This window comes from Sceloporus undulatus, chromosome 2, assembly GCF_019175285.1.
Source record: "Sceloporus undulatus isolate JIND9_A2432 ecotype Alabama chromosome 2, SceUnd_v1.1, whole genome shotgun sequence".
Taxonomy (NCBI): Eukaryota; Metazoa; Chordata; class Lepidosauria; order Squamata; family Phrynosomatidae; genus Sceloporus; species Sceloporus undulatus.
The window spans coordinates 187,882,719-187,954,639 of NC_056523.1; the positions used below are offsets into that span (position 1 = coordinate 187,882,719).

The 71,921-nt window shown below is 42.4% G+C and overlaps 3 protein-coding genes across 7 annotated transcripts in view; all 3 read left to right on the forward strand.

The window, feature by feature from the left end:
* Positions 1–3,041: 3,041 nt before the first annotated feature.
* On the forward strand, positions 3,042–16,716 carry CDK20 (cyclin dependent kinase 20). Its single transcript, XM_042455048.1, has 9 exons — positions 3,042–3,324; positions 4,895–4,977; positions 5,096–5,209; positions 6,557–6,745; positions 6,879–7,000; positions 7,258–7,320; positions 9,464–9,587; positions 9,857–10,012; positions 15,870–16,716. The coding sequence occupies exons 2-9, from the start codon at positions 4,903–4,905 to the stop codon at positions 16,056–16,058; spliced, it is 1,032 nt and encodes a 343-aa protein (XP_042310982.1). The 5' UTR covers positions 3,042–3,324; positions 4,895–4,902; the 3' UTR covers positions 16,059–16,716.
* Positions 16,717–33,009: 16,293 nt separating this feature from the next.
* On the forward strand, positions 33,010–61,906 carry GATA1 (GATA binding protein 1). Of its 3 annotated transcripts, none has more exons than XM_042454610.1 (7): positions 33,010–33,187; positions 44,931–45,203; positions 46,893–47,106; positions 47,415–47,807; positions 52,323–52,468; positions 56,663–56,788; positions 60,381–61,906. In XM_042454610.1, exons 2-7 carry the CDS (start codon positions 45,201–45,203, stop codon positions 60,693–60,695), a joined length of 1,197 nt encoding a protein of 398 aa, XP_042310544.1. In that variant the 5' UTR covers positions 33,010–33,187; positions 44,931–45,200; the 3' UTR covers positions 60,696–61,906. The 3 variants fall into 3 exon arrangements, with proteins under 3 accessions (XP_042310544.1, XP_042310546.1, XP_042310545.1); XM_042454612.1 differs by lacking the exon at positions 44,931–45,203 and adding an exon at positions 45,681–45,867; XM_042454611.1 differs by lacking the exon at positions 44,931–45,203 and having other exon boundaries at positions 33,011–33,187.
* An 8,160-nt stretch (positions 61,907–70,066) lies between these two features.
* HDAC6 (histone deacetylase 6) overlaps positions 70,067–71,921 on the forward strand; it is a 41,064-nt gene continuing 39,209 nt past the window's right edge. Inside the window, exon 1 of one of the 3 annotated variants that reach the window (XM_042449215.1) lies at positions 70,067–70,223. The gene's annotated coding sequence lies outside the window, so the exon portion shown is untranslated. The remainder of the gene's footprint in view (positions 70,224–71,921) is intronic. The other 2 variants (XM_042449218.1, XM_042449216.1) reach the window with 2 other exon arrangements.

Consider the following 71,921-nt stretch of genomic DNA (forward strand, 5'->3'; position numbering starts at 1 on the left):
GGGCGACTAAAATGGTGAAAGGTCTGGAAACCATGCCCTATGAGGAACGACTTAGGGAGCTGGGGATGTTTAGCCTGGAGAAAAGAAGGTTAAGAGGTGATATGATAGCCCTGTTCAAATATTTGAAGGGATGTCATATTGAGGAGGGAGCAAGCTTGTTTTCTGCTGCTCCAGAGACTAGGACCCGAAGCAATGGATGCAAACTGCAGGAAAAGAGATTCCACCTCAATATTAGGAGGAACTTCCTGACAGTAAGGGCTGTTCGACAGTGGAACAAACTCCCTCGGAGTGTCGTGGAGTCTCCTTCCTTGGAGGTCTTCAAGCAGAGGCTGGATGGCCATCTGTCAGGGATGCTTTGATTGTGATTTCCTGCATGGCGGGGGGTTGGACTGGATGGCCCTTGTGGTCTCTTCCAACTCTATGATTCTATGATTCTATGATTCTATGATTAACAATAGCTATCATGTGACCCCTCAGTCTTCTCTTCTTCAGGCTAAACATACTTAGCTCCCTCAGTCATTCCTCATACAGCTTGGTTTCCAGACCGCTGATAATCTTGCTCACCTTTCTCTGGACACATTCCAGCTTGCCAATATCCTTCTTAAACTGTGATACCCAGAACTGGATGCAGTATTAGAGGTTAGGTCTGATCAAAACAGAATACTGACAGTACTAGTTCCCTTGACCTGGACACTGCATTCCTATTGCTGCAGTCATAGAATCATAGAATCATAGAGTTGAAATCTAGAATACATTGGCCTTTTTGGCTGCAACATCAGATTGTTGATTCATGTTTAGCCTCTGGTTTACTAAGATCTTTTGATCCCTTCACATGCACTGTTTTAGAGCCAGGTAAATTTAGTTTTTCCTGCATAGATGTGGGTTGTTGTTGTTGTTAACTTCCCTCAAGTTGACCTCGACTCATGGTGACCCTCTGGATGAGACATCTCCAAGACCTCCTGTCCTCTACCTTTCTGCTCAAGTCCTACAGGCTCAGGCCTATGACCTCTTTGATTGTCTAACCATCTGGAAAAATCTAACCATTGGTCCTCCTCTCTTTCTATTACTCTCTATCTTTCCTAGAATCATTGTCTTTTCCAGTGATTCATGCCTTCTCATGATGTGGCCAAAATATACAGCCTCAATGTAGTCATCTTAGGGGCTTTCTATACCAGCATTTGGGACGTCCTCCGGACATCCCATTTTAAAAAAGGGGCGTCTCTTATAGACGCCCCTGGGCCTAGTATGGACTCTGTCCGTACAAGATGGCACCGGCCCTTCTACATGGCCGGCGCCATCTTTGCGTATCGGACGCTGAGCGTCCGTACGCGTCGCGTCCCTTGTGATGTAGCGAGTGCGCCCCTGGCGCCTCGCTACATCGCAAACGCGACGGAAAAAGAAGCTCCATTTTGGAGCTTCTTTTTCGGTCCGCGCGGGAGTCGGTCCGTGTGGAAGCTCCAGCTCCCCCATGGACTAGCCGGCGGCGGCGGCAGACCGCCGCAAAGCGGCGGTCTGTACCCCGCCCTAGTCTCCCAGGAGAATTTGGGCTTGACCTGTTCTCAAATCCATTCCTAGTCTTCTGATTTCTTGACTGCAGTCTTTATCGATATCTGACCCAAGGCATGGAAAATCTTTAACAGGAAGAGTGCTGGGGAAAAATGAACTCCAATTTCAGCCTAAGTACGACCAGGAGCTTGTGTTTTTTCCTCCCAAGACAAAATTTAGCTGGGTTGTTTGACAACATGGCCGTGTCCTTATAATCCTTCTAAGACATTCTGTCTTGATAAGCAAGAGATAAAGTTTCCTCAGATAGCCATCACTTTTGGTTCCAATTAGAAAATGGCAAAAACAGAAAGGCACCTTAAAATCTTCATATGGCAACCCTATCTATACTGCAATCCTCTATACTGGGAGTCAAGTGGGCCACCAGACAGTGGAGGCTGGTGGCTTCCATGTCAGTAGAGTCCTGACTCTACTCCAGGTTTTCATACTTTAAAGGAAGTCTCCAAAATGTTGAACCATTTCCCCAAAATAGGTTTGGCACCTTGGACAGCGCCTTTTAAAACTATTCAAAATCTGGAGCTGATTCACTGAGATGGGACCCTCCAGCCACCTCTGCCTCTAGATGCTGTTGGACTACAGGTCCCAGCATCCCTCAACATGGACTATGATGATTAGGACTACTGGGAGTTGCAGTCCAGCATTCAAGGGGGCCCTTATGACCCCCCACTTCGCCTTTAAGGTGCTGCAAGGTTTTTCATTTTTAGTGCAAAAGACTGAAGCTGCATCTGCTGCACTACAGAAATAATCCAGGTTGATATCACTTTAACTGCCCTGGCTCAGTGCTATGGAATCCTGGGAAATGTAGTTTGTTGTGGCACCAGTGCTATCTGAAAGAGAAGGCTAAATGTCTCAGGAAAAGTACAAATCCCAGAATTCTGTAGCATTGAGCCAGGGCAGTTAAAGCGGTGTCAGACTGGATTATTTCAATCTGGAGTAACATTTAGCTATCTTTCTAGACATTGCTTGAGGCATTTAACACCTTAATAACTCTATGAAGAGTATATACAGGTTGAGTCTCCTTTATCCACAATTCCAAAATCCAAAATATTCCAAAAACCCCAGGCATTCTGGATAAGGGTCCAATACACACTGCATAAATAATCTAGTTTGAGTCCTCTTTAACTGCCCTGGCTCAATGCTATGGAATCCTGGGAACTGTAGTTTTGTGAGACATTTAGCCTTCTCTGTCAGAGAGAGCTCTGGTGCCACAATAAAACTACAATTCCCAGGGCAGTTAAAGCAGCCTCAAACTGGATTATTTCTGCAGTGTGTTCTGGACCTTTATTTATCTTTCTTGTTCAATAACAATGTAATGAATGGGGTTCTAAAAAGTATGAAAAAATAGGCTGGACTCACTAGGGATGCTTTAAGGCAGTAGTCCCCAAACTGTGGGCTCTTTAAGAGTTTTGGACTTCATCTCCCAGAAGCCTCAGCCATATTGGCCAATAGCCTGGTATTCTGGGAGATGAAGTCCAAAATCCCTTAAAGGGTTTGAGTCAACAACTTGGGCTAAGGAACCTGAAGTGTTATTGGAGAACCGTTAGCCTTGGCCCTAGGTTCTAGAGGAGGAGGCTGTGGCTGGGAGAGCGGTGCATGACGGGAAGGCGGAGGGGAGGCGGTTGTATTGGGTTATTCCCACAACTGCGGTTCCCAAGAGGACGGAGTCCCAAGCAGAGAGTGGGAGGAAGTGCAGGGAGGCCCTCTTCCCAGGCCCTGAAGGGAGCTCCCAAGAGAAGGACTGTTTGGGGGGAAGCAGCAAAGGTAGAAAGGACTGGGGGCTTTGCCCAGTGGGGCTCCTGTTGACCTTGACCCCCTTGTTTTTCCCCATCCATATATATATATGTGTGTGTGTGTGTGTGTGTGTGTCTGTATACTGTATATTATATACACTTCCATATATATTGTGTTTCCTTCCATATATAAGGGAAGTGGAACCTTATTGTTTTCCATCCATTTATATATGTGTCTATACAAACTTCCATACATATTACACAGATATACTTTCCCCCCATATATATTGACATTGACACTTTAGTGTTTTCCATCCATATATATATATGTGTGTGTCTATACACACTTCCATATATATTACATAGATACATCTTTTCTTTCATATATATTGACGTTGGCACCTTGTTTTCCATCCATATATATGTGCCCATACCAACTTCCATATATATTACATAGCTATATCTTTTCTTCCATATACTGTATATATATATATTGATGTTGATCCCTTATTTTTCTTTATTCGTATATATCTATGTGTGTACATATGCTCTTCCATATTTATTACATACATTCATGTTTTCTTCAATATATATTGACATTGATACCTTATTTTCATCCATATGTGTATGTATGCACACTTCAATACATATTACATATGTTTTATTCCATATATATTGATGTTGATACCTTATTTCCTTCCCTATATGTGTCTATGCATACACACTTCCATATATATTGCATACACATGTAGTGTGTGCGCGTATATATACATACACCTCCATATGTGTCTCTGTGTGTTTTCTTCTATATATATTGACGTTGACACCTTATTTTCTTCTATCCATATATGTGTATGTGTGTATACACACTTCCATATATATTACATAATATTTTTCTCCATATATATTGACGCTAACACATTATTATCTTCCATCCATGTATGTGTGCATGTATATACACACTTCTACATATATTACATGTATGCTCCTCATATATTATTGACACTTTTTCTTCCATCCATATATGTGTGTGTGTATAGAGATTTCCACATATATAAGCTTCTTTATATATTGATGTTGACACCTTATTGTCTTCCATCAATAAATGTGTGTGTGTGTATACACACTTTCACACATATTTCAAACATATATGCTTTCTTCCATCTATACTGATGTTGATGTTTCTTCCATCCCTGTGTGTGTGTGTGTGTGTGTGTGTGTACACTTCCAAGTATATTACATATTCTTGTGATGGCTAGGTTGGTGGAGGGAAGATCTGTGTAGTCTCCCTTCAGTTAACAGGAGGAAAAAGAAAAGTATATATGTAATGTGATGGCTATTGGAAATGTAATTCTGTGATGATGCTTTTAATGTCTTGTGTGCATTTCTTTACAGAACTGAAGTTCTTTTGTTGGGTGTTTTGACAAATAACCTCATTTGAAACTATAGAACTAGGTGACCTTGCAAGAGAGTTAAATAAATTCTGCAAAATAGACTACTGACATGTCTGTTCAATTCTACCTTGTTGTAATAACAAGTACTGCAAGCTGAGTCACACCACTGAGAAGGCACTGTGACCTCTTTCCCCTTTCCACTCCTAGGGGCCACTATGGACCAATACAGCATCCTGGGTCGCATTGGTGAAGGAGCCCATGGCATTGTTTTTAAAGCCAAGAACATAGAAGTAAGTGGAATCCCTCTTGCACCTGTGGCTGACATTGTACCCTTTTCCTCAGAGTCTGGAAGAGGAAAAGAAGAACACCTCCTTTTGTGTTTTTTTACTATGCTCTCTTTCTTGACAGACTGGGGAAACAGTCGCCCTGAAGAAGGTGGCTCTCCGGAAGCTGGAGGATGGGATTCCCAACCAAGCGCTTCGGGAGATCAAAGCCCTGCAGGAGATTGAAGAAAACCAACATGTGAGTAGCCTGTTGAGATGTCTGCCTGCAGGTACATTAGTTGTAGAGCCTTCAGTCCTCCAGATGTTTTGGACTCCACTTCCCATAATTCTTCACTGCTGGCCATGCTGACTTGGGGCTTTTGGAAGTGGAAGTCCAAAGCATCTGAGGATCACAATTTTCCAACCACCATATTAGACAGATAGGTGTGGGGAAGATGTTGTTTGGATTAGGTGTTGTTTAAGATTTGGAACCAAATTGTATCTGATGGCTGGAGGTGGGTTGATGTTACAATCCTTTCATTTTCTTAACTCATGGGTTCTGGAGTTCTACCTTAGCATAATGTGATGCAAATAACATTTATGGAAAGTGGTAGATCTGGATAAATTGCCTGCTCTTTACAGTTTGTATATCTCCATTGGCAAAATATTTTTGCACCGTGTGGAGTTTTTGTCCAGCTGTGGAAAATAAATGTCCTTGTTCAAAATGTATGAAGCAGGATGCTGATGCATCTCTGTCTGTGAGACTGATATTAGTTAGTTCTCTCTCTCATGACTTTTTCAGGGACTATGATGAAACTAGCATAGTTTGCTCTGCTCCAGGATGAAGTTGGTCAGCTACTTTCCCCCTATTAATTCAGAGCGTTGGGAACATAGGCAAGATTTCTGAAATTCTTCTTGGTTCCAATTTTATTGGAAGGGGATGCAATAAATTATGGTTTCAAAAATCTCCCTGTGGCTCTACAACAAACCTTAAATCCAGTTCAGAAAAGACATGAAGACTCTCTATCTCCCACCATATTATATGAAAATAGGATCAAGATGGGGAAATTGCTATATTCAGGAGCTGGAATTTCTACATGTAACATATCTTGCCATCTCATCCCTGCACTTAACAGGAGCCATGAACCTATCTCTATAGTTCCAAACTCTGCAAAGAAAGGATAGGAGCCATCAAAACCCAACTGGCTATTCAGCCACATCTGGCCAGTATGCATAATTTATTCCAGTTACAGCATTTCAGAATTTCTTCTGAAAATTATTGTTGTGTTCAAAGCTCAGGGGACCTTGGCAATGTGGGTCAGATAATAAACCTTGGCATTTATAAAGTGCTTGCAAGTGTTCAAAAATGTTTTATGCAAATATGTACCCATGAAACATGACTTTGCAGAGTCAGAGAGCACAATATTGGAGCTGGTGGAAGGGTTGATGCTGAGATAATGGCTTGCTTATGGTCACCTGGTTTGCATATACGTAGAAGAGGTATGATTTGAACTTGGGGCCTCCTGATTTGGAGCTTTTAGTCTCTTTGGCACGAGACTTTTAAGGTCACAAAACTGTTGTCAAGTCATTTCTTCTCTCTCCTTAGGTGGTGAAACTAAAGGATGTTTTCCCCCATGGCACAGGGTTTGTGCTGGTGTTCGAATATATGCTGTCTGACCTGTCTGAGGTGATCCGAAACTCTGAACAGCCCCTCACTGAGGCCCAAGTCAAAGGCTACATGCTTATGTTGCTCAAGGGAGTGGCTTTCTGCCATGCCAACTCCATCATGCACCGGGTAAACCTCACTCTAGTCTGACACTTCGCTTCTCCCCCAGGGTCCCATCTTACTTCTCTTGTTCCATCCACCACTTTACATCTTCACTCCTTAACATCTGCACATTTTTTGAATTTTTATCTTTTCTTTGTAGGACTTGAAACCAGCCAATTTGCTGATCAGCTCCACGGGTCAGCTGAAAATTGCTGATTTTGGTCTGGCCAGAGTGTTTACCAGTGATGGAGAGAGGCTCTATAGCCACCAAGTAGCCACCAGGTGAATAGGGATCAACAGGGGAATTAAGTGAAAGAGAAGAAATTCAGCTCCCACTAAAGCACACCTCTTATTCCAAGACTCTTGAAGTCTGGATGATAGAAGGCTGTGGAGACTAATGGTACTGAAACAGGAGAATGCTGGGAGCTGTGACATAGGCTGTGTGAGAAGAACTGAGTCTGGTGGGTAGGGAATGCTAGAGATAAATGGGGTCTGGATATCCTCAGAGATGTGACATTTGTGATTTTTTTGTCTGTGAGGTGGTATCGGGCTCCTGAACTCCTGTATGGCGCTCGGAAATACGATGAAGGTGTGGATCTGTGGTCAGTATCTTTATCCTTCCTTTTGCTGTAAGGCCCTGATTCTCTCATCCCTATGGTTATTTCATGGATATGCTTTCTTGAGCTTGGAAAATCATCCCATCCTATTAAAACTGCAGTGGTAAGCAAAGAAAGGGGGATGATTTTGGATTTCATGCCTAATTAAGTATATGAGTAATGGAGGCATCGCCAGCATTCTAACAATGCTTGCTCGATTCCTTTCTGTTATTATTTGGACTCCAGATGTCTGACAAGTTAAAATGATTACAATATTATTGACAGTTGGTGTGGTGTCATGGTTTGAGTGTTGGACTAAGCTGCCAGGAGACTGGGGCTGCTGCCACACTGCAGAATTAATGCAGTTTGATATCACTTTAACAGTCACAACTCTGTCCTATAGAATTCTGGGATTTGTAGTTTGTTGTGGCACCTGAACTTTCTGACAGAGAAAGCTAAATATCTCACAAAACTACAAAATCCCAGAATTACATAGCATTGAGCTAGAGCAGTTAGACCTGCTTAAACCTGCATAAATTTTGTAGTGCAGATGCACCTTAGGGTTCAAATCCTCACTCAGCTATGGATACCCAGTGGGCAAGTCACACTCACTCAACCTCAGAATATGGCAGTGACACTCCCCCTTTTTTTGTTAGTGAAAAAGATGCTTAGAACATCTCCTTTCAAAGGTTAATAGTGCCCCCATATACCTTCTGAAAGTGGAAATAGTTTTTGAAAATAAGATATGTACGTCCCTGAATACCTTGAATTCAGTGGAAATAGTGCTTTTGGGAGGTTTTCCAGAATGCTATTCAGTTCTGGGAGAAGGTGTGCACATGTGTTGAGTGCAACTTGGTGAAAGTGTAAGGGAAAGGAGTAGTTTGCTCCTTTGGCAATTTGGGTAGGAAGTAGAGATGAGATTGCTAGTTGAGGCAGTGGGCAAATGCAGCCACAGGCATCCTCCAAGTAGAAGAAATTATATCCCTCAGCCAAAGGAAATTGCCCATCTCATACTCTAGCCACTACACTGCTATCCCCAAGAAATCTCCTTACATCTTTGCTGGTTGTTGAAGTGGCCTTCTAGACAGATTACTCCCTTTCTAAGTGGACCTGAAAAGTAGTGAGTAGTGTGGTTCTTAAGATACAGCATCAGATTACCTGATAACAACCCTGCAGTACTGCATTGTGCTGTTTGCAGTAGGTGACTTACAGATCTGACACTCTAAATGTATTGGACTACAATCCCCATCCAGTATGGCTTCTGTGGTCATGATCTACTTCACAGGCCCCCTGAAAATACATCAGGTTTTTTTCAGTGGGTTGAGTCAGACCAAAATTCTTCATTCACAAGTAGAGCAAAAGTTTACTAGAGCCCAAGAAGAGAATGAGAGCAGATTTATTCTACAAATGTAACATAGTTTAACAATTATGGCATTCCTGCACATTTCTTAAGAGTCATGGATTTATGAGCATACTAAACACTTTGAAAGTCAAATGATTCACAGCTGGAGGCAAAGCCACAGCAACAAAATCAGTTTACTTTCTGCAGAATAGCTCTGTCTGAATCCTCAGAAACACTAATTGCTCTGTAAGCAATTTTGGACAATTTCCATTCCCTCTCAAGGACTTCAGTATACAAAAGTTAGCAAATTTTAACACCCACAGAGGGATAAGATTTTTTTTTTTTTTGAGAAAGCCACAACATAGAATCCAGTTTGAAACTAGTAAGAATTCAAGCCCCACATGCTCTGAAATGGTCAATTGTGTATTTGTTTTTTTTAAGAAAAAGCTTAACATGTTTCAGCCTCAGTGAAAAAAGGCGTTCTTTGGGGGCGGGAAACAAACACAAATACACCTATAGGTATACATATAGTTATTAAAAGACAGGACAACACTAACTATATCCCATAAAATCACATAGGAATACATTATTTTTCATATTAGAAATATGCATAACCTCCAGCAGAAATCACTGGAGATGAAAACACTCTCTAAAACAGGGCCATTGAATATAAAAATAACAGATTCCACAGTATTTTGTAATATATATATATATTCTGGAAAGTCCCTGAAAAAGACTATATAAGTTCAAACTACATTAGTTTGAACCCAAGAACTAGGGTTCTGTCTCTCAATCTTTTTTGACCAGGGCCGTGGGCTGCATCTTTGCTGAACTTCTCAACAATTCTCCGCTCTTTCCTGGAGAGAATGATATTGAGCAGCTATGTTGTGTCCTGCGAGTGCTTGGGACACCTAACCAGAAGATCTGGCCGGTGAGCTTAGCTGTGATTATATCCAGGGTGGGAATTAAGCAGCCCTTCAGATATCATTGCATTGCAACTCCCATCAGAGTTAGGCAGCACTGCCAGTAGTGAAGGAGTTGCAATCTGAAAGTAGCTGGAGGACTGTATTCCCTCCCTCCCCTGATTTACAAAGGTTGGAACTGAGGCTATTCTTCTGAGGGAAAGATGGGACTTTCAAAGTGAAAGAGGGTGAGAGACAAGTTATCCAGTTTTCATCCTGGCTCTTTTTGTTGGGACAGGAGATCACTGAGTTGCCTGATTACAACAAGATCTCCTTCAAAGAGAAGTTGCCCATTCCTCTGGAGCAAGTAGTGCCTGATGCTTCCCCACAAGCTGTGGAGCTCCTGAAACAGTTCCTGGTTTATCCTTCCAAACAGCGTGTGCAGGCAGCACAGGTAAGGGGAATGTGCAGTGGGACCTGTGGAGGTCCCTAGCTGGGTTGTGTTGATGCTAGAATGTTGCAGGGTGTAATAAACAAGTAATAGGACACACTGGCGGGCATCATGTTGGTGATGTGCACAGGTGGAACTGGGGGTTACATGTGTCTTTTTTTCAGACTTGCAGTAGGAGGTGCCCATAACCTCCTTCCATAAGACCATAGCACTACAGCTGAGGTCTGCAGGATGCAGGCCTGTCTCCCTGGTCATTGATCAGCTGTGAAAGTGGATTGGTGTCACATAGCAGAAATAAAGCAGTTTGAACCACTTTAATTGCCATGACTCTGTGCTATAAAATACTTGGAACTGTAGTTTTGTGGGATATTTAGCCTTCTCTGTCAGAGCACTCTGGTGCTCCACCAAACTGTAAAGCCAAGAATTCCACAGTACTGAGCGATGGCAGTTAAAGTGGTATCAAACTTTTCTGTAGTATGGCAGCAGCTTTGGACTCACTCTAGGTGCTCTTGAACACTAAAAGAGGAAGGAGTAGTGGGGATGATGACTCCTCCTTCCCATAGTGGTCAAGAGGAGGCAGAATGACAGGTAGTGCAGCTAAGCTAAGCTTATCACTTGTTTTTGCATTCCCAGGCAGGCAGCAAAACCTATGGTTTCAGCTTTTGTAAAGGAAAACAAAAATATTTAAATTTCAAAAATGTCAAAGCCAAGCCTGTTAGGTTCTAGTTTTAAATCAGCAGAGTAGCAGAAATGTGCTCTTATCTAACTATGGGGCTGTACGGTTTGGTGCCGTCCTGCTGCTTCTTTTTGCTCTGGATCGTTGCTGTGACAATCACACGCTGCGGCAGCGATCCAACCTCCGCACGACGCAAAAAGAAGCCGCCATTAGCCGGCTTCTTCTTGCACCCCGGAAAGGGTATCATAGGTGCGCTGGCACGCCATGATGACGCCTCTTCTGCGCTGCGCCATTTGAGCGCTGTGCCCGATGTGTGTAAATGAGCACGTATCAAAATGGCACCCCAGCGGAGTGGTGAAGGCTTGGAGCGTGCGAACACTCATCTTTCACCGCTCACACAGGCTGGCACAAAGCACTGGTCTGTATAGCCCCTATGCTTCCCTAAGAACTGAGACTGACTCTAAAAACAACACAAGTAGCTTATAGTTCAAACAAAAGTTTACTAATGGCTTTAATCTATATAAACATAGAAGCTATATCCTAATCTAGCTAGTGAATAGTTCAGGTAAAAAAAAATCTTTATTTCACCATCTTTCCAAAGAAAGTTTGAGAGAAGAGGAAGATGAAGAACATGCAGTTCAGTTGAAAACCTTTGAGAGTGTCTGTAGGTTCCCAAAGAGGGAGTGATCTAAATTATATGGTCAGTTTGAATTAGAGAGAGAGAGAGAGAGGCGGGGGGGGGGGGAGTTTGTATGCAGGAAATCCCTATCTATCTTCGGAGGAGGAAATAGAATGCAAAAATCTTCCAACAATTTAAAACAGAGGTGGGGAAAGTGCACTCCATAGGGTGTACATGGCCCTTTGGGCCCCATTTTGTAGTGGAAGAAACTTCTCAAAGCCTTCAAAAATCTTTTGAAAGGCAGTTTTTTATCCCAAAATAGAAAAAAAAGGCTTAAAATAACCATAAACCATGGCAATTTTGCCAGAACCACCAAGATCTCCAGACACCTTTAAAAACATCCCCATGGCCGAAAATGAAATGAGAAGTGATGTGACATCACTTCTAGTCATATTGGTCGCAGGCTGAAAAATGGCCTTCCTATTGCAGTTGGCCATCTCTTGATTCAAACCATGGTTGCATTCAGTTTCACTGGTCGCAAGCAGTGCAGCCCTGAGCAAAAGCACATTTAGATTAGCCTGAATCTGCCAGATTTGTCAGTATCCATTGCAAAGTGCTACCAGGCTCACTAAAAACCTATTTCCCTAACACCATAACCAACCATCGCAGGTAGCAGCAGAAGGAGATATGGTTAAATGTAAGGCCAGCTGAAAGAGTACTTGCTTGTTCCACTCTCTCCTTTTTTCTTTTCAGCTGTACCTTTTTTAGATTGATGGTCGGGAGAACCTCTCTTATGTTTATCAATTGTGTATAAGCAACTCAAGGGGGTCGTTCCCACTCGCTTATACACGGGTTTAGAAATCAAATCCAAGGTTTATCGTTCCCACTCAATCCCAAATTAACTCTAGAACAGTTCTAGATTAACCCGCTATCGTTCCCACTGCGATTCGAATCTGATTCGAATCGTAACATTTAACCCAGATCAGAAGCCTATAAACCGGCGCAAAAAAATAGTAGGTTTTACCCCGGGTTATCCCTTGATCCGAGATAGGAATTGCGGTATTTAAATGGGAACGTTTCGGCATCTGATTCGGGTTCCACAGGATGGGAGGAGCAGCGCTCAAGGGGCTGGCCTGGGGGTGTCATCCTCTTTGGTTTCTTTATGCATTGCCGGCGCCATTTTCTTCCATTCGCATAATAGCCTTTCCTCCGGTGGATTGCAACCTCCCCTCTGCTCCTCATTCATAGACCGATGTGTGAGGAGAGCCATTGAACACCATTTTTAACTATTCTTTCTTTTTCACCTCTGCCTGTGCACCAGATGGGCTTTGGAGGACAGCCCAGAGATCAATGGGGCAGCCAAAGCGAATTTGGGGAACCGAGGCTCTTTCCAGAGGAACTATGGGATGGGTTTTGCAGGACATCCCCGCTTCATGGCTCCCAAGACAGCCCAGGGAGCAATCTTCCCCAAACATTCTCTCCCCACGGGGCCGCAAAAGCGAGTTTGGGGAACCGAGGCTCTTTCCAGAGGAACTATGGGATGGCTCCCAAGACAGCCCAGGGAGCAATCTTCCCCAAAGATTCTCTCCCCATGGGTCAGGCAAAGCGAATTTGGGAAACCGAGGCTCTTTCCAGAGGAACTATGGGATGGTTGTGTTTGTTGTGTTTGTGAGACATTTATCCTCCTCTGCCAGAGAGTGCTGGTGCCATAATAAACTACCATTCCCAGGATTCCCTAGCACTGAGTTATGGCAGTTAATATGGAGAGACACAGAAGAGGACGAATAAGCGCCTCCTGATTGGCTCTTTTAAAAAAACAACCGCGAAATTTATAACGAATTAAAAACAGCCAGGTAGTGGGAACGCAGGTACAGGCTACATCAGTGTATGTTACTCTGAATTAATGTGACGTCATGATGACGTCGCTTTGATTGACAGCCGAAACAAGTGAATGTGAACGAAAAAGTAACAAAACCGGTTTAAATATACACCGATTCATCCTTGAATGGGAACGAAACAGGGTCAATTACAGCAAATTAAAATAAAACGTTACGTAAATGGGAACGATACAAATAAAGCGATTTGAAAAGCGGGATAACACTCGCTTTATTTACTTTAAAACGAACCGCTGTATTTAAATTCGTTTTAAATCGCAAGTGGGAACGCCCCCAAGGAGTCTTTTTACCTTAAGCTAAAAATGCTTTATGTATAGTAAAGGTAATACTTAAAATAAATATCCCCTGTAGGCTAAGGAACAGCGTGGCATAGTGTTGGACTATGACTCTGGAAACCAGGGTTCAGTTTCCAGCTTTGACATTAAATGCACTGGTGACCTTGGGAAAGTCACACTCTCTCAGCCTCAGGTGAAGGCAATGGAAAATCTCCTCAGAACCTCCTGGAACCCAGGAGGTACAGTGGTGTGAGTTCAGTACCAGCCAAGGGCTCTGGATCAACTCACCCTGGCATCCTTCTGTAGGTCGCTAAAATGAGTACCCAGCTTGTTGGGGGCAATTAGCTTACGCTTTGTAAACCGCTTAGTACATCGGTAAGCGGTATAGAAATGTACTTGCTATTGCCTTATGATGGGTTTGGCTTAGCATTGCCATAAGCTGGAAATGACTTGAAAGCACACAACCATGACAGCAGAAAGTAGGCAGATACAAATGTAGTTTGAGTGCCTGGAGTAGTTCTAGCATGGAACCACATACTGCAGTTCTTTTAGGTCTAACCACTTGCTGGCACCTGCCTCCCTCTCTTGTGCTTTCACGGAAAGCAAGGAGGGGATGATAGGAAAACTGGGGAAGATGCTCAGAGACTCCTGTGCACCAATGGATCACAGCCACCCTGGTAGAGTTTGAGGAGTGCAGGCTTCCAAAAAAATAAAAATAAAAATCATGATTCAGACTTGTCTTTCTCAAAATACCTGCATTCTGCCAGGTGTCAGGATTGCACTGAGAGGCTGGGAGAAGCATTTCAAAATTCCAAAGTGCCACCAGAGGGCACTCTTGATTCTCTCTCTCTCTCTCTCTCTCTCTCTCTCTCATTCTCTCTTTATATGTGCTTTCAGGTCACCTGTAAACTTATGGTGACTCCATGAACTTCATAGGGTTTTCTTAGGCAAGGAGTACTCAGAGGTGGTTTTGTCAGTTCTTTCCTCTGAAACATAGCCCACAGCACCTGGTATTAATTGGTAATCTCCCATCCAACAACAGCAGCAACAACAACAAATTTATTTATATCCCACTTTTTCTCAAAATTGGGACTCAAAGCAACTTACAATTTAAAAGCACAGGACAAAACATCCAAGCATTAACCAAGGCTGACCCAGTTTGACTTCCAAGATCAGACAGGATCTGGTGCCTTTAGGGTGAATATTGTGACTTTTAGGGTGCAGCTACACTATAGAAATAATGCAGTTTGACACCACTTTAACTGCCATGGCTCCTTCTTACAGAATCCTGGGATTTGGAGTTTTGTGAGGCACCAGCACTCTTTGACAGAGAAGGCTAAATGACTTGTAAAACTACAGTATTACATAGGATGGGGCTACAGCACTTTAAGTGGTGTCAAACTGCATTATTTCCACCATGGAAATGCAGCCTTAGTTGGACAGCATTTTCACCAGCGAGAGCATGAGATGACACCTTTCCCATTGCCTTGATTGCCTTCATGTATTTAAACCAGGAGTCAATACCTTGTGGCCCTCCTAGATGTTGGACTGCATCTCCCTCTATTTCCCACAATAGCTTTGTTCCTTAAAGGATTATAGGTCTTGCAGAGCAACAACATCTGAACAGCCCTGAGTTACTTACTCTTATTTTTAAAGATGCAGTTATCCAGATCCTCCAACAATGTAAGGGCCAAAATAATTCTAAATTTCTATATGTTAGTAAACTGGAGATTTAGAACACTGAACATTTTAACATATGGAAAAATTATATATTTTAATGTGTTATTTTACTCATTTCCATCCTCCTCTTTCCCCAATACTGGAAATCAAGGTGGCTTATTATTATTATTATTATTATTATTATTATTATTATTATTATTATTAACCTTTCTTTATAAAGCGCTGTAAATTTACACAGCACTGTACATACAATCTTTTTAATTGGACGGTTCCCTTATAAAATAGTAAAGCCAATACAGATTAAAATGCATGCAAAAATACCAGTAAAACTATATCAGTTATTTTTAAACATGCAGCTAAACAATTTATCAAATTAAAATCATTTATATGTGTCCCCAAAATAAAGGTGGTTCTTCAACAGAGTCATCCTTCAAGGACTGACAGTTGACATCCCCAGGACAAATAAGTGTGTCATTTCAATCATTGTAAAGGGGAAGAGATCAAAGATTTCATGCTGCATATGGTAAACAACAATAACTGATCCAAAAAGGGTAGATTTGGGCTTCTGTACTTCAAAACCTACCCTAACATATTCACGGTTAGCACAGTGTTGCACAATATTGTGTCAGAGAAAAACTGGGGATGGAATAACTGAATAAGTGGAATAGGTGAGGCAGAGTGAATAAGACCATTATTATTTCCTTTTCTTCTCCAGGCCCTCTTGCACCCATATTTCTTCACCCCTCCACTGCCCGCCCATCATTCAGAGCTGCCCATTCCCCAGCGTGGGGGCAAAAAGACCCGTCAGGGGCCTCAACACCAACGTGACTTCCACGTCGAGCAGCCATTGGAAGAGTCTCTCGTGGACCTGGAGCTTGTGGCGCCATATGTGATTGACGCATGAAGAAGGGATCTTTCTTGCTTGCACACTTGTGCTCTATTTCACGTGGGAGGCTGGCTCACCCTGAAGGGGAACTGGGCCATACAGCAAGGAAGAGGGGCCACAAGAGAAATTTTAAGGTGGGTAGAGCTGCTACTGCAGCAGGACATAAAGAAGAAGCTGCTTATGCCCTGAGTTTCTCTTTACGTGGGTTGTAAAGCAGACATGGAGGATGAACAGCTTTCTGTACGTTGTTGAACTTCCACTCCCATTACCTTCAGGTGGCTGTGCTGGCTAGGACAAATGAGAGTTGCCATCCTACAATATGGGGGGTGGGGGAGGCACATAGAGAGAGAAGTCCTGCCCATTGTGGTATTTGGCAGATCTCTGCATAAGCAGCTGTCTGCCCAATGGCAGCAAGTGAGAAAAAAAAGTATCCTTGCCAATACATTCCTTGTTTCATGAAACCAGTGTTGGCACAGATGGATACCATGGGGCTTTCCACCCCCCCCCCCCCCCCCCCCCCCCACTCCTTTAAGGGTCTTCCAGGGCTTTTGGGCTGTTTCAGTTCTCTCTTGCTGTTCTGATGTTTTGTAAAGGTGCTGGTTTTGTGCAGCACTGTAAAGTTTTGTAATTAAATCCTTGGTAACAGTGAATAAAATTCCTGGACTCTTTCTTGAAATGACTATTGTGAACTCTTTGGATCAATGTCAGTTTTGTCAGAGATGTGGTATCCAATGGGCTTGCTGGGACCTGTGTTTGCTGTTAACAGCACGTTTGTATATCAGCTTCGCTCTATCGAATCTCACAATTAAGGCTTTCATGTCCTGGTATGGTTTAAAACCCTACCTTATGTATAAACTCTGATCAAAATCAAACTTCCCATGAAGATATGATTAGGTAGCAGAAACCCTTAGCTAGCAGAATAGGAATCACTTACTGTAGAATCCCTTAGGAAGCAAAATGGGAAGGTGGTGAATTGAGCTACCTGTTATAAACTCCTGGAGGGTGGTCACCTTAGGAGGGGCACAATGGTGGCTGTTCTGGAGAGTTCCACCAGTTCTTTTCTCCTGTTGTAGCTGCCTCTCACATAGTGCCAAACTGAAGAAGGACCTCACCCTGGGCAGCTTTCTACAGAGCTATGGTGGCCCTTTCTCCTCCTCAGAGAGCATGCCTGGACAGATCTCTTGCTCCTAGGGAGTCCTTAGAATGGAGGGACCAGGCTGGTGGCAGCCAGAGCATTCACTCTGTTGATGATGAAGCAGAGATCTTGTGGTGGGGAAGGGACAAGAATAAATGAAGAGGGAAGGAGAGGTAGATATTGTTGCCTCACTCTAGAAAGAGGGGTAGGGAGATCACTATGTACCTACTAGTCCCCTTCTAGGTTCACAGTTTGTAATGCAAAACCATGACTTCATTACAAATTGTGCCCTTTTGTGGGATGAAAGAGAAACCAGTCTTCTCTGCTCTTTGGCATCCTCGCAGCAAAAGATGAGTTGTTCAAGAGTTGACTGTGGTAGTTGTTTTTCTAAGTAGATCCCAAAAGCCTAAAATGGTACAACAGAGTTGCTGAACTTCAGCATCAGCATGGAATCTGTACACTTTTTGATAGATTGGCTGTACCTCTTCAACCTCTTTGTCAAGAGAAAATGTGCAGTGATTTGCCTTCCCCATAGAGGGCTTGGGAAAATTCCTCTTCTAAATTACAACTCCCAGAAACTTTTAGCCAGCATGCCGCTCAAAGTAACTTCTCCAGGCTCTGCTCCCTCAGTGCAGATTTTTTAAAATTACATCCCCTTTTAAGGATTCTTTTGTTTTGAGTTTGCAAGGATAAGTAAATGTTGCTTGCTGCCTTGCTTCACTAGAATCTGTTTTCTTGAAATGTCCATAGCAAGATGTCTCAAGTAAAGAATCTCTAAACTAGTGGTTCCCAACCTGTGGGTCGGGACCCCTTTGGGGGTCGAATGGCCCTTTAATGGGGGTCGCCTAAGACCATTAGAAAACACCTATTTAATTACAGTTATGAAGTAGCAACAAAAATAATTTCATGGGTTTGGGTCACCACATCATGAAGAACTGTATTAAAGGGTCACAGCATTAGGAAGGTTGGGAACCACTGCTCTAAACAGTTAAAAAGCATAAATAAATTTCTGTAAAGTTATGCCAAGGGTGCCCTTTAAACAAACTAGACGAGAGCAAAATATACTTGAGGTGTTTCCAGGTAAAAGCCTCATAGTATTACCAGTGGAAAGACTTTGTGCAACTATTCCATCTTTCTCTTCTTAGAATATTTTTTTTTGTGGTAGTGGTGGTAATAACAGTTGGAAAAAGCAGCTGGCAGACACAAGAGAATGCAAATGGAAGATGGTACCTGTTTCTCCAGAAAAATGCCATATTTCAGTCTAAACAATTGCACATGAAAGATTTGTCTGAAGACATCAGAATTTTTACAAGATTGTATTCTGGAGGCATTAAGATGGGGTGGGTAACTGCAGTTTGGCAAGGAGACCATTTTTTTGCCCTTGGGAACCTTCAGGGGCAGCTGCAAGAATTTCCAAAAGTCCTCTCAAAGGGGAAAAAGGCCAAATTAACTGCTGAATGGGATGTCAATCCTCATCTTGAGCATATAGTTTTTCCCATATGTGTGACTCCGTGTTAATGAGAATGCTGTTCCAAACAATTCTGTTGTCTTCTGACCCTACAAAGCTTGGGGTGCAATTGTTATGTCCAGTTTTACTGGATGGGAAAACCTATCCTTTCTCAAGCCAGTTAAGACATCTGCCAGTTCATCTTAAGCAGGGGGGAAAGTTGTGCAAGTTACACAAAAGACTGTGGTTCAATGATTTGATCTTAGAAGGTGGTCATATTTGACATTTTAGAAACAAACTTCATTTAACTGAAGCAGCAATAATTCATCTGAGACACCAGTGCTATGCAGACTCATTTATAACTGCAAAGCAGGCAGAATGAAATTAACAAAAGGAAAGAAGGCACAGGTGTGAAAGGAAGCACCAGAATCTGTATACCCAGAGCTTGGAAAAATTACCTTCTTGGACTATGGATCCTAGAATCGTACTGGCCTTAGTGGTTGGGCACTATATCAACAGTTTAAAAAAAAACAAACACACACACACATTAGTTTCACACGGATTATTACAAACTATAGTAACAATTAAGGTTACAAGAAATGCATAAACAAGAATTGAACACAATGAAGCAGAAAGTAAAAAAGAAAAAATGATTAAGTAAGGATGCTAACTGAGGATTTTAGGGATGAAGTCTGCAGCAAAGGATTATACAGTAATGATACTTTAAACTTTGTTAAAGCCTCTTTCACAACATCTTTCCAAAGTTCTAAAGGATGGGATAGTGGGTTGACAATACAAAAATTAATATTAATGTAACCTAAGAACGGAAACCATTTTTCTGCGAATGACTTGTGCATCATAGAATTCTTCAGCTTCAACCGTGTTTTTTAATATTGTATTGTGCTTTCAAAATGTTGTACACCACCTTGGATTGTGTGTTGGCAGAAAGGCGGGATGTCACTTAATTAACAGAGTTGACTGTCAGATAAAAAAGACTATGGTTTGCCAGATTTCCTGGTCTCAAGATGTTTGAAGCTTTGTATATCAATTTAAAAAAAGCTTTGTACACCAGTAAAAAACTGCATTGTTGATATGCAGCCAGTAAGAGAGTCAAGTACAGATCGGAAAGCAGTGTAGGGACTGTAGTCTAAAATGTTTCTAAGCTTTGGGTTTTTTCTATGTGGAAATTTAAGATAGGCAAGCTGTAAACTAAAACCTAGAAGTTTCAGTTTTATTTGTGGGAGGGGAATCAAAGAAGCAGACCAGGGTGGGGCAAGTGGGGCAACGCCACGCTGCAGCCAGGCTCAGTTGGCATTGGCCTGCCTTTGGAGGCTGCTATGCAGAGCCAGGTCTACAACAGGCCCCAGAGCCCTTTCCGCCACTTGCCCTGCCTGGTCTCTGGAGATAAGGGTTATCTCTGCCAGCTCATCATGCTGCATCATGGACTAGCTGCTTATTTCCAGCCGAATGGGTGGGGCCTGGGGTATTGGGAGGGCGAAGGCAAAGCAGTCCTTGACGGTTTCTCTTTCTTGCCTGCAGTCATCCATCTCATCTCACATGGCTTTGTTTTGTGCACCTAGTCCTTGTTAGCCAAGAGTCTTTGGCTGCTGCCACACTGCAAAAACAGAGCGGTTTGATGCCACTTCAACTAGCATGACTTAATGCTATGGATTTCTGGGATTCATAGTTTTGTGAGAAACAGCCTCCCCATCAGAAAGCTCTAGTGCCCCATGAAACTATACATCCCAGAATTCCACAGCATTGAGCCATGGCAGTTGCTGCTTTATTTCTGCAGCGTGGTAGCAGTCTTCCTCTTGGCTAGTTCTTATTTAAACACTTTTTGGTTGTTGCGGAGTTGTGTTGCTCTGAGTTTGAACTTTGTCGTTCACATTAAGAGGGCTGGGAGGGAGGGTCCACACTCCCAGTGCATCCCACTCTACTGTCGGGTCTTTGTGTTTCTTTGAAGAATGGGCACAATTAACATACAGATTATAACTGGACTCCAAAGCTGGTCGAAATAATCCTAAAGGCAGCAGATCCTGTTTGACCTTAGAAGCTAAGCAGGGTCGAGTTACTACTTGGATGGGAGACCACCAATGTGCTGTAGGCAGAAGAAGGAACTGGCAAAACCATCTCTTGAGTATCCTTGCCTAAGGAAACCTTGTGAAATGGGGTTGCCATAAGTGAAAGGCAACTTGAAAGTTCATACACACAGGCTTCCAGATCTCGAGGTCTGACTCCTTGTCTCCAATCTTCAAGGTGAAGGAGGGAGATCCCAAAGCAAGAATACCACTTCAAAAAGTATTCTTGTATATACATTTTTCTCATTTATTAGCCTTTATTTTTTTAAAAACTGAATTATGTAACTCTGCAGTTGTGCTTGGCGTTTCATATCTCATGCTTAGTGACAATAAAGGGTTGTAAGAGCACCTTTTTAATATCTCTAGGGACACGATATCAGAAAGGGATGTCCCTAAGTTTCAGGCTTTGGTGCTGAAATCTCAGGGCCTGGGATAGGACTGATCTGGCAACCCTCCTGAGTCACAAACTGGAAACTAAAATCAAGTGCAGTCATAAGCGTGCTTCATTGTTTGTTAGTAGCATCTGTATCTTCTTTTCCTCCAGTGAGGTAAGGTAACATGCATGGCACTCCTCCCCATTCACTTTATCTTCACAACAACCTTGTGAGGTATGTCAGGATGGGAGAGAATGCAACAGGCCCGGGGGCACTGTGTGAATTATATGGTTTAGTGGGGATTAAAACCCAACCTCATTCCAAGACTTTTACTAGTACACCATACTGAAAAAATGAGAGTCCCTATGCAGAGAGAGCTAATTGAGCTCAGGTCTGGTTGAAATCAATGGAACTTAACTTTGTTGTGTGCTTTCAAGTTGTTTCTGACATATGGCAACTCTATCATGTAGGATTCTTGGCAATATTTATTCAAAAGGGGTTTGCCTTTGCCTTACTCTGAGGCTGAGAGAGAGTGACTTGCCCAAGGTCAACCAATGGGTTTCCACAGCTGAGCAGGGATTCAAACCCTGGACTCCAGAGTCATAGTCCAGTGCTCAAACTATTATACTACACAGGCTCTCAGAACGTAAATATTGTCATGTAATAATCAACCAAAATAGAGACACTAGAGGCTTCCAGGTGATATTTTTATTATTATACACAGACATACTCACATCTCATTGATTGAATTTTACCACAGATCCAGACAATATGAGTGGTGTCATGATGAAACTGAAGTTGTCATACTTTGGTCACAGTAGTTGAAAGAGAAGTGGATTTTCCTTGCAACAGTATGCAGTTATGAACTATCAATTTGCAATCCAACTTGTTTGGAGCGACTGGGGTCTAATCTGCATTGCAGAAATAATGCAGTTTGATGCTGCTTTAACTGCCATAGCTCTATATTATGTAATTTTGGGATTCGTAGTTTGTTGTAGCACCAGGGCTGTCTCACAGGGAAGACTAAATATCTCATAAAACTACAAATTCCTAAATACCATAGCATGGAGCCATGGCAGTTAAAGAGGCGTCAAACTGCATTATTTCTGCAGTGCAGATTTGTCCTTGGTCGTACATTGGCAAGACCATCAGCCTGCTTCTTGTAGAGATGAAAACTTGTAGAGATTGTTGTAAGTCAGCATAACTGACTGCATTTTTGGACTGAGTAAAGCTACCAAATCAGTTCTCTTACAGGACTGCACTTCAAAATTTACTACTGCATCACTGCTCCCATTTGTTTTGTTGTTGTTGTTGTTGTTGTTGTTGTTGTGTGCCTTCAAGTTGTTTATGACTTATGGTGACCTTGAGGCAAACCTATTGCAGGCCTTTCTTGGCAAGTTTCTATAGAGAGTGTTTGCCATTGTCATCCTCTGAATCTGAGAGAGTGTGACTTGCCCAAGGTTAAGTCATAGTGGGTTTACATGCCCAGTACTTTTACATGGCTGAGCCAGGATTCAAATGCTGGTTTCCAGAGTCATAGCCCAACACTCAAACCCCTACGCCATGCTGGCTCTTGCTCCCATTTGTAACTTGGCCATGTTTTCCCACCTTCCATTTCTACATACAGAAAAATCTGTTACAGTCAGAATCGCTGCATAATGCCTTCAGATTGGTAGCAATAGGAGACCTCCAACTTGCAGCACCCACTAATTGTGGAGCTGTTTTATTTAATGTTGGTCATGACAAAGAAGTAGGAAAGCACCTGATAAACTTAGAAGGAGGAAGGCCTAAAGTAAACAGGAAGGAAGAGACTGTGGATGACCTGATCAGTCCAAAGGAGGAAGGCAGACAGAAGGAAATGGGCCTGACTTTGGCCGAGCTTTGCTTTTGTTCGGTGCACTTGATGAGTAGCCCTGCATGGAACTGTTGGCCAGAATCCTATATTGCCTACTTACTCTATATATACTTGACTATAAGTCGACCTTATGTATAAGTCAAGGGCAGGTTTGGGGGCCAAAAATATGGATTTTGACATGACCCGAGGATAAATTAAGGGTTAAACTTAGGGTCATGGAACAAAGGATCTAAAGGATGAAGCAAAGGAAAATGATGCCAAAGAATTTACAAAATCCCAACAGGCATAAATGTTTGTGCTCACACTAAAGGCTGGATGCACGAGAGAGCAGAGGACACATCACATTCTTGCCTTTCACTGGGGAATGGTTCCTTTTTAAATAAGAGTTGAAGTACAGTGCTTACATTGACCCATGGATAAGTCAATTTGGGTTTTTTGGAGTCAATTTTTAAACTAAAATTTCTAGACGTATACAAGAGTATATAGAATTGTTAAGTATACTAGGTAACCTCTCCTGGTTCTACCTCACCCAAACATGATGGAAACATCACCCACCTGTACTTCAATTACCAGCAGAATGGACCTCCTTCTTCCATGTACCTGATGCTCAGTAAAGGGGGGGTGGGTGGGTGGGATGAATTATGATTGTGGCGATAGTGTCAAAAACGTGACTCGGTAATGATTGTGAATATGCAACAGTTATGGGTGAGTACGTCTGGCAACTGTGTCATATTCACAACCACTACTGAGTCATGATTGTGATACTATTGCCACAATTGTAACTTTCCCCAAACCTACTTTATTGGTCATCAGCTGCAAGGGGAGAAGGAGGTCCACTCTGCTAAAGACTGGCATACAGATGAATGATGTTTCCATCAGGTTTTGGGTGAGAGTCATGCAGGATTACTTAGTTAATGAACATTAATTAACTGTTAATGAATGTAATTACTCAATTACTTAATAGTTAACTAACTTAACTACTTAATTACATAATAGCTGCTTAACTATTTAATAGTTAACTCACTTCAATACTCAATGGACTGCCTGATACAGGATTCCAGCCATCACTTTTTATCTCTGTTGATAGATGACATATCCCTATCTAAAAAAATCCAGTGCGATGTCACGTCTAGAAAAGGGATGGAAGAACTTCTTGCCTTCTAGGTGTTTTGGCCTAAAACTTCCACCAGCATTGTGAATGATAAGGGATTGCAAGAATTGTAGTCCATGACATCTGGAATGTGAAAAATATCTCCCATCCTGGTAGTCAGGCTAAAGTATGTACATGGAACTGAATCTGCCCCACATTTACCTCCGTCATCCCTGCCTTTTCTTTCTTTCTTCTGCTGTTTGCTCTGAGCTGGATTTTAGATTTGTAAAGCTCTCAGGGCAGGGACCTCTCCTGTTGTACTACACACACAAATGGAAGAAAGCTGTGAAAATGGTTGACCCAGAAAATGTATTTTCTCATGTACTACTGTATATATTTTTATTTATACAACTAGTCCTGGATTGGTGGGAGATGGCAAAGCTGTGCCATTGGTGAGCTCTTTTGCCTTTGCGAAAAACTGTGTTACATCTTAACAATGCTCAGTCCATGCAATTCTAAGGACCATCAGAAGAAGTGGAGATCAAAATGGTTGTGATGTACTCATCATCCCTGACCGTCTGGGGTTTCTTGTCACATTATCTGGCCCCAGAGATAAGGTGCTTTTCAGAGAACTGGCTGCCACATTCACTTGAATTTTACATCAGAGGAAAAGTGACTCCACTCTCCCACTTGTTTTTACCATTGCGACAAAGCTAGAGAAGTTTTAACACCAGTCTGCTATATTATGTTTTGTATACATACAGCTATGCATGATTCACACTTCAACATAACATCTATTTTTTAGCCATCATGGCTGCGGTGGTAGAGGATATCTGTCCACTTGTCTGCCTGTCTTTAAAAAAAAATCTTTAAAAATATATTAAAGAGAAAAACAACCATACACATGTTTTATCTGTATATCTAAAATACACAAGCACAAACAATAAAACTCTAAATACTACTAAACAACAACACCAAACAATACCTACACTACTGGCTTCCCATCCCCTAACTGATGGATATATTCCAGGATTTTCTATACTCACTTTCCATGATAGCATATTTATGCTTCTACTTAATACAAGATCTGTTTAGCTTCCAAAACCTAAAACTGATGTGTGGCTCCAATGAGATTGTGAAAGTAATAACTACCAATCTTTCTTTAAGTTATTCAATTGTTTTTCCTTAATCAACACTGTCAATTTGTCCATTTCAGAACAAGTTCAATTGTCTACTTTTGTTGGAGTAGCAACATCTTTCCATTTCTGGGCATGAACTATTCTTGCAGCAGTAATCATATATTCTAAAGTCCTTCTGTATTTCTTCTCAGTTTGTTCAGGTAACATTCCCAAGAGAAAAAAATGCCTGTTTTCAACTATATTTTAATTTTTAACAATATCTACCAACACTGAGCGAATTTCAGTCCAATACTTCTGTGCTTTAGCACAAGTCTACCACAAGTGATAAAAAGTCGCTATCTTATGTTTACATTTCCAGCTATTATTTGAGCTATTGTAAAATGTTTTTGATAATCTTCCCAGTGTTAAATACCATCTATTGACTTCAAGTTATTTCCAACTTATGGTGACCTTAAGATGACCATATCACAGGGTTTTCTTGGCAAGTTTCTTCAGAGGGACCGTGCTACTGCCATCCTCTGAGGCTGAGAGAGTGTGACTTGCCCAAGGTCACAGTGGGTTTACATGGCTGAGCCAGGATTCGAATTCTGGTCTTTGGAGTAATAGTCTGACACTCAAGCCACTACACCACACTGGCTCTACACATCACCTTATACATTTTTTTAAAATCACAAATTGTAACTCAAAATAAATTTCAAACTCTGTCTAAAGGGAATACATTTTCTCCTTATGGGTTTAAAAACTAAAAAGACCAGACCCAAAAGGAAAAAGGAGGGGGATGGAAAAGAAAAAGAAGAAAACTCAAACACAAGTTTTTAATGTTACATGTTTTGCTCTCAGAGGGTAGAGTTTTATAGCAATGGTTTCCCCTTTCCCTGACATCCCATTTTAATGGAGACTGGTTATGAACAATTCAGAAAGATCTTTTAAAAATGGATTTGGTGTACTTGAGGAACTGGAGGCAGGGACGTAGCCAAGGGGGGGTTCTTGGGGTCCGGACCCCCCCCTTCCATTAGAAAAATGAATGGTGTGTGCTGCTGCGCCGCCGCGCCCAAGCCCCATTATAATGGTGGCACTTAGTCTGGACCCCCCCCCTTCCTAAAATCCTGGCTACGTCCCTGCTGGAGAGAGAGTCCAGGTTTCACAAACCAAAAAGATGGAGGTTGTTCTAGGCCCGAGGAGCAAAGAAAAGCAGAGAGCAATGGTTTTTGCTTTGTGTTTCTCCACAGAGAAGGAGGAGGAATAACAAATGAAGCCCTTGGGCAGAACAAGTGGAATGGAGAAAAAAGAAAGTGTACAAGGGAGAAGGAAAGAAATTTAGGAGTATGTTACAGTGTACACTCAGAAACACATGAATAACAGTAACAGTGGGCCCTTGGTATCAACTGGGGTTTGGTTCCAGGCCCTGCCATAGATACTAAAATCTGTGGATGCTCAGGAAGAAGAAGAAGAATCTTTATTACAGACGAACAATATAAAAAAAAATATCCGTGGATATGGGGGGCGGAGTGTACATGTGTTTCTCTATTCTTAAGTGTGAAGAAGGAGCTTTGGATGTGAGGACTAAAAACTTCAAACTCATGCTTCTGTCTTTCAGACGAGGCACAGATGGCTTCCTCTAGGCAACCAATAAGTTGGGTTTTATTCCAGACCTGTCTCTCAGTTGTCTCCCAAGTATCCCTCTCCTGGATAGCTGGGGGATACCCAGTTCTTGTTCTTGCTTTGAAGCTTCACACATAGTCAGATCGCACACACTCAGGCATGCATGCGAGGGATGCTTTCCCCCTTGATGTTCTGCCTCTCGGCTCTGCCTTGTCACCCACATTGCCCAAACCGTCAGCACTGACATCTGATAAGGCCTTATCAGAGCTGTCCAGCACTGCTAGCTCAAAACTGACTGCCTGTAGTTTCAGCACCACCCCAAAAGAAGTGTTGCAGCAGAACACTCCATGGTGCACAAGCAGTTCAGGAGGCCCAGAAAAGGAACTCATTTGCCAAAACTTTTCTAGACCCCTTTGGGTACAAGCCATCATTGGATCTGTGGATCTGATGACCATTTAAACCCTTTAGCCTAAAATAACATAGAATATGAAGTGTATTCATCTGGGGGTGTCCATGACTGTTTATGAGCCCATGCAGCAATGACAGGCAATGTAAAAGGTAACACTCAAGAACCCCTGAAACAGGGCTGAAGAAGTTCGCCAGATGTCATTGAGATACTTCTTCCATAGTTCCTCACTACTGACCATGACGTCAGCAGATGATGGGGACTGTAGTACAAACATATCTTAAGAATCACAGGTTCTCTAGCCCTGCCCAGTGTTGTTGTGGGGGATGCTGGGAAGGATTATATGTCATATTGCTCATTCTCTCCTCATGCTTTCTGTGCACACCTCTCTGAATACATGCAGCCACATTGATGCCCTCAGTGCCATCTAAACCACTGTTGGCAGGAGCACCAGGGCCAGCTCAAGATGTTTTGCTGCCTAAGGTAAAGCACAAGGTGGCTCTCCCTGCTTTCAGTTTCAAGTACAGAACAACTAGTCTGGCTGGCGAATGTTGGGGTCTTCCACCGCATCCGACACAGGCAGGCTATAAATGTAAGACTATAGGAAGCTGCTGCCTACTGAGTCAGACCATTGGTCCATGTAGCCCACCTCTGACTGGCGGTGACACTTCAGGGTTGCAGCCAAGATCTCTTTCCAGTCATAGCTGGAGATTCCTAGTATTTCCTGGTGGTCTTCCCTTCAAGACTTGGATTGACCCTGCTTGGCTTCCAAAATCAGATGAGATAATACTAAAAATTACAGCGCTATGATTCCCCTTTCACTGTCATGGTTGCTTCCTATGGAATCCTGGGATTTGGAGTTTGGTCGGAGGCACTGAAGCAGGTGCTCCCTGGCTGTGGATTGTAAAGGTCCTTTCCTCCACTGCCCAGAATTACACAGATGTTCCCATGGCAGTTAAAGTAGAACCACAGAGCTATAATTTTGTAGCGTGGACTGCAGATATGTTCAGGAGGATATGTTAGTTTAATTTAGGTGCTAGAGGCCTGGCCATGTGGCACATACTGCTCTGTCACTGAAGAGAGAGGAATGGCCAGGTGACTCAGGAGGAAAGGTTCAGTGGCTGCTAATGCTGTCCTCTAGCATATGACCCTTGAAGTGGTTACTACATTCTGCCTAATGAAATGGCTAGTTTTAAGTTAAATAGGTCATGGTGTATTAAGAACAACAGAGTTGAAAGAGACCCCAAGGCCCACCCAATTCAAACCCTTGCCATGAATTCACAATCAAAGCATTTCCAACAGATGGCCATTCAGGCTCTGTTTAAAACCTCCAAAGAAGGAGACTCCACCACACTCCTAGGCAGCATATTCTACTATTGAGCAGCTCTTACTATCAGAAATGTTTATATGGAATCACTTTTCCTGTAGTTTGAATCCATTGTTCTGTGTCCTAGTTTCGGGAGCAGCAGAAAACAAGGTTGCTCCATCTTCAGTATAACATCCTTTCAAATATTTAAACATGAAAATCATGTCACCTCTTAACCTCCTCTTCTTTCACTCCCTAAGCCGCTCTTCACAGGGTATGGTTTCCAGACATTTTACCATTTTGGCCTCCCTCCTTTGGACACATTCAAAGGCTGGACAGTTTGCTTATAAGAGCCAGTGCACTGGACAGATTTAAAGGTGTTCATGGAGATCAGGGGCCCTTTCACACTACATAGTTATAGCACTGTGATTCCACTTAACCACCCTGGTTCCGTCCTCTGGAATCCTGAGATATGCAGTTTAGGGAGTTACTTGCAATTCACACCCAGAGAGTGCTACTATCTCACCAAATTACAAATCCCAGGATGTTGTCACAGCAGTTAAAGTGGACTCATAGTGTTACGTTTGCATAGTGTGAATGGGGCCAGAAAGCGTTAGAGGGAGCCTGATTGCTGCCAACCGGTCCTTCATTTCTGCTGATGATTTGCAGACATGAAACCAGGGCTTCTTTTTACCACTGTCATCTGCGCTTCTTTGAAATGAAAAATCTGAGAAAGGAGACTCTTTATGATCTGTCTGTGCCAGTGGGGAGCAATGGTCAGCATGTCAGACTTGAACTGGGCAGACTTGAGTTCAGATCCCCATTGGGCCATAAAGTTCAGTGAATGACATTAGGCCAATCACTCTTGTCTTAACCCACTTCACAAGGTTGTCGTGAAGCCAAAGTATACACTCTCCAGCTGTTCTGCTTTGGCATGGAAAGTCTTGATGAATCCTTTGTTGTCCCACTGTTTCATCTGCTTTTAAAATGTCTCATTTTCTCTTTCTTCCTCCCACTTTCCCCCTTTGTCCTTGGATTATTTCCATTGGTGTACACTGAGTTCAATGTGCAAAAGCAGTTTCCATTCAATTAACTCGCTATGGGAGGGGGAGAGGAGAGAAGGGGTGGAATCTTACCCTTCCCTGGAGGCTCAGACAAAAGCAAACCAAAGGACACAATAGATAGTACTCACTGATTTTGCTGTATGTAAAAGGGCAAGTCTTAAGAGAGAGAATACTGGAATAGCAAGCTGGAAACTATATAATTTTGAAATTTGGAGATATCTATTGTCTCAACTGAAGAAGACCTTGATGTTGAAACAGCTGTATAACTCTGAAGGTAGCTGTCTTGCTGCCTGTGGTACCTTGCTTCCTTCCTGTCATGAATAATTGCCATTTATTTGAATTTTTGCCTCTTGTTGACTGCCATGGATTAGTTTATTGTCTAAGAATCATATTTGATGACAAAGATCCCATAGAACTGGATGCACTCTTCAAGAAGAAGATTTTTTTTCTACATTTCGCTGCTGCCATATTAGTTTACAACAGAATGTTGGAAGATTTGGACTACATTGGACTTTTCATTAGCAATTTCATTGGTAGCTATATGTATGGTGATTTAATATCTCACTGTCTATTATTAATTGTTGGTATAAACACATATGGCTATATTTTAATACAAAAGGTTTTCCATTATCTTCATTAATTTTTCATTGCATGTACTTTGGGATATATAGTGTGGGACACTTTGCTATTCTCTCCCTATTGCGTTGGACTAGTGTTAGTGAAGCTCTCCTGTCAAGTTTGGTTTTTCCAGTTTTCATCTGTGAAATGTTGGAGGATAAGAAAATAGGAGGATCTATTTATTTGTGGTGTCTGCAAGGGAATATAGCACTCAAAGGGAAGTCAAAAGAGGGTTGGAGGAGGGTAAAGGTCTCCTGGGGTCTTTCCCTATAATCAGGCAGCGTCTTGCCCCAGTTTATCTTTTGCATGTCAACTCCTCCTCAGTGTAGAGCAACAAGTGTGCACATCATGTCCTCACTTGGGAAATAAGCCGTCAGTTTGGCAACGTCAAAAGGCTGTTTTGTTCAACAGCAGCAGCAACAACAAGCATTTATTGCCCAAATGAAAAATAATATATAATTGTGCACAGGGCACTCACAGGGCAAAACCAGCCTGTCCAGTATTCACTTGTTCTGTAACACTACATTTGAAAATTAACTGCAACAGTTTACTTCAAAATGAACCAAATTGCAGTTATAAAACAGCTGGAGTTCAAATATAATGCTGGCCATTTGCAGAAGCCAGGAGTGAGGTGGGCTGCTTTGTCTCATGACAAGATGTATTTACCTGTCAGAGGTTTATTTTCTAGAAGAGGGATGGGTAACCAAAGAGGGCATGCTCTCCAACTGTCCCAATTTGGTCAGGACAATCTTGATTAATCCTTCGCTGTCCTACTTTTTCACCTGTTTTAAATATGGCCCAGTTTTTATCTTCTCCTTCAACTTTCCCTCTTTGTTCTCAGCTTACTTCCATTGCTGGAGAGGGAGTGCAAAGTGCAAAAGTCATTTTCATTCAATTAACTCAGTGGGAGGACAGGACAGGAGGGGAGTGGAATCTTGCCCTTCCCAGTAGATTCAGGCAAAATCAAACTGCGGCAGCCTCTCCTAGCTTGTCTGTTCCTTCTCATTAATAACTTTTGTCATCTTGACCACACTCTGATGTTACCTGGCCACACATGTCCCAGTTTACATCTGTGAAATGTTGTAGAGTATGAGAGCCAGCATGGTGTAGTGGTTTAAGTGTTGGACTATGAATCTGGAGAACAGGGTTTAAATCCCCGCTTGGCCATGAAACCCACTGAGTGATCCTGGGCAAGTCATACTCTCTCAGCCACAGAGGATGGCAATGACAAACTCCCTCTAAAGAAACTTTCCAAAAAAAAACCCATGAAGCCTCCATAAGTCTGGAAATGACTTGAAGGCACACAACAACAACAACAACAACAACAACAACAACAACAAAGTGAGAGTTGAGGGGTACATCCATCTGATTTTCTCAATCCCAGGCTTGACAAACCAAATTTTACTAATACATTGGTAGTGATAAGCTTGGAGTAGTAAAACTGTTATGGTGGAAGGGTGACCTCCCACATGATGGGACTACAGCTCCTGCCATTTTGTCTGGGGATAGTAGAAGCTCCAGTGTACTACATCTAGGGGACACCTTTTGGGGATGGCTATTCCAGAGAGCTGAGAAGGAAGGGTGGGTACTGAGATCTGAAAAACAGCAGCTTTGGAAACTAATGCATTGATAACACCTTCCACAGAGACAGATGAAGAAGGAACATTTTTGTTAAATCAGGAAAAAGTTGTAGCATGTCAGAACACAACAGGGAGAGCAAATGTAGTCAACACTGGTTCTATCCACCCAATATTTGACATTACCCTCAGGACAGAAATTCTGATGCACAACAACCCTGTTATAAATACTGTAGAGATGTCCTCAGTTGCAAATCAGTCAGCAATAAGCCTTTCAATTCAGCCTCTTCAGACTATTTACTGTTATTTTAAGTATACAAACAAAGAAGGGAGAATGGGAAGGAGGGCACAGAGGTTAAGGTTTCCCATCCAATCTCTATTCACATCCTCTATGGAGTTTATCACACGAGGGAGATCGGGAGTTTACCCCGTGAATATCCTGGGAAAATCGCGTAATTACGTGAAATGATTTCACACGACATCATACAAAAGCCTCCATTAATGTGGTCACAAAAAAGCATTAACACCCATCTTTTTACTTTTGGGATTTCAACAACAATGTATTTCCAGCATCATTTTATTTGTGCGATTGCGTGTGATAATCATTTGCACAATTACTCGCCATTTTCTTTTTATTTGCAGGATGCTTTAAATGCACTTTAATCTCTCTTTAATTAGCCCCAGTGTGATAAATGCCTATGACTTATTCTTGTGGCCAGCAGCATTATAAAGTCTGATGGCCATCAAAATAAAATAAAATAAAATATATGTAGCTGGAGCAGTGACTCTCACACCGCATGAAAGGCTGCATGAAAGATACAGTATCTTGTACTCAGGAACTCTACTAGCAAGAGATAAGAGTACAAAAGATACTACTTAGGTCAACACCTACAAACCTTTTTGTTTTTAATACTTGTACAAGTCTCGTACTGTACCTCCACCCCCAATACTTTCCATAGTTTGAGATGAGATCTAGAAATTCTGCATCCCATGGCTGCCATCGTGCCTTCTAAACACAGCGTACTTTTCCAGACCTGGGTACAAACATCAGAACTTTAAGTCTGGTTCCTTTCCTAATCCACACATTAGAGCTTTGCAACCAAGGAGTATTCCTTTTATTGGGCTCATATAGGGACTGTTTTTCCTTCTTATTCCCTCTTTGCATCCTTCATCCTTCTTGCTAGTCCCTTTTGGTGGAGGCGGAGACAGGACTTGGGTGATTGCTGTCATTTTTTTTTTCTTTTTTGGCTTTCAGTCCCCTCCTTGTTTCTCTCTCTCTCTCTCTGCCATCAAGCCTGGGACCTTGTGGGGAGGACTCAGTTGAGAGACAGATCGACAGACAGACGTGGGAACACTTTCTCAATGGCCATCTCAGCCCTTTCCCTGATTGATCTCTAGGCGTTCAGGACCAAGAATCATCCAGAAAGTTACTAAAATTTGGGCTCAGCATCAGGTCAGTTTGATCCAATGCACAGCCAAAATTCAGTGGGCTGAAGGTTATAACTGTTGACCTTTCTTTGGGTTACGGGCTTAGGTCTCTTGGACAGGAGACGCTAACAATGCTAATCTAGACATGGCAAGAAAGAAATGGGAATTCTGTTGTAGAGAAAATTTTGAAAGGGGTAAGTAGAAATATGAGATTATGCCATGGCCGAGGTCAGGGGAAGTGCTGAAAAAGAGAAGCTCTGGAGCCCATCAGCTTGAAAGTTGCATCCTCTACTTTGGATGCCTTTCTCAGTGCTTTCATGTTGTTGGAACTGGCTGTTGTTGCTTATGAGGGAAATGCACTCTGCGCATGGGTAGAAGCATCCTCCTCTTAGTCATTATTTTGTACAGTTTAAGACTGACCCTCAGCATTAAAAATGATTTCCAAGTCTAAGGTCTGACTATGGTAATTCTCATTTGGTTGACCTTTCACTAGTACTACTATGAGCTGAGAAGACAGAGGTAATGCAGTGGGTGGGTGTCCTATGTACCATCTCTTTCTTCAGATGGTGAAGTGTGTTGGGACTGATAGCGTCCAGCCCAAATGCATCCAGAGTGGCTGACTAGTTTCCAAAGGTTAGACATAAAGTGATTATACGACATAACCAGATATTAAGTAGTAGGGATGAGCAGGGTAGGCTTTCATTTTTGAGTTGCCTGAAAAGCTATCTTTATGTTGTAGATTTTTAAAAATCTAGTGTCTAAAAGTATAATTTTGGGGTCTTTAGGGACAGGAAAGCAACTTGTAAAAATATAAATGAATAAATATCATAAATACAGTTGGCTCTCTGTATCCATGGATTTTTTATCCAGGGATTCAGCCATTCATGGCTTGAAAATATTGAAACGTAACATAAATTCCCAAAGCAAGCCTCGATATTGCCATTTTATAAAAGGGGCACCATTTCACTCTGCCATTGTATGTAATGGGACTTGAGCATCTATGGGTTTTGGTATCAGCGGAGGGTCCTGATACCAAACCTCAGTGGATACCAAGGGCCCCATGTAATCAATTTAAATAAGAGATGTGGTTGAATATATTAATAGATGACTGCTAGCAAAAGATGGTTGATTTTAAAGTTCTATTAGATGGTCAGTCAAAGTTCTGAAGACAGAGAATCACCTAAGGGACCATATCTTTATGGGCATGTTGGAATGTGATTAAGATTAGAGTGCTTTATACAACACTTATTTGTAGCAAAATCCAGCTAAATTTTGTGGAACTTAACTATGGAATTAAAAAGGTAAATAAAGTGTCCTTTGGTTTTCTTACTCACACCGGCACTGAAGAGTAAAACAAACCATCCCCAAACAGGGGAGATGAGATTGCTTCTCACACTGTCTTTGGGCAGCGCAAACACTAACTTCGAAAATTAAATTCTATTTCTTTTTGGACAAAGAAGGAAATGAGAACTGGGAAGATAAATCTGAAAGTGATAGGGTCTGAAGAGCATTGGAGTACATGGAAAATGGGTGGGTAGAGTATATGAAAAGTAGAAAAGCTAATAAGATGCTGACAAACCTATAAAAAAAGAAAACCAACCAAGCGTCTTAAAGCTATCACTGGATATACTTTAGAACGTATTATAGAGCAAGCTATCCCAGACTATAGCCTAATTCAACATAGAAATGGAGTGTGTTATCCAAAATTTCAGTTGTTTAGATATTGAATCAGTGTGGTGTAATGGTTTGAGTGTTGGACTATGGCTCTGGAGGCCAGGGTTTGAATCCGGCTTGGCCATGTAAACCCACTGGGTGACCGCTGGAAGCCACACTGTCTCTGCCTCAGAGGACGGCAATGGCAAACCCCTCTGAAGAAACCTGCCAAGAAAATCCCATGATAGGTTCGCCTTAGGGTTGCCAATAAATCAGAAACAACTTGACAGCACACAAGAAGAAGAAGATATAGTATGAATGGTTGGAGTGTTCTGTGTATTTGTTGTGTACCTTTAAGTTTTTTTCTGACTCTGACTCACGGTGACCCTCAGAGAGAGATGCAGAGTTTTCATGGGGTTTTCTTGACAGGTTTTATTCAGAATGGATTTGCCAAGGTCTGAGAGGGTGACTTGAGGCTGAGAGGGTGACTTGCCCAAGGTCACCCATTGGTTTTCCACTGGTCAGCAGGGATTTGAAGCCTGGTCTCACAGAGTCCTAGTCCAACACTGTAACCACTACATCATGCTGGGTCTCATATATACACCCGAGATTCTGGATAATAGTTCATGTATCTTATGACATGAGCTATAATCCATGAAAGCTCAGGCAGTAATATTTTCTTTAGATGGTAGGATGATAAAGGAGAATTGGTTGTTTTTGCCTCTTTGGAAGTCATTAAGAAATGCACCCAGTGGGAACAAGATGGCAAAGGATGTGCATTGCCTGAGAGTGGGGGGGAAAGAAGACAAAAAACTGGAAGGTAATTTATACTGAGTCAGGACTGGAAGATCACTTGACAGAAAGGATCAGCACTATACATGGAGGGGAAGGGAGACAATGACATACCTGTAGTTCTGAAGTGTACAGAAAAACCACAGTGTCATCTGTAGAGTAAATGGAAAATGTAAATAGATAATGACAGAGCCCAAGCAAATCATTGTGCAGTAGGGCCAATATATTTCAGCCATATTCACTACTTTCTTCACAGAGCTTAATTTTCACATAAGTGTACAAAAAAGCACGTTTGGCATATAGCTAATGGACCTTTTGCATTTATAGTACTGTAAAAGGTAAAGCAAAATGGACTGCCAGCAATCCTAAACATAGCTGCCTATGAGGAAGTCAGACCACTAAGTCTTACTTTGGCATCAGTATACACAGATAAATCAACAGCTAAGCCTGGCTGGTTTTAAAGTCCTATAGATTGTTAGTCAAGGTTTTGAGAGAGCCAAAATGGTGTAATGGTTTGAATGTCGAACTATGACTCTGGAGTCCAGGGTTCGATTCCCAGCTTGATCATGAAACCCGCTGGGTGACCTTGGGCAAGTCATACAGAGGGGGATTAATTAATAATTCTTAGCATTTATTTAATTGCTACTAGAACCCGTTTCCCCTCATAGATACTGTTTGTGTGTGTAAATATTGTCAACGCACACATGCCCTTGTAAAACGAGGCTAGCACTTCACATATGTAATGAAATGGGGTATGACGGTCTTCCCCAATTCAAAAAATAGATGATCACGTTATCTGGGGATAATGAAAATTGTAAAGGATAGCCAGCTGAGAAAAGCTGGGCTACATCATACTGGAATAAAGCGTAGTCCTTACAACAATATTAAAAGGAAAATTGGTATTTTTATACCCCTATTGCAAAAGAGATAAGGTCAGCGGATGAAGCTGAGAGAAAGTACCCTACTTCACTAAAAAGTACATAGTGAATTCATGATAGAGGCAATATTCGAATTGGGGACTTCCCAGATTACTCTCACTTTTTTTAACAGCTGCAGGACACCAAATATGGAAGTATTGCTACACACACACATACAGAGATAGAAAGGATTCTACAAAACAAAGAAAGCTGGTAAGGAAAGTAGCTATAAATGTTTTTTTAAATGACATGACAAAACATCTCAAGAAACAAAAATCCCACAAAAAAGGAAATGGAAAGGTGAACAGTGTGAAAGAAGCAATAGGTACACAGAGAGGATCTCTCCTAACATATAACAAAAGCAGAATGTAGTTTAAGGGTGGCAAATCCTTATTCTTTCTTTCCTCTCCATTTCCCACTAATGTCAGATTGCAGAAACAAATACCTTTGACACATGTTGAGTTTTTGTGCTGATAAGGACCGAAATGGGACATACTGGAACTGAGGATGAAAAATGGGATTTAATAAACGGGGGAGTGGCCTGCATTTTTCATTTTCTCTCCATGGGAATCCAAGAGGATGGGATATTTCCTGAGAAGGATAAAGTCAGGGACTCCCCCACGTCCTTCACTTTGCAGTAGTTAGTTTACCTTCTGCCTAGGCTCTTGGACACCTGGGACCTTTGGAAGCCTCCATGTTCTTGCGATGTGGCTGGCGAGGGAAGCAAGAGTTGAAAGGCAAGTTGGTCTCATGGTAGGAGCTGCCTCTGGTCTGTTTCAGGGTGTCTTAACATTGCTGTCTCTGATTCCACAGCCCGGGTGCCCTGATAACAAATATACCCCATAGATAATTATCTGAAGACACAGGCGCTAGTGATAAGCCTCTATACAATAATATCTGGGGGGCCCTTCATTCTACATATTTCAGCACAGAGTAGAATAACTCACTGGTACAACAGCAACTGTAATTTGAGTTGAGATGAAAATATTCAAAAGGAAATTTAATTCCGGCTGATAAGGACTGGTATGTGTATGTGTGGGCCAGAGATAAGGTGATGTCTCTGATGTTTGTGGCCGTGTTGTTGCTTTGAGGTATTATGGGGAGGGGATATGTGTGGGGGATGTCTAAAGTCCAAAATATATATGTTGTTTTGGAATGGCTTTGGTTGCAGATCATGGAACAGATCGTTTTTTGAACCATAGCTCTCTGAAATACACACTGGCCAAACTGAAGCTGGTAGTAATTTTGAGAATTGCAGTCCAGAAAAAAAAAGGAATAATGTTTCTAAGCTGAGCTCAAACCAGTTCAGCCCTACATACATGCCTCTGTGGCCCTTCAAGTAATTTCTGAGGAAGAATCGACTGGAGTCTCCCAGAAAAGTTCTGGGACCACATTTGAAAAAGCCTTGTTCTGCTTCTTCTTGTTGTTGTTGTTATGTGCCTTCAAGTCATTTTTGACTTATGGCAACACTAAGCCAAACCTATCATGGGGTTTTCTTAGGAGGTTTTTTCAGAGGGGGCTTGCCATTGTCATCCTCTGAGGCTGAGAGAGCGTGATTTGCTCAAGGTCACTCAGTGTGTTTATATGGCTGAGCCAGGAGTCAAATCCTGGTATGTGGAGTCATAGGGTCATAGATGCTCAGACCACTACACCACACTGGCCTGCATCCCTACTAGATAAGCCCCTGCTGGCAACATATCAGGCAGCAAGACCTCTAATGAAAAATGCAAGGTGGCAACAAGCTCATTTGAGAGAAGGATATCCTTCAAAATAAAGCAAAGAACAAAACAAAGCTAAAAAACAAAACCCTGATCTCAAACCATTTAAGGCTTTGTAGATACCGACCAGCATATTTTGCCAGGCCTAGGAAAAATAGGGAGCCAGTGCAGATTAAGCACGTTGGAGTAATTAGCTTTGGGGAATAAAAGAATTCTTGGTAACAATCTTCTGGCTGGACTTTGCACCACCAGACCCTCCAGAGTCCAGCATTTCACGGGTGAAAGCAGGACACATGTGGCCAAGCAACATCTGTGTGGTTGAGATGGAAAAAGTCATTAACACAGAAGAACACAGAAGCTGGGAGAGGCTGTGAAAAGTTGCTTTTGCCAAACCTACTGGGTTAATGCTCATTTAGCCCGACATTGTCTGAAAACAATCCTGCTTTTGCGAGATTTTCCTAGATTTAAATCCCATTTATCCACGGGATTTGGGCACTTCCCTCCCATGTGATAAGGTCCATTGTGCCATTATCTCACTGAAAATGTCCCATTCCTGTCCATTTTAACTCACTCACCCCAAGTATCACAATGTTTATATGTTCCATTTTTTTGTTTACAATATCTAGCTTCCCTTCATTCATTCTTCTCGCATTTCATATTCCTACAATATATATTGTACAGTTTCAGACTTTCCTTTCACCTCTGTTCACATCAACTGGTAAACATGCTTTTGGTTTGTCCTCATTTTGCATTTTATTTACTTATTTATCGTTCCACTTTTCTCCAGAATGAGTGAATGGGATACAAAGTGCAAAGTAATTTGCACCCATTTAATTCAGGAACTGGAAGCAAATAAAGGACAGAATCATGCCCTTCCCAGTAGGCTCAGCAAACTGCTGTATCCTCTTTAGCTTATATACCCTTCTTCATTAATCACTTTTGCCATCTTGACTACACCTTGAGGTTGCTTGGCCACGCTCTTTCTCTTCTCTTCCCCTTACTTTCCCCCATTGTCCTTAACTTACTTCATTTGCTCCAAAAAGATCAATGTGAAAAAGTAGTTTTCTCTCAGTTAACTCAATAGATTGGAAGAAGAGAGTAGGGGTCAGTGTCTGGCCCTTCCCAAGAGGCTCAGGCAAAAACAAACTGCTGCAGCTTCTCCTAACTTGTTTGTTCTTCCTCATTCATAACTTTTGCCTTTGCAAGCACACTCTGAGGTTTCTTGCCCACACATGTCCTGGTTTTCATCTGTGAAATGTTGAAAGGTATGAGATTTTTTTCCTGGCACAATAGTACTGGTACTTAATCCTTTTCCTCGTATCATAATTTTATCATAATCTCCACTGCCAATACTGCCATATTAACATATCAAGAATCATATTTAAATGGTACCCATAATGAACTAGTGTTGTCCATTCCATGGCTTAGAAACACCAAATGACACTTGGGTTTGTATAATCCATCCATTCTGCCTGGCTGTAGTCAGACAAATGTCTCTGGAAGATCTCAAGCAGGGTTTGAAGAAAACGGTCACCTCTGTTTATCTCTCTCCACTGCATCTGGTCTCTCAAAGTCCTGAGGGACCCAGATTTGCTCTCTCCACTTTTGTTCAGAAAGCTGCTGTGAATGCTCAAATTTGCTGCTGAAGATGCTATTGTGGTCTGAAGATAACCAATCTGTGCTTTCAGTTGGCTCTGCGGGGTTATGTTTTGTTTTTAATTGTATTAACTTCTTGCAATCTTGTTGCTTAGTTATGAGATGATTTATAAGCTGCCTCAACCACCGCCTCTGGGGCTACAAAGTGGAGTAGCAGTGGTAAAATAAAACACAACAAAGAAATATAAGATGAGTGGATGGAATCCCCATAGTCCGTCCCCATAGTTCGTTTTGCCCTCCTCCCAGTGCCTTTCCCACATCTGAGAATGGAATCAAGGAGGTCCTTTAAAGGCCCCAGAGGTGGGAAAAGGGGAGGAAGTGAATCAGAAGACAAGAGCTTCACCAGGCCCACGTTCAGAGGAACTTGGCATCTTTTCAAGGTTGATTTCAAAAGCTTCCTTTCGTACCCCCGCTCCATGCCCGAATACACTGCAAAGATGGGGCGATAAGGTCTGGCAGCCGATCCAACTGCCATTTGTGAAGGGGGAACAGGGTCCCAAAAGGACAATATGACAGGCAGGGAAGCACAAGCCCTTGAAAGGCAGTTGCAATTAGGTTAATGCAGAGACAGATCCTTAGAAGTTAATAGGTTAATGCAGAGACAGATCCTAGAAGTTACAAGCTGCTGCTTGCCAAGTGGAGCACTTGGCCAGAAACTGGGCCCCTCCCAGAGAGAAAAAGCCCTCAAATATTCATTGTCATAAGGCTTTGTGCCCCCTCACATTATACAATTATAGCACTATGATTCCACTTTAACTGTCATGGCATCATCCTGAAAAATCCTGGGACTGGCAGTTTAGGGAGGGGACGTTCATCAACCAAATAGCTTCTCCTCTACTGCCTCTGACCAAACTACAAACCCAGAATGCCATAGGATACAGCCATGACAGTAAAAGCAGAATCATAGTGCTATAACTGCATAGTGTGAAAGGGTCCTGCATGATGGCCACTAACTCAGGACCAAGCAGATGTGACAGAGACACTCCCTTATTGAATTTCTCAACTGAAAAACAACGGCTGGCATTCTTCTCGGCACTTGTGTCTTCGTAAGTGGCCTTACATGTATGCAAAATTAAACTCAGCATTTCTCCAATGTCCATATTTACCTAGGAGTTGTGTGAAAACAAAATGTACATTACACAATGATGGAGTGACTGATGTACCATTGTTGAATGCACAATGGGCACCAATGCACATCAGGACACCAGCTAGGGAGGAGTGCCCCATATTTATTAGAACACTCTTGCCAGTATCCAGATGTGAATCTTCACAACTCACTAATGGTGTGTGTGTGTGTGTGTGTGTGTTTCTGCAACATAGCTTGGTATTATTGTTCTATGCCTTCAAATCCTTTCTGGCTTATGGTGACTCCAAGGCAAACCTATTATATGGTTTTCTTGGCAAGATTTGTTCAGAGCAAGTTTGCCTTTGCCTTCCTCTCAGGCTGAGATTGTGACTTGCCCTGACATTCCTAGTGGGTTTCCATGGCTAAGCAAGGATTTGAACCCTGGTCTCCAAAGTCATAGTCAAACCACTAATGATGGCTCTCTGCAACATAGTTACAGATTTGTAGTTATGAATACAGACCGTGGTGTAGATCTTGGCCAAAACCAACAAAAGTTTAGTGCAATGACAAACCTAGATTTTATCCCCTCCAACTAGCCTGATTTAGCAGGCACAGTTCCAGCTTATCCTCTGTCATCCCACTTTTTCAGCTGCCATTAAAAATTCTCGGTTTGTCCCTTTGTCTTCCACAATTGTACTGGTAAACGGGGTATTTAATCCTTTCCCTCTAACTGATCTTATCCCCTACTGCCAATTCTCCATATTTCTACCCAGAGGAAAGTGTCATTGAGTTCTTGGGCTTGTTCACAAGTAAATAGATATAGAACTGAAAACTTGTCAGGGTTAATAGTAATTGAACATGAGGATATATTTGTAACACACACACACGAGAAACCAAAACAGACATAGCATGGCAGCGTTTGCCCCATAGAGGAAAACAAGAAAAAACGAAAGAGATACAATACAGGTATCTGCATTTTTCCTACAGTGCAAATGGTGAATGAGGAAAGGGTTCAAACAGCTGGGAAAATTGCTTTCAGAGACTACAATGGTTAAATACCGGCATTTAACTACTGCACCACCAGGGCTAATTGCACCTACATTTTAATGCTGTTATTAACTTGTAGAGTTTTAAATTTTGTTAGTTGCCTTGAGTTGGTATACTCACCCTAAGGCTTCTTGGCATTTGTGGTTTTGTGAGATACTAAAGAATACTTTGCTGGACAGCTCTACTGGTGTTCAAGGGAGTGAGCTAGAGCTATCTAGAAGAGACGTACCTCAGCAAACTACAGCTCCCAGCAATTAAACTTTTATCACACTGCTATCATTTTGCAGAGTGGATTTCCACAGATGACTACTTCACAGGAGGAGTCAAAGAGCAATTTTGAATACTTTAAAAAAATGTTGGTCACAGATTATAATAATAAAGATTGATTGGCTGACTGATTAAATCAAACTGGAGGAGATGAAACATAACTTTCGCCTTTCAGGCAAAGGTGGTTATGTGCATTCTTTTACAGAAAATAGTCTGATATTTGAGGGTTGTTGTTTGCTAGAGTCATTCTCTTTTTAAAGGGCGGTCCAGTCCAAGTTGGATTTGAAGATAAATAACCATATGAAGGAGAGGAGAGAATTGAAGTTGCCTGTCCACAGTCAGCACATGGAAAGCAGATTCAGAACACATACTAATTTTATCTTGAGACATAATAACTCATAGGCATATTACTGAGAGTCAACATGGCATAGTGTTCTGAGTGCTGGACTATGACTCTGAGACCAAAGTTCAATTTCCCTCTCGGCCGTGACCTTGGGCAAGTCACTCTCTCTCAGCCTCAGGGGAAAATTGTGCCAACAAAACCCCATGTTAGGTTCATCTTCGGTTGCCGTTAAGTCGGAAATGACTCGAAGCCACACAACAACAAAGGCATGCTACTAATTTTATACTGAAATATAATAATTATCAGGCATACTACTTATTTTATCTTGAGATATAACTCTCAGGCTGTAACAAGGTTTGAAATTGCTCTGTGATGGAGCGAACATTGTGTACTATGTGTGGATCAGAACCAGGACTACACTGTATTTTCAGCCCTGTATATATTAATACCAATTCATCTGGTTACAAGCGTTGTCACTTCTACTATAATTTGGCTTAAATCATACAAATAATATCTGATTTTCCATCTGTTGATATAAATCAGCATATGCAGTTTTAGGCAAAATGGCATTTCCTTTTGTCGTCCTTTTTGGTGATGTGACTCCTCTTAAAGGTACTTTCAGTGTGCAAGCCGGTCATGACAGCTATCTTGATGCGCTGCCAAACAGGAGGGAATGCATCAGCAAAGAAGAAACCAAAGTACAATCTAGACTTTTCGCCTCTGCTTATTTATTACAGATGCACTTTTAGATGAAATTATTATGATTTAAATAGAAATATGAGGCAATGCTTTGTAGCAGGGCTGGGTCAAATGTCTCCAGAGCTTTGATTTGACCAGAGAGATGGAAGTATTTTTACAAAAGAGAAAGATAGCGAAAATATTTTCATGCGGGGAGATTTCTTTATTTACAATAGAACACAAAGTAGTCAGGAAGCTTTTTCAAAAAAATCTTCTTTTCAGTTACTTTTTCGTTTACTGGGGAGTTTATCACACAGGAGGAATTTCTCTTAATTTCGAATGAAAAGAAAGTGGGGCCAGAATGCATTCACATGAATTCGCTAGTTCAGCAAATTTACGTGAATTCAAATCGCGCTCGAACTGACTTCCCATTGCCCGAAAATAGCTTGCCATTGCCATTGTGGTAGTCTATCATGCAATAACATGAAACCCTATGATTGCGTTCAGATTGCCATTGGATTGCCATTGGATTATACTTCCAATTTCCCTTGTCTGATAAACTCCCAACATAAACATTAGGAAGAACTTCCTGATGGCAAGAGCTGTTTGATAATGGATTACACTGCCTTGGAGAGTTTTTAAACAGAGGCTGGATGACCATGTTAGAAATGCTTTGATTGTGAATTATGGCTTGACAGGGGACTGGATGACCCTTGTGGTCTCTTCCTACTCTATGATTCTATGATATGATATGATGCGTCCTATTTTATTCAGGTATTCCTGCTCCCCTCCCCTTATTTAAAAAACCAAAAGGAGGTTTCCCAATCCTAATCTGACACACCAGCTGCATTCTGATGGTTTATACTTTATCATTCCTGCTTGGCTCCTCCTGCAAGTGGGAATGGCTAAACAAGCCATGGACTCTACATGTGTGGATTGCTCATAGTTGTGTACAAACCACAACTATGGCTTGTTTCTGTAACACAGCTACAATAAACAGAATAGGGACAGAAAGTGTTTGACATGCAGTATTGTACTCAAAATAGTGCAGTATTCATGTGATAAACAAACTCAAATTCTACACACGCATACACAGATTGAAGGAGGCCCCATTTTTTGGTGCATCATCAGATCTGGAAGGTGATATCAGAGAGGAAAACAGGCCCTGAAGTGACTACGTCAGTTCTAAGAAAGGGAGACTGATCAAACCAAGAGATAGAGGAAGGGGGGGGGGTGAAGTTAGGTTATCAGGTTTGTCTCTAGATACAAGTGCAATGGGAACCACTAGCAAGCCCAGGATTTCTCTGTACCCCTCAGACAAATGTGTGCTGCCCTTCTGGCATTGAACCTCCTGATTTTGAGGGAAGATGAAGGAGCTGGAGTATGTTTAGCTTGGAGAAAGAGATTATTAAGACCTGATAAGGCAGGATATCCCCCTTCAAGAACTTGGTCAGCTGTTACATAGCTGAAGGAGACGTTTATTATCTGTTTCTGTAGAGCAGAAGTGGCCGTCAGATGTGGTTAGGCTACAATTCCCAGTAATCCTGGCCAGTATTGTCATTGATGAAGGATGCTGGGAGTTACAGTACAATAATATCTGGAAGGCCACATGATTCTCATTCCTGTCCTAGAGGCCAACAAATGGATAGTGGAACAAATCGTTTTGGAATTCTCCTTTATTAGAAGTTTCTAAGCTCTGACTGGATGGACACCTACCTGCCAGGGATGCTGTAACAAGGAGAGGGATCATCTCGATCAGAACACTGTGATGTGATTTCCTGCACATGGACTAATGTTGGGGACAACAACAAAATTAACAATGAATATTTGAAAAGACTCAATTTTTTAAATTCAAAATTCAGTGTGACAGGAAAAATTCAAAGTAATAGGATGGAAATAAAATGGTAAGAAAGTATTTTTACATCTGGTTTCTGGACCTGCTGAAGCACATTGATGGACTTTAGATTTAGGGCAATTATTTTCAAACTGCTCTCTATGGGTGGGTGGTGGAGGGAAAGTCTGGGTTCCCTTTGAAAAGAACTTTACCGTGGACCCATTAGTGAGAAATTATAAGTGACGGAGCACACGGCCCCTGAGAAATGGCTCACCACCAGTTGTGATTATCACTTCCGTATTTCCCATGCACTGCACAGATTGAAACACAGAGAAGGGCTGAGTATGCTTTAATTTTCACTGTCAGTTTACTCAGGGCAATGATGACATACCCTCCAACATTTCACAGAGAAAAGCTAGGGCACGTGTGGCCAAGCAACATCAGAGTTGAGATGGAAAAAGCTATTAATGTGGAAAAACAGAAGTGGCATACTTAGCATATTTGACACCTGGTGGATCATTTTTTAATACTCCTTTCCTCTCTTCAGTAGCCTCTTCCAGGTCTGGTGGAGCTGCTGGACAAGTGGTAAAAGAAGAAGAGTCACTTTCCTGCCTGGCCAGCAAAGCCTCCGGACCCAGAAATTCAGCATCCCTTCCCACCAGTGGCTGCTGGTGGGAGCGGGCATTTGATGCCAACCCGGCAGCCTTTTTGGATTTGGTAGAGCTATTGACCAGGTGAAAAAGAAAGGAGATTGGTTTAACTTGAGCCAGCAAAGCCGCCAGACTTGGAACTTCAGCACCCTTTTCAACCCGTGCACTGGGTAACACCCTTCCCTTATGTGTCATCTAGTAAGGTCTGTCTTCCCTGCACTCACCTAGTGATACCACTGAAGAACAGAGCAGAGGGGAGAGGCTGCAGCGGTTTGCTCTTTCCTGAGCCTACTAGGAAGGGCAGGATTTTGCCCCCTTTTCTCCTCTTCCCCACTGCTGAATTAACTGAGTGCAAGCTACTTTTGCACTTTGAACTCAGTTTGCAGCAACTGAAGTAAACTGAGGACAAAACGAGAAAGTGGGAGAAGAAAAGAGAGAAATTGAACTTTTAAAAAGCAGCTGAAAGGTTGGACATCAGAGGATTAGGTGGGCTTGTCCTTGTCAAGTTGGAACAGTTGGAGGATACGTGATGAGTCCCCAACAGGCTTGGCCAATAGCTCTCCTCCATGATGGATTTCTAGAATTTCCTTGCCAAAAGAGCCAGTGTCTAAATAAATCAAATTGGAAAATGCTTCCTGAAGGTAAACGTTTTGAAAATCCCTGATCTACAGGAAGCCTAATTCCTACTGCAAAAAGTATAAATAATATTGCAGAGGGACAAATGGATCCTGATTCCCTTTCTTGAGGCCTTTCTGGTCTGAAGAAAGTCTGGAATAGGGTTGCCTGGTGTAATAAGGTGCAGGGCATCATGCAACCACCACCTACTGAAATTCCCTCTTTTATTCAACTCTTAAAAGTACATACGCTGTCCTTTATTTCAGCTGATAATCCTATGAATGAAAAGAAAACCCTTGATAGTCAAACATTTTCATATGTCAAACAGTAAATAAAACCCATATGTTCTGGTTCTTATCATACTTACTCTCCCTCTTCATTTGCTTGTTGGATTTATATCACGCCTTTCTCCCCTAAATGGGAGCCAAGACAATTCTAAGCATTAAGTTCTAGCTCCCGGCTCCTCTGTAACACCCTCTGCCTTCTCTTGACAGGTTTCATCATTTGTGGAGCAAAATTCTAAACAAGGTCTGACAATGGATTACTCCACTGTGGGGGGTCAGGATCCTGCTCCCCATTATTTGGAACCTGCCCATTTACAAGCAAGTGATGACCCAGACCTCTTCTTTCCTGGTTCAGAGGGTGCTGACCCTGGGGCACTGCCCACATATTTTTCCCGGGCATCTGAATCCTACAGGCACTCGCCAGGTATGTATGCTGTGAATGCAAGGCAGGTGATACACTGATTTACTCAGACCACTACTAGTTGGTCTCTGTACTTCGTGTCAATATGGTGGGCCAACCATATGTGTAATTTATTGTAGGGAAGGCAGAGACTCATTTTCTTTGTACTGGGAGAATAAATCCTTGCTGATCTACTGCAAATCACTGAGGGATCTGCCAGTACTCTGAGATCTACCTTCTGCTCACTCCTGGCACTCTCTTACTACAGTACTACCATAACTGCCAATGCATAATTAATTTTGCGGGGACTCTCCCTGGTCTTTTCCCAACAGTGCGGCAGTTGTATCCTTTGCTCAATGGTTTGCAATGGGTGGACGGACACCCTTACAGCACAGCAGCCTGGGCTTCTGGGAAGCCCCACACTGGACTCCCAATCTATACATCCTCTTCAACCTCCTCCTATCAGACCCTGCAAGCACCCCCTTCACCCAAGGACCTTACCCCTGAGGATAACAAGGGGAGCCCCAGATACTTGGAGATGCTGAAGATGGAACGGACCAGCCCGCCTCACGGTGAACTGCTCACACTGGGGACCTCAACTGGATTGACGGCCCACAGCCCTTACACCGTTGGCCAGGAGTACGGATACTTCCAGCAGGCTGGGAGTCCTCTGACAGCCAGATACTCCCCAAAAGTGCGAGGAGGAGCACCGCTCTCACCCACTGGTATGTTTTTCTGCTGGGCACTGCATAAGACAGAGAATAAAGTGGGATTGTGGTGACAAAATGGACAGAAACATTTCAAAATACAGGTGGAAGGAGGGATGGTGGATTCCAACTTGAAACAGTTCTCCATATGTAAACATCTGTGCAAAGGGAAGACATCAGGAGGAATTTTTAATTCATCTATTGACAAGAAATTAAATTGTGTTGTCAGAGGATATTAAAAGTCAGGAAGCATACAAAACTGTATGCTGTAATCCTGTGTTGTTGTGGAATCAAAATCAAAATTCAAGGGTTGAAGCACTGGGACTTACTGATTAGCAGGGACAATGACACAGCCTTCCACCTCCATGATATCCAAGTTCTCACTAAGGTGTTTCTCACACAGAGGTTTTTGCAGCTCAGATCCAGGGTGACTCCTGGTTAAGCTATGCGACTTCACGTTATAACATGAATGTTTTATCACACCTGGTTGTCCTTCCATTGCCCTTCTGAATCAAGGGGGAATCGAATCCAAGGCAAGTCACGTGATGTGGATTCATGCAAAACGGAGTGAGTGCACATTGTATTACTACATGGGTGCATACCATGAGGATTCAACGATTCGAATCGGCACCCTTGCGCATGCTCAGTGGGGGTCTGAACGCATCGTGACCTTGTACGTTTCTGGGGTGAAAAGGGGTGCAAGTTCTTGTTCCCTGTTTCGCTTAATTGCGTGATTGCATGAATATTTGCCTTGTGAATATTTCTGTGTCTTCTTCATCCCCCTTTTTTATTTCCCCTTCCATTTCAGCAATTTCAACACACACACAGATAGACAGACAGACAGACATATCTGTATATTCACATTCATGCTCATACACACACATATATATAGTCCAAAAAAATGAGTTGCCCTGAAAGTTGCCCTGAAAATGAAAGGACCACCAAAAGGAAATGGGGGGAAATTGCAGTGCTGCATCATGGGAAATTTGCAACCCGGGGGGGGCGGGTTGCAGTGGTGTACCAGAGCAGAAGCAAAGTTGCATTCCACACGAGACCAATTTGGAGTGAAATCGAAGTGAGCTTGGAAGTGATTTCTGTGAATTTGCTTGTTACCAATTTCACCAAAATGAGGAGTCACTTTGGAATCACTGCAGAAGCCCCATGGAAGGAGCCCCCATAGAAAGGAATAATATGTGATAACACATCACATTATTGCGTGAATTCGCATCATTGGACTCGCAGTCACGTTGGATCTGAGCTGCAAAAATGTGCAAAAACCTCTGTGTGATAAACACCTGAGTTTACCTACAATCCTCACATTAGCAGTCTGTGTGTTCCCAGCAATAAGATATAAACACAAACACACACACATTCACAGATCAATGCAACTTCCAGCATTTTGGAATTTTCCTTGGGGTCGTCACTATAAATTATAAAAAAATATATAACTACAGTACACTTCTACTGTGACCAGCTCTGGTTTGGTCCATTCTACTACTTCAGTTTGTCACATGCGAAAAGCAAGATCTTCATTAGTATTTGGGATATGTAGCTACATATTTCTATCCCACACAGTCTAGTGAAGGATGACTTGAGACAACTAAGACCCAACATGAAGGCTCACTCTCTATCTGTACAACAGAAAGTAGTAGTGGAATAACAGTTTAGTGCTGGCTGTGGTTAATCTGTGGTAAAGGGAATGCCTAGGCATAGCATATTTGTGTGAGGGTTGGAACTGTCTCGAGAGTTTAACCTGAAGGTTCAGGCTGTTGCTGCCACACAGCAGAAATTAAACAGTTTTAAAATCACTTTGATTGCCATGACTCAGTGCTATGGAATTCTAGGATTTGTTGTTTGTGAGATATTTAGCCTTCCCTGTCAGAGAGCTCTGGCACCCCATCAAACTACAGATCCCCGAATTCCCTAACATTGAGCCATGGAAGTTTAAGTGGTATCAAATTGCTTCATTTCTACAGACCATCCCCTGTCTGATAACATCCTGTGTTTGCTTTCCAATGACCAGTCACAAAACAGGATGCTAAATGCATACTATGTAGGTAAAGAAGGCATGTTTTTGACAGACGTCATTCATCCTGTGAGTGAGCACCTCAGGGAAAAAAAGTTGATAAACTTGCTATAGATTTTAGCCCTCCATGCTAACAAATCAGCTGTATATTACACAAAGTTGCACGGCACTTGTTGCACTATAGATTTGTGTGTATGTGTATGTGTGTGTCCTCCCAGTATGAGTACGGCATAACCTTGAAGAAGGGAGAATAGAAAAGTCCTCCTTTAGGAAGGTCTGCAGGCCCTGGGGAAACACAGATGGCATACAAAAAGATCTCAGGTTCAATATTGAGTTTCTCCAGATACAGCTAGGAAAGCCCATCTGAAAAATCTGTTATAGGAATGGAAAGAAAAAGAATTTCTGGCCAAAAATGGTTCCCCAGAATTTCATAAATCTGGCTGGTAAGAATAACACAGATGAGAAAGGCACAGTTTTTGCATAGTATTTGCACATCCTATAGCATTTTTTGTTTTGATAATTTAGTAACTCTTAAACTTTTGCATTTTGTGAATTTTTAACTTTGGCCTTGAACAGATGGGTGTGAAAAAGCGGCTTGATCCTGCTTTTCCCCACACCCACACAGCCCACTGCCCACACTCAAGGCAGGCCAAATGCGCAAGGCTCGACCTCATGGTGCGGTGTCAAGCCATGCCACTGGGTAATTCTTTTTGTTGCTTCTCCACCATACATGCACACCATTGCACAAACACACCACGAAGTACCTCCCACATTTGCCCAGTTGCCATTCTATTGGATAGCCATCCCTTTGAGCGGCCACACAGTCGCATGCGCGATGCTCCATCCATACAGGGCATCAGAGGATTGGTGTGTGAGTAATATATTGGCAAAGTACAATTATGGAGGCTCCCCATACATGCCCCCTTTATTCCCCCCCCTTCCCCCCGTTGGACTGTCTGGTTTGTGTATGTTGTAATTACATCCATTGGTGTTGTCGCACTTTCATTTCTTTGCTTTACCACAGCCCCACACTTGCCTTGGGCCATTTATATGCAGGTGTGAAGATGCATGTCTTTCATGCTTTAGCCCCAGAGTGCAGCTTCGGTCTGATTTCTGCCCGCTTTGGAGGCATGCATCATCTAAATGACCTGCCTTCAGAACGGTTGGAAACTGCTTTATTTTGCCCTTCTTTTTCACCCCTTTAAAAATATTTTTTAATTGTAAACTGCCTTCCATTCCAAATGGGGAAAAGACAGGAAGGCTAACAATAACAATAAGAATAATTAATTCAATGTTGTTGTTGTTTCACAAACAAAAAACATGAGCATTTTCGCAAAGAATAATTTCTCGAAATATGAATAATGGATGAAAACTGCAGAAATTTATGTGTTTACCTGCAACAGGGAGAAACGACAAAAATTATTGCACATCATGATGAAGGATTAATTTGGATTGTCCCTGCCAGTTCAGGACAGGTGGAGGGTATGCAACAACAACTGTGAATAAGCTGACTTTTAGGAGTGGCAGTACTTAGAGCCAAATATATAAACTGCAAGAGTATCTGTACTGACTCTTGCTGGTAAACCATACCCACAGAACTCCAAAATCACCAATTCTAGATTTGTGGACCATGCTATATTCTGCAAATTATATGTACTTTGCACTTGCACAGTGACACGTTTATTTGTTTGGGATATGAAGTCTAGCACCAAAAACATGTCCTCAAGCTGAACTCATACGTTCTAAAGCCCTGATGGGCTAGAAATTTTCCTCCTTTGTTGTTGTTGTGTGCCTTCAAGTCATTCCATGGGTTTTCTTGGCAAGTTTCTTCAGAAAGGGTTTGCTATTGCCATCCTCTGAGGCTGAGAGAGTGTGCCCAAGGTCACCCGTTGGTTTTACATCATATTAAAATAATTAATATTCCACTTCCTAGGTTCTAATGAGTTACTGCCCATACCGTGACTTGCCTGCTATCTTACTGCTTCTCTAGATTTCACTACACAGCATTACATCAGAGACGAGGGCAGCATTTGCTAGAGACAGTGTGGTGTAATGGTTGGATTGCTGGCACTGAGACTTGGGAAATGTTCAAGTCCCCACTGAACTGTGAGACTCACTCGGTGATTTTGTCCGTCAGCCTCACCTGTCTTACTGGGGCTGCTGCCACATTGCAGATTTAGTGCAGTTTGACACCACTTTAACTGTCATGATTCCATCCTGTGGAATCCTGAGATCTGTAGTTTTCTGCGGCACCAGAGCACTCTGACAGAGAAGGCTTAATATCTCATGAAACTACAAATCCTAGAATTCCATAGCACTATCCATGTCAGTTAAAGTGATGTCAGACTGTATTAATTCTGCAGTGTAGATGCAAGACTGGGTTGCTGTGAGAACAAAATAGGAGGGATGAGCTATTGAATTCACTGAAGGAAGAGTGGGTTAGAGTGGAAAGGCCAGTTTATTCTGCAAGTTCTCTCTTGAACGTCTTCCTCAATTTCTCCCCTCAGAGGCACGCGAGTGTGTGAACTGTGGAGCCACTGCCACACCCCTGTGGCGAAGGGATGGCACCGGCCACTATCTCTGCAACGCCTGTGGACTCTACCACAAGATGAACGGACAGAACCGGCCCCTCATCCGGCCCAAGAAGCGCCTGGTAAGTCTCCCCATCCCATCTGTGATCCCTCTGTTTTCAGTCCCTCTCTCCAGATTTGCAGTTGCCTGCCCATTAATTAGACTTAGAATTGAGTGGTCTTCCAATTTTTAAAAAGTAGTATTCTAATTTTAAGTGGTATTCCAATTTTTAAAAAGCTATGCTCAGTCAAGTAGACGACACAGCTACGATTAACTGATATCACAACAGTGTTGGGGTAGGAAATTATGATAAATTTTGTTTTATTTTTCTAAGAAAGGAATAGGACATTACAGAAAATCCATCCATGTAATAAAATAACAATGTTTGTTCTTATTTCCCATTGACACACTCTATTTCTTTGTTATAAGAAGTGCAAAAATAAACTCAATTTCTTCTCTTGTTACGTTCAGTTATTCATTTCAGCTTTCTCTACTCCTTTATTAACTTACTGGTACTCCATTTCAGATAGGATAATCACATTTTCCCACTATTTTGCCAAGACAATCTTGGAAGCCATTGAAAAAATTTAAAGAAATAATGGGACATTTGTCAAATTAAAATTCAGAATTGGCAATAAACAAAAGGGTCCATAGCAATTGTAACCTCTGTAACTTACATCAGATGATGATAAATATAAAGACTGTGGTTACTGAGAAATTTACTTTTAAAAAGTAATCAACTACAATATCTGTTGGTGATGTTGTTGTTAACAGCCTACAAGTTGACATTGACCCATGGCAACCTATGAACGAGAGACCTCCAAAAAGTCTCCCTATCCTCATCCACCCTGTTCATCTTCTGTAGATTCATGGCTGTGGTTTTTCTGGTTCAATCTATCCATCTGGAATGTCGTCTTCTTCTTTTCCTATGGTCCTCAACTTTGTGGATGTGTGCCCTCAAGTTGTTTCTGACTTATGGCAACCCTATCATGGGGTTTTCTTGGCAAGATTTGTTCAGAGGAGGTTTGCCATTGCCTTCCCCTGAAGCTGAGAGCATATGACTTACCCAAGGCACCCAGTGAGTTTCATGACTTAGTAGAGAATTGAACCCTGGTATCCTGAGTCATAGTCCAACACCAAAACCATTACATCATGCTGGCTCTCAATGCTCTCAACTTTACTTAAGCATTACAGTATAGTATTTTGTTGTGAGTTCTTTCTCGTGATAGGGCCAAAATACAGCAACCTCAGTTCAGTCATCTTTGCTCCTAGGAAGAGTTTGGGCCTGATTTGTTCTAGGACTGATCCACTTGTCTTTTCAGCAGTCCACAGTTTTAAATAAATTGATTTTTTTCACTATCAACTTTCTTCACTCTCTAGCTTTTACAACCATATATAGAAATGAGAAATACGATGCCATGGACAATCCTCACTTTACTTTACAGTATTTCAGGATCTTGTCCAGTGTTAGGTTCATGCATGTTCTTTTGCACAAGGAGCTGTCCAATTGCTCCTTGCTGAATGTCATCCTCCACCTGATAAGCCTACTGCAGAGGGAAGGAGCATGCTCCCTTTCCTATCTAGTGTCAGAGGGTGTCCATTTAATGTCTGAGGTATTTGGGGGGGGGGGGGGCACCTGAGAAGGAGCCTCCTATAGATGGAAGAAAATAACAGCTGTCTCAATCCTGGATTTCCACTGTATTCCAGGAGAAGGGCAGCTGCTGTTTGCTTCTGGCTATAGAAGGGGTTATTCAGACATTGGTATTTTTTAGCATGACTATCTGAATAATTTCACTCACACATTCTGGTTTTGTTGTTCACACTATTTTTTTATTGGAACCGCATGTCTGTGCATCTCTGTGAGTTCTGTTGCTCAGATTTGAAACATGTTCAAGGCATGCAGAGTTTCATCCCAGTTTATCCCATGTCTATTTGCATTGGTTATTCACACAGGTGACAATGCGAATCTTTTAGAAAAACCTGGGGAAAACCCGATATTGATTATCATGGGTTATTTTGCAGCCCCCTCCCCAACTTACTTGGGTGCATTCAAAATGCACCCACATTCTATTGGGATTATTCTCATTGTATGAATAACCCCAAAGTCTCCCTGGACATCCTGTACCTTCCCCTGGTCACTAAATGGCTGAAGGAGAACGCATCTGACTTGTCAAGCAGCAGTAGCCCAGATAGAATTGCATCAGTGGAGCATTATGGATTCTGACCATAGATTAAGTAGTAGTTAGTAACTAAATGTTGTCTGTATGCATTGTGTTTGTTGTATGCCTTCAAGTTATTTCCGATTTTGGAGGATCCTAATGATAATCTATCATGAGGTTTTCTTGGCATGATTTGTTCAGAGGATGTTTGCCATTGCCTTTCCCTGAGGCTGAGAGATTGTGACTTGCACAAAGTCACCCAGTGGATTTCATGGCTGAGCAGGGAATAGACCATGGCCTCCAGAGTTGTAGTCCAACACTTAAACCACTATGCTACACTGGCTTGTTACTTTTAGTTATTTGGTGTGTGTGTGTGTGTGTGTGTGTGTGCATGCGTGTGAAGAATCTGAATGCTACAAGCATGGCCCTGCAATACAAAACAAAAGACATTTGCTCCCTGTTTGCATATTCACCACATCACCCACAACAGAGCATGAGGTGGTAACATGAGGCACACCACAAGCCAATTCTTGAACCTTGTGATATTTCTCCTCCACCATTTAGTAAGGATACCCGTCTATAACCACACAAGTATATACAGTACTACCATTACACTGTAAAAAAATCTCTTCCACAAAAAACCCAACCATGATGTTATTCCTAAATTACAAATCGCGTAGTAATGTAGTTATGCCTTCACTATTAGGAAGGGAACTAACGACAGGTAACTTGCTATTTATAACTACAGTGGTACCCCGGGTTACGAAAATAATTCGTTCCGCCGCCGCGTTCGTAACCCGAAATCCTTCGTAAGCCGAAAAAGCCATAGGCGCTAATGGGGAAAAGCCGCGATTTCGTGCGAAATAGCGCTGAAAAGCACCAAAATTTTTTTCGTAACCCGAAAAAACCTTCGTAACCCGGAACAGTTTTTTCCTATTGATTTTTTTCGTATCCCGGGAATTTCGTAAGGCGGTGCTTTCGTATCCCGGGGTACCACTGTAGTTAATTCCAAGGATTGGCATTGGCATATGGTGACAGGAACAGCAGCGATAAGATGAGTGATGTGATGTCTAGAGAAGAAAGTCCTAATTATCCTTTATATCAGGGTTCTCTTAAAGCAGCAGTCTAAAAACCAACAAAAATCTGGTATTGCCATGAAAAGTTTAGAAGTCTCACCAATCATGCAGCTAGACAAGAACTTTATCCTCTCCCTCCAACAGGAACACAACAGAAACACAAAACTGCTGAATCTGTCCAGATGCAATTCATTCTAGTGCCACCTAGTGACTAAACTATATTATAAAACTATCCACCCAGCTCTCATTTAATTTTAAAGACTCAATGTTGCTAAACACCTGGTAGGTCTGGTGTTTAAATCTTGAAGGTGTCTGAATAACTTGACAAGAGCAATGAAGGAGAACAACGTCATGTGGAGGGAGCAAAAAAAAAAAAAAAAACACATGTCATTCCATTTGCCTGCCGGGTTTGTTTAATAATGTAATAAGACTCTTAGGGTCCTTTTTCTCCATTGGTCACAAAATGGCTGTGGAGAGGGGGCTCCTGAAGCTAAATGGTGGGCTTAGGGGGCACTCTGATCATTGTATGAGGTTGGTAGAAAATTCCAACTTCATCAACAGCCGAACAAGACTTACGTGGTGTTGGCTAGATGGTCACAATTACTGTATATGTCACTAACAAAATGCCAAACATTGTCTTCTAAAAAAAATCTTCTAAAATTTCAAATTATGTGATTTTGAAAGTTCAAATTTGTTGTTATGGTGGGTTTTCCCCCAATCCTAATATGTGGAGAATGGCATGGGATGCCAGGTAAGGTACAAACTATTATCATTGCCATGTTATGAGGATGGGTACAAAGCTTTCATTGGATTTTGAAAGGAAGGTGGGACCCTAAAATGGTTCAGAGTTACACCTTTACAGAAATGCTGTACAGATGAATTAAATCAGAATTGCAAAGGATTTTGTAGTTTCAGGGATTACTGGAACAAGGTAATCAGGGCTTCAGATATCCCTCTGAAGGAGTACAGTAGTACCTGGGGCTGTGAATGAACAAACAATACATGTGTATAATTCATTATTGTTGCATTAAAATAATGCAGATTGTCAGCAAGCGAGCTGGAACCCAGTGCAGCAACTGCCAAACCACCACCACCACCCTCTGGCGCCGCAACGTGAACGGAGAGCCCGTATGTAATGCCTGCGGCCTCTACTTCAAGCTCCACAATGTAAGTTGAGGCAGTGAGAGGGTGGGATGAGTGTTCTATAGTTTTGGGAAAGTGATTACATCTCTGTGGCCCTTATCACACGAGCAAAATTTGAAGTTATCCCAGGGTCAATGTGAAGGCAATGTGAAGGCAGTGCAGGGGCAATCATGGGGTTTCAAGTTTGTTTCTCACCCAACGCCAAACACAATCAGGAGCCATCTTAAACACAATCAGGGGTCATTCCAGGGTCATTCCAGGGTTAGGTAAAGTTTCAAGTTTGTTTATCACACGATGCCAAACGCAACCAGGAGCCATCCTAAACACAATCAGGGGTCCTTCCAGGGTTAGGTAAATTTGGAGGAAAAGAGGATTTACCTAACCCTGGAATGTCCCTGGAATGACCCCCGATTGTGTTTAAGATGGCTCCTAATTGAAACACCATGATCGCCCCTGCATTGCCTTCACATTGACCCTGAGATAACTTCAAATTTTGCTCGTGTGATAGGGGCCTCAGTCAGTATGGCTATGCTGGCTGGAGGACTCTGGGAACTGTGGTCCAAAAAAGTAAATTCTCCAAGCTCAGTAAGTGAGTAGAACAGAAACATCTCTCCCTTCTTCCTCCCCTTGTTTGTATGTGCCTGTCTGTGTGTGAGACTATATCCAGGAAAGCTGAATCTGGGCTCTTTTTGGGAAAGAGTCAAAGTGCTTAAAATCTCCCCACTATCACCTCATGCATACCCCCTGTTGCTTTGGTCATTGTTGCTGTTGTGCACCTCCAAGTCATTTTTGACTTATGATGACCTGAAGGCAAACCTATTACAGGGTTTTCATGGCATGTTTCTTCAGAGGGGGGTTGCTATTGCTTTCCTCAAGGCCCAGAGAGTGTCATATAGTGGGTTTTCATGCTCAAGTGGGGATTTGAACCCTAGCTTCCAGAATCATAGTCCAAACTGCTAACCAGACCAGCTTGCTGCTTTCGTAATATTACACAACATTTAACAAAAGAATCACATTGCACTTGTACCAGATAGGGTTGGTGATGGTGGTGTTTGCCTTCAAATCACCTGTGACTTATGGCAACCTAAAGGCAACCCTATCACAAGATTTTCTTGGCAGTTGGTTCAGCGGGGGTTTGCCATTGCCATCCTCTGAGGCTGAGAGCGTGTGACTTGCCCAAAGTCACCTAGTGGGTTTCCATGGTTGAAGGGGTTGCCAGGGTGAAAACTGTAGACATCTCTTGTCCCTTTAATGACTGTATAGAAGAGGGGATTTCAGCAGGCGTTGCTTGGTATCTGGTTGCATGACAAGCAACAGCAGATGAAATTCCCTCTTCTGCACATCTGTATATGAGTCCTCTCAAGTTTTTACTCTGGAAACACTCGTTTTTCCATCAGGTGAATAGAGACAGCAACAAACAAATCACCTTCATTTGGGCTTGATCATGCCTCACCAGAGAATTGTTGACAACAAGTTTCAGAACAAAGATTTTTCTAGAAAGGAGAAAACCATTGCATCATTGTCCACCACACTCCTAATGCTCACTCATTCTGAATTAATACTCTAGAGTACACTGGGGAGCTATCGGATTTTGGTACAAGGCGGCTAGGATCTCAGGAGCTGGTATAGTGTTGTGGTTAAGACTACATGCGTTTCAAAATAGGAACTCAACTGTTCCCACCACAGCATTGCCATGAACTCACGCAGCAGCTCTGCTCTGCTCTGGGCCCACAATAAACTCCAACTCCCAGAATTCCATAGCCATGAGCCAGGGCAGTTAAAGCAGTGCCAAAACGGGTTATTTCTCCAGTGTAGATGCAGCAACGGTTACTGCTGTGAGACTAATTATAGCAAAGAAATGGAAGCCCGAAGAATTACCAAAAATAGAGGAATGGAAACTGAAAATTATCGATATGAAAGAATTAGATATACGGACTTTCTTAATAAACAACAAGACCATAAACAAAGTGGGAAAAGAATGGCTTCCTTTTGAGAACTTTGGGGAGTTTTCATGAAGGGTATAATTTGGAAGCAGACAAGTCCATACATATTATATCTACTCTAACAATATAAAAATATTGTACAAAATAGTAACTCTATTGTCAGTTTTATCTATAAGAAAGATATTGGAAAATACGTTGGCACAAATATAAAGATTACCGGTATGTTTAAGTAGAGAAACACACAGGTCGACCCTTTTCTTATTGGCAATGTAATAAGAATAGTTTTTATGGAAAGTGATTAATGAAGAGCGATATAGACAAAAGTACTTTTTCTACTAACAAGAACCTTAGAAATGATTTAGTGAGGTTTGAATAATATATACAGTAAATCACCACTCCCAATAAATGAGGAACTAGCAGAAGTGCATATTTTTTATAATTTAAAAATACTTGTATAATGTAATAATTCATAACGAGCTTAGATTATTGGCGTTTCTTTATTTTTAATTTAAATGTGTAAAAATATGAATTTTTAAAAAAGGAAGCAGCTCTTAACAAGCAGCGCTTAACAAGAGGCCAAATGAAAGTGTTGGTTTCAATTAACTTCTAGCCATGTATTTTTCTATAAAAGTAACATATTACCCACATTCATAATGACACGATGCACACATTTCTGGCCTGCACCCCAAATATAAGAATTGTATTTTTGATCCATAGCCCCAAATATATTGAGCCCACACACTTCAAAAGCAGAACTTTTTGGCATGTCTTTCAGTCTATATAAAAGGGAAAGCTTTCCAGTCCTCAAATAGGGGACATCCCTTATAAGAAGAGACACCTTATACGAAGTAACACCTGGAACCCTATTTCCTATATTCCCTGGAGAACGAAGGAGCCATTTAGCTGCCCTTGTATGCCTCTTCTAAAGGGCAGTGGTTTTCTGTCCAAGATATTTGATCAGCATTGCCTGTTCAGTTTGCCTAGCCCTGCATCCTCTGTTTATATCATGGCTGGGGAAATGTAGATGCTTCAGATATTTTGGCCTATATGTCCCACACCCCTACCCCTAGCTTGACCAGTGGTAAGAGACTGTGGAAGCTGTAGGCCAAACCATCTGAAGGGCTGAAGTTTCTCCAGCCCTGTGTTCCCACTCTGCCAATAGCAACCTTTATGGATGGTGGAGATTCAGAGATGTGCAGCATCTGTGCAATCTAGTAGTATATCCCTTACTTTTATGATTTTCCCATGGTTCTGTATTTTGACTTTATGAGCCTTATCTCAGTACCAATTACAGGCTGAGTCTCCCTTGTCTGGAATTCCAGAATCCAAAATATCCCAAAATCCAAAATTGTCCACATGGGTGGCTGAGATAGTGACAATTTTACTTTCTGATGTTTATACACAAATATTTATACACATTATTTAAAACACCGTGTATAAAAATGTCTTCAGGCTATGTATATAAGGTGTATATGAAACATAAATGAATTTCATGTGTAGACTTGGGTCCCATCTCCAAGACATCTCAATATGTATAGGCAAATATTCCAAAATTCAAAACACTTCTGGTCCCAAGTATTTCAGATAAGGGAGACTCAACCTGTATTGGCTCCCTTGACCTCTCGGTGGCATTGTGCTCACATTTAATTGTTGCTCCCACTTGCTCCCCACAGGTGAATCGTCCCTTGGCCATGCGCAAGGATGGGATCCAGACACGGAACCGCAAGGTCTCCTCTGCCAAATCCAAAAAGCGCAAAGGAAATTCTGGGGAAGCAGGCATAGCCACAACCGCCCCCTTGGAGATAATGTCGCCTCCTCTGATGGGGGATGAAGCCGCTGCCCTCTATACTCTGAGCCCCATGATGCTGCCAGGACACCTTCTCCCTTTTGGACCCAATCCACACCTTCTAGGATCTCCACCAGGCTTTTCTTCACAGGCTTCTCCTGCCCCACATAGCTCTCCTGGAGTTGTCTCTGCACTGGGGTAAAGAGCCTTGTAATATACATTCCGCACATTCATGTACAGAGACTCTGGGATATGACTGAGGAAGAAGCATCTCCCCCCTGGTAACTTTTTGAAGCAGCCATAACCATTCAGTGCCCCTTGAAATGACAACCAAAAAGGACAACACTGGGAGTGTACTATGAGCCCTTACCTGAGAAGACAGGGATCTAGTATGGAGTAATTATTGTAAGCAGCAGATAAGGTGGTGATAGATGGGTAAATGTTTCCAAACTGTACCATTTCAGGCTGGAGGTGGAGAATGGTGTGGTTGGATTCTTCTCCATGGTGGGAAACAATCACTGCCTTTGTAAAAAATTGTTTAGGAGGGGAAAGGCTAGTCTAGAAACCTTCTTCTTGACATCTAGTTTCCTATGTATAGTGTGTGTGTCTGTGTGTATGAAGATGCGTTATCCTGCTGTTCACTTGCTGCCCAAAGCAGCAGAGTCCAGGCACAGTTTTGCTGTTTTATTGCACAATCCCATTTGTTCTTGGTGTGAAGTAGGCCACTAGAGTATCCTATCCATGCCATCATCCAGCTTTTTTTATTCATTTATAAATAACTTCTTTCCACTCAGCTGCATACATACTGTCTGCTCATGTGCAACCCCTGAAGTGGTTCAATCCAGGAAATGCATTACCAGTTACTCCTCCAGTCCATTCATACCATACAGTTATAGTGCTATGATTGTACTTTAATGGCCACAGTCCCATCTGATGGAATCCTGGGATTTGCAGTTTAGCGAGGGGCATTTATATTTCTCAGCTAGAGAACTCTAGAGCTTCCCCAAACTACAGATCCCTGGGTACCATAGGATGGAACCATGGATGTTAAAGTGGAATAATAGCACTATATCTGTGTAGCGTATACTGCTAACTGCATAAACGGGCTCTTTGTCCAGAATTAGGAGGGAGGGAGTAACCGAAGGGCATAGCGAGGGGAGTACTCTGTCACACTGTTCCCATTGAAGGAGTTCAAAAGTCCTTTGCCTGTTGTGTCTTGGCTCAGTGTCCTTTAGCTCCTTCCAGTTCAAAATATGCCCCCTGTTAAATATTAGTTTCTGACCAGGACAATTTGTACATATTCTTTATGAAGAGAGAGGCTGATTGCTGTCTTGAATGTTCTCCCCTGATCCTTTTCTAAGCCCACCAATGTGTTTTAAATGCAAAATAAAAGCAAGTATGTATAACTGTTAAAGACTTCTTAACAGTCAAAGCACAACTAATCTATATTACTACATTTATATCCCACTTCCTCAACAGATCCTAGGCAGAGTATAGACCCATGCCCTTTTGCTTAAAAACATAAGTGATGCTTTGGTGGACCAGACCAAAGTCCACCCATTTCACCATTATTTGTAACAATCCAGATTCCCAACAATTAGTCAGCACTGGGTGATCCAATGGGCCACCAGTGGACTTCAATCTACCTTCTACCCACTCCTTTTCTCTACAAATATCTCTCAGTTCACCCACTCTCATCCATTTGTTTTTTCTCCCATTATAGCCCAGCGCCCAAATCCTTCTTCCCCTGCATATCACACATTGGACTTTAATCACACTGGCTAGAAAAGTGGAATTTTAACAAGATAAAAGTGTCTTTGGCTGGTACTTATCACACACTGTCATGTCCATCATGCTTCTGCCTCACATTCCATTCATTACTGTAGTGCACCTTTTCACTGATGCGCAAAACCCATCAATGGGCTTTCAATATCATTGGTATTCTATGACTGCCTTCATGCGATAGGTTCCTTCTGCTGCAGTTCCGCTTTTCAGTCACATAGTGTGAGTGGGCATGATTCTGCTCTTCTCCCCCTCACAGCAATTGTGGCCATCAACAGCTTCCTAAAGCTGGCTGATGTGCACACATTCCCACAGCAGCCAGGTTCAGGAGGCAGTTTGTGGCCACAATCCTTTTGTGGGGCTTCTGTGGAAATGGGCACACAGCAGACCACATTTCTGGAGGGGGAGGGAGAAATTATTGTGGCTGCCAGTCACTTCTCATAGCCAGCTGCTGTGTGCACATTCACAGCAGGTAGTGTGAATGTGCACAGCAGGGAGTGTGAAGCTGCCAACTCCCAGAGAGGCAGTTGGCAGCTGTGATAGCTCGTTCCCCCTTTCCTCCTGGAAGCCAGTATTTGGCAGTGTGGAAAACAGATCAAATGATCATAGATTGCCAAAGCACTATCATGGGCAAAAGCGTGATAAGAAATGATGCCAAACTGGTATGCTTCCATTCTTAAACTAGTGCAATTGTGGTAGGACAACAGGCTGGTGTGATAAAGTCCATTTTCCCACTGAGCCTAATGACTTAATACCTCCACTCTTACTTCTAAAGTACCACAGCAGAAAGGAAGTGATGTGATTCATGTTGTCTCTGAACCCAGGTACTATATACCTCATTTACTGTGGTTTCTTTGCTGGCTTTCCACATTTGCTTCTGAGTTTCCATTGATGTCCTGTTATTAGGGACCAAAATTGTTTTGAGGCTGTTAAATACACACACACATATACACACAGATATACATGCTTCTTTGTGTTCATAACAAGTTCATGAGGATAACTTGTTTTTCAATGCATCCCAGCTATGGTACTTCTTGCACTGTAGGAGAACAGTTCTCCCATGGGGTTCCAGCTTTCTCAACTACCTTCTGAAGAAATTTATTTAATTAAAAGCAAGATTTAAATTGAGGTAGGGCCCTTTAGGTGTTTCACCTACCACTCCCAGGTGCCTTAGTCCACATGATCAGTGATAAAATATTGTGAGAGTTGTAGTCCAAAATATCTGGAGGCTCAGAGTTTCCCCATCCCTTGTTTAAATAAAGGCGGGTTACATACCGCCGAGAAGCAGCGCTGTCCCACTGCCACCGCTTGTGGCGTCTGGGAGCCGCAGCTGCCACACCGCAGGGCACCCGGACGCTCAGAGGAAGGAGCGCGGAAATCGTGCTCCTTCTTGGGCCCCGGAAGAGGCGCCGCAAGTGCCAAAGGGAGCACTCGCGGCGTCACTTCCGGTGCGCCACGTGCGGACGCAGAGTGTCCGTTACGTCAATATGGCGGCGGCCGTGTGTAACGGCCGCCGCCATATTGTACGTATTGAATATGTATTAGGGTTAGGGAGGTGCGGAAGCACCACCCCTTCCTAACCCTAATACGTATTCAATACGTATTTTTTGGTGGTCTATAACCCACCAAAGTTTCGCAAGGGAAAGAGAAGTTTTTTCCTCTTGACATAAAGTCAGTGGCATCCTGATGTCTACAAGGCAGTAGCCATGGCACAGGACAAACTGGATATGATGCCTGGGAAAGTGCTAAGTCAGAAACTGAGAAGACCTGAAGCTGAACAGAGACCTTTTATTCCCCTTGGTAGGAACTACTGCTCTCAAGCGCCACACTTTCTTATGAAGTGGGAAGCCTTAATGGGATAATCCTTGAAATGGATTCCATCACCTCCAACATTTCACAGATAAAAACTCTGGGCAAGCAACATGAGAGTGTGATTAAGATAGCAAAAGTTATAAATCAGGAAGAATATACGGTCTAGGAGACCCTGCAACTACAAGGAAGAGAAAGATTCTGCCATGTCTTCTCCTCTCCCTCTGCTCATTTAACTGAATGCAAACTACTTTTGCACTTTGAACACTGTTTGCACCAGTGATGTGAGTCAAGGACAAAGGAAAACTATGAGAGGAGGAGAGAGAAACTGAGACATTTAAAAAGCAGCTGAAAAAGGCAGATGACAGAGAACAAATCAGGAATCAGGAATGACCCCAATTTCGCTCTTCATGTGTAATAATTAATCACGTGAATTGACTGGATTCGAATTGGACCTACTTCCCCTTCTCTTCGCAGTGGCTTTGGAGTTCCAATTTTCACGTGTGATAAACTCCAGAGACACTCCATAGTTGTGTTTTACCATGTCTCTACTACTGCACTTGTTTAAAATGAGCACCATCTTCCTAGCTGGGATGAGTAAAGCAATCCATTCCTGACAAGGAATCTTGAGTCTGAAGACACACTCTCATCTTATCCCCCACACTTTGGATTTCTTTCCCACATCAGTTAGCAGAATAAGAAAAGAATCCCTCCAAGCGTGATGGTGGTCCCCCAGTTTTGATCTCCCTTGAAGTGCTGATGGTGCAGGCCTTATCGACCGAGATCTCTTCCTCCCCTTTTCCCACATCCTTCTCTAGAGCCATCAAAGGAGGCAGTGGGGACTTCATCAAGGCCTAGCCCTTGGAGGCCAGCAAAATGAGATCACTGCAGTCCCACGCAGTCCCGCTGTCTCAGATAAGGAGCTGGCACCAATGCTGAGAACAAATGTTGAAAGGATGCAAAAGGCAGGAAGAATTGAGGATTGGCTGAAGTGCTTTCTCCTGGGTTCATGGGGTGTACTTCATCCCAAAGCAGCGGGTACCACGCTGACCTAAGAAAAAACAAATATCTCCAGGGGATGAAAAGAAAGTTTGCCAGAGCACTTAGAAGGCTTGTGATCACAGATGGATGATCTCACTGCGTAAGATGCTCTTGATAAAACTGGTTTCAGTTCCCTGCTTTCTGCCACAGGAAGCTTGTGTGAACATGGTCTACTTAGATCCACTGCACAGAGATTAAATTACATCTTCTGTACTGGGAAACAAGAGATTAAATTTTAGGAAGACAGGAAGCTGATTTATATGGAGTCATTGGTCCATCTAATTCTAGCCTAATATTGTTGACTCTGACTGGCACTAGCTCTTGTTGGGGGAGAGAGGTTTTTAGGGGATCCAAGGATTGAACTTCAGACTTTCTACACACAACACAGGTGTGTTACAGAGCTAGCTACAGCTTTCTCTCTTCAACTGAGTTCTCAGCGTATTATGTTTTCTCTGTGAGAATTAAGGGCTCGAAATGCCCCCGACAGAGACGTAGCTAGGATTTTAGGAAGGGGGGGGTCCAGACTCAGTGCCACCATTATAATGGGGCTTGGGTGCGGCGGCACAGCAGCACGCACCATTCATTTTTCTAATGGAAGGGGGGTCCGGACCCCAAGAACCCCCCCTTGGCTACGTCCCTGCCCCAGATGTGCTCACACATAAACAGGCAAAAGACACACAGTGTAATATACACAGAAATGGGGCGTTCTGGCAGTTGTGGCATTGGGCAAATGCAATCCTCCACTGAAGATGAGCCATGGGTGAATCAGTTAGTTTTGCTTTCTCCCATGCTTGATTTTGTTTATATACTCATCTCACGTTCTGTCTGTCTCACTGTTTAACACACTTGAGAAGTTCTCAAAACCAAATAAAATTCTCATCAATTTGCCCTGGCCCAAATCAGATGGTACAACCATTGCTTGTACTGTACAATGAGGATCATAGTGTACCTCCCTGTCTTGCAAGGGTTGAAGATGAGGGTGTGGATTGGCTTATGGAGCTCTCCATGCTGTATGCTATTTTGGGAATGAAAACTAAGCTATTTGCTCTCTGGGCTACTGATGACCACTTGTCAGCTGAAGAGCAAAAATGTCCCAATTACAATCCCCATTGTCCCATCCTAGATGAAAAATTTAGAGCTTGGTCTCCAATGCACGGTGATGGGAATCAAAAATAGAGTATGGAGGGGTTGTGCCTTTGGTTAAGGGGCCACAAAGGTCACATTAGGCCCAGGCTGGTGATGCCCATGCCAGTGAATATTACATCCACTCCAGATTTTAAGATGATCTCTCTAAGGGGTTGTCCACACTGGCAAAATAAAGCGGCTTCACACTGACTTGAAGCCAAGCTGTTTAGATGACATATGATGTGAAACTGTGTGGAAAGCGACATGAAGCTGCATTCTGAGGCAAAAAGAAGTCCTGATATTCTGTCTTAACACAGAAAATGTGCAACATCACACCTGCATATAAACAGCACGATGCCAATCATATGACACATGCCACAAAAACAGGTGAAAATATGAGGAAGCAGGTGGGAATGTGGGAAAGCAAAAATACGAAAGTACAATAAAAGTGGGTCGCCAATAATGCAATGGATGTAATTAAACCACACACAAACCAGATGGTAGAACAGGGAGGAATGGGGTGAAGGGGGCATGTATGAGGAGCCTTCATTTGCCAGTGTGTCACTGGGCACACTGATGCACTGTACAGGCGGTGACATCGAACTGTGTGGTCAGTCACATGGAGTGTGGAATGGGATGGCAGCTGGGCAGGAGGTGTGAAGTAACTGGGAGTCACAGGAGGTGTATTTGTGTGATGGATTCAATTCAATGGGGTTGGCTAAGAATGGGCAACTGTGTGAGGAGTGAGAACCTGTTTTTACTTCCCTGAGCTCCCATGGGCTACAGTTACCTTCCAGCACACCTGAAGTGATGCCATGTCATTACAAGCTGCCATTCTGGCTAATTTTTAGTTATTTTTCTCCCTATGTTTGGGAGGAGGGTTCTGGGGGAACGGGGTTACACCTTAACCATTAACATTTCAACCAGTATATATATATATATATATATATATATATATATATATATATATGGCTTCATCTACATTGCACAAATAATTCAGTTTGACACCACTTCAACTGCCATGGCTAAATGCTATGGAATTCTGTGAATTGTAGTTCTGAGAGACATTTAGCCTTCTATGCTCTGAGCTCTGGTGCTACAACAAACTACAATTCCCAGCATTCCATAGCATTGAGCAATGGCAGTTAAGGTGTGTCAACCTGGATTATTTCTGCAGTGATGATGCAACATATATATATATATATATATATGGTAGGTTAAAAATCCCCCCCCAATTGCATTGAAAAAGATTACAGTGAAGATTTCTGGGGGAAGGAAGGAGGCTGGTGTAGAAGGAAATCAGCCAGGTTTCTCCTTTTGTTCATAATACAATAGAATTGGAACTGCCAAAAGAAAGTCAAGTGCCAGACTGATTGGGATGTCAAGAATTTTCTCATCTTCAAGGGAGTCAAACTGAAGGGCAAAATAAAGTGGCTTCTAGCCACTTTGAAGGTGGGGAATTTATATGACGCACGCCTCCGAAGTGGGTGAAATTTGAAATGAAGCTGCAAGCCAGGGCTAAAAAACAAGGGCAAACAGAAACCGGGATACTCCAGTTTAGTTCGGAAGATGCGTATCATCGCTGCTGTATCTAAACAACCTGATGCAAGTGCAGGGCTGTGGCAAAGGGAGAAAAAAAGAAACTGCAACAACTCCAATGGATGTAATGACAGCATACACAAAAGGGGGACATGGGGTGAAGGGAGCATGTAAGGGGGGGCATCCATGATTGTGCTTTGCCAATGTATCACTCGCACACCAATGCATCAATTTGCTGTATGGGCGGAGCATCGCACGTGAAATTGTGTGGCTGATGGAATTGTTTCTGGGTGGAAGAGTGGGAAGTACTTGGAGGTCGCAGGCGGTGTGTTTGTGCAATGGTGCCAATGCATGGTGGGAAAGTGACAAAAAAAATTAGCCAGTGGCATGGTGTCAAGCATTCGGGCTGTGCATATTCTTGGGAGCCTTTTTCCTGCCTGTCTGCTCCAGCCCAAGGTGAATGCCTTGATATCTTGAGACAGCCTCTAGAACAAATGATAAACCCCCTACAAGACGTTAAAAAAAGCAGCAGCAGCAGCATTTCAAGTCCTTTTTTAAAAAATAAAATTTCATTTGTATCAAAATCTTGCAGGGGTTCTTTCTATGCCCAGTCCTACATTTTTTTCACAGAACTCAATGTATACAAAATACAGTTTTAAAAATATATATACAAATTTGGTAAAATTCAAAGATATAGCCATGTTAGTCTGTAGAATCAGTACGTAGAGAGATCTTGTAGCACCTTTGAGACTCACTGAAAGAAAGAAATTGGAAGCATGAGCTTTCCTAGGCTTCCAATGCAGAAGTAGATTGAAGTCTACCAATGTGTTGTTTCTTTCACTGAGTCACAAAGGTGCTATGAAACATCTCCACATACAAATGTTTTTGTTTTGCAACAAAGCCCTGAATTCCTACAAATATGTCAATTTGTTTTAAAACAGTTTTTTTGCAACAAAGCCCTGAATTCCTGTATATGTGTGTGTGTGTGTGTATATATATATATATATATATATAAATTTGTTTTAAACCAAATGTGTTTTTGCAAGAAAGCCCTGAATTGTTGTATGTGTATATATACATGTGTGTGTATGTATGTATGTATATATACACATACATATACATATATGCATATGCCACCTTGAGTCCCTATATTGGGAGAAAGGTGGGATATAACAAAATAATAATAATAATAATAATAATAATAATAATAATAATAATAATATATTGCAATTCAGGGCTTTCTTGCAAAAAGAAAACATTGCACATCTGTTTTTAAAAACAGTGTATTTTGTAAAACAGTGTGCGTGTTTAAACAGTACGTATGTTTTCTAAAAGCAAAACACTTTTTAAAAGTATCTCTTCTTGCATGTGAGACCAAAATAAGGAAACATTTACACCTCCAACCATGGATGGCACTACATCAATTAAAAACTACAGTCCAACTTGGAACAGGCCAAGGAGCAGTAAAGCCTGGCTTCCAATTCAGATGATATTAAAAGTGGATTTGACGCCTTTGGATGCATCCACACTGAAGAAATAATCCAGTTTGAGACCGCTTCAACTGCCCTGGCTCAATGCTAGGGAATTCTGGGAACTGTAGTTTTGTGAGACATTTAGCCTTCTCTGTCAGAGAGGGCCTTGGTGCCAAAATAAAGTACAATTCCCAGGATTCCCTAGCACTGAGCCAGGGCAGTTAAAAGTGGTGTCAAAACTGGATTATTTCTGCTGTGCGGATGCAGCCTCAGATAGATATTTATTTATAGATATTTATAGTCATAAACACATTAATAATTATATTTATACATACATATTTATATTTATAATTATAAGTATATTATATTTAAAATTATAAATATATTATATTTATATTTATAGACATGCCAATAAGGGCCCTGTGATCTTTAGACTCAAAAGCCACTTCCCCACATTTGGACTATAATCTGAGGCAACCACTTCTTTTGGAGGATCTTCAAAGCCAAAGGCTTTATTTCACAGGACCAGACCAAACATTCCCGCAGGGGGAGCAACTTGGACATTTGGGCTGAAAGGGACTCGGAAGCGATTACTGTGATTTTGAGAGATATTTCTACAATTCAGTTATAAGTCATTTATCTACCCTGACTCAACCCCGTTTAGAAAAACGTGTTGGTTGGAAAATGAAAGGTGACTGGAGAACACCCCTCTCCAGGGGCAAATGGTCTCTCCCAACCCCTCCTCCTTCACCCACTGACCGCTTTCTGTCAGTCTCCCCAGCCGCCCCGCCCAATTTTCAGAGCCCGCCGTCCCAACACCGCCTCACCCCCCCTCCGCACGGAATGGTCTCGCCCCCTAGTGAAGGCGGCGCCGGGTGACAGCATCAGGCGGCGCCCTGGGCGGAACCAAGTCTCGGGAAGAGAGGGGTGTTTGTGTGCGGTAAGGTGAGCGCGGGCGCCAGGTAAGGAGGGGACACACCCCCAAGGCACTAAAGCTGGGTGGATGAGGGTGGGGCTGCATTGTCCTGCACTGCTTTGTTGTCATGTGCCTCCAAGGCGTCTTCAGATTTATGGCCACCCTCTCATGGGGTTTCCTGGGCAGGATTGGTCCAGAGGGAGTTTGCCATGGCCATCCTCTGAGGCTGAGAGAGTGTGACTTCTGGCCCAAGGTCTCCCAGTGGGTTTCTTTGGCTGAGCTGGGAATTGAACCCTGGTCTCCAGAGTCATAGTCCAATGCTCAAACCTCTGCTCCACTAGCATTATTCAAAGACACAGCAGTGTCAGTCTGTAGAAGAGAGAGATCTTGTAGCACCTTTGAGACTGAGGTCCAGAACACACACTGCAGAAATAATCCAGTTTGAGACCCATTTAACAGCTCTGGCTCAGTGCAGGGAATCCTGGGAATTGTAGTTTGTTGTGGCACCAGAAGTCTCTCTGACAATAAACCCATGAAAGCCTTCGACTCCACGTTCTTTTGGATTGCAAAATAGCATCTTTTTTGTGTTGCAAATGGATGTTAAATTTCCTGGGCTTTGAGACTCTCCCAGTAGCCCCTTGGCCAGAAGGAACGCTCAGAAGCAGTTTTGTCAGGTGCATCCTCTGAAATATAGCCTAAAGCACCTGGCATTTGCTGGTGGTTTCCCATTCAAGGACTACTTGGGTCTGACCAAAATAATTGGTGGTCTCCCATCAAAGAACCAACCAGTGCTGACCCCTGCTTAGCTTCCAGGTTCAGACAGCATCTGGTGCTTTTAGGGTACTTAGGATTTCCTGAGGCAAGGAAGACTCAGAGGTAGTTTTGACAGTTCCTTCCTCTGAAATACAGCCTACAGCACCAGGATTTTGTGGGTGGTTTCCTATCCAAGGTTTAACCAGGGCTGACCAAAATTATTGATCATCTCCCATCTCCTAGACAGGATCTGGTGCCTTTTACGGTACTTAGACATATGAGGGTTTTTTAGGCAAGGAAAATTCAGAGACGGTTTTGCCAGTTCCTTCATCTATAGCCAACAGCACCTGGTATTTGTTGGCAGTCTCCCATCCAAATGCTAACCAAGGCTGACCTTGCTTGGCTTCCAATTTCAGAAGAGATCTGATGCCTTTAGGGATGTTTAGGCTGACAGGGAAATGAATTGAAGGCACACAAAAACAACAACAATAACAAAGGGATTTTCTTAGACAAGGAAGACTCAGAGATGGTTTTACCAGTTCTTTCATCTGAAATATTGCTATCAGCACCTGGGACTCATTGGTGGTCTCCCATCCAAATACCAACCAGGACTGGCCTGGGCTTAGCTTCCAGTTTCAGATGGGATCTGGTGCCTTTTAGGGTATTTATGCGGATAGGGTTTTCTTAGGCAAGGAATACTCAGAGGTGGTTTTTGCCAGTTCCATCCTCTGAAATGTAGTATGCACACAGCTATTTCATCTGCAGCTGTGGAGCCCATTGTGTTCTTTGTCAGAGCTGCAGATTTCTTGCAACATCTATCAGTGCAATAGGCTAGGTGCCTTATTCTGACGAAGGTGGAGATGGAGAGATGGGAAAGCCCAGTGCTTTCATGCAAAAAGTTCAGGTTCCAATAGTGCCGTCTCATGCTTTGTCTGCTTGGAAGTAAATCCTCGCTCTGGTCAGTGGCATGTTTTCTATTCAGTAACTGTGC

Excerpts from the sequence above, each read along its gene's own strand:
- CDK20 (XM_042455048.1), top strand. The coding sequence starts at position 4,903 with ATGGACCAATACAGCATCCTGGGTCGCATTGGTGAAGGAGCCCATGGC. Across the intron at positions 5,210-6,556 it reads AGATTGAAGAAAACCAACAT|GTGGTGAAACTAAAGGATGT; the intron begins GTGAGTAGCCTG and ends CTCTCTCCTTAG. Across the intron at positions 10,013-15,869 it reads AGCGTGTGCAGGCAGCACAG|GCCCTCTTGCACCCATATTT; the intron begins GTAAGGGGAATG and ends TTTCTTCTCCAG.
- GATA1 (XM_042454610.1), top strand. Across the intron at positions 47,107-47,414 it reads ATCCTACAGGCACTCGCCAG|TGCGGCAGTTGTATCCTTTG; the intron begins GTATGTATGCTG and ends TTTTCCCAACAG. Across the intron at positions 47,808-52,322 it reads AGCACCGCTCTCACCCACTG|AGGCACGCGAGTGTGTGAAC; the intron begins GTATGTTTTTCT and ends TTCTCCCCTCAG.